General features: G+C 39.4%; 1 long non-coding RNA gene across 1 annotated transcript; it reads right to left on the bottom strand.

Annotated features, from left to right (window-relative positions):
* Window positions 1-21,700: 21,700 nt before the first annotated feature.
* On the bottom strand, window positions 21,701-66,721 carry LOC113629930 (uncharacterized). Its single transcript, XR_003436760.1, has 3 exons — window positions 66,376-66,721; window positions 36,282-36,438; window positions 21,701-21,823 (listed from the first exon to the last, which is right to left on the bottom strand). It is a non-coding gene; the product is annotated as an uncharacterized LOC113629930 (long non-coding RNA).
* Between the last annotated feature and the right edge of the window lie 5,368 nt (window positions 66,722-72,089).

Below are 72,089 nucleotides of genomic sequence, written 5' to 3'. Positions count from 1 at the left end.
CTGCCCTTTGAATTTAATAATTTTGAACTTGGTGATTTCTGGGATTCCTGAGGATGTCCCTTGCTTACTTCTGGTATCCTGGGCTGTGGTTTCCTCTGCTCTTTCTCTGTCTATTCTGATCACATATGTTTTCAGTATTCTAGGAATTCTTCAACATTTTTGACTGACAGATGGTTCCCAGCATTGTTCTGCTTTTATTAAAAAACAAAACAAAACAAAACAAAAACCTTGTACTGTCATTTCAAAGGGATCTTTGGAGGAAAGGGGAAGTAGATGTCTGTGCTCAGTCTGCCATTTATAATTGGAAGGTAAACGTCCACTTTTTTAAACAAGGCTTTTTCTTAAGAAAAAAGTCACACTGACTCTGAGTTGCGTAAGTAAAAGGGCAATATATGAGAGCCTTAAGAATATAAGCCATCTCCTTCTGGGACCTTAATAAACAATTGTACTTAAATTTTAGAAGCACAACTTAGAAGGACATGGAAAGGTTAAAGAGGCCTGAAAGGATGTAATAAAGATAATTCAAGGCTTGGGTAATAGGGTATTAGAGGAGAAGTAAATGGAATTAGGACGACTTATTTTACCCAAATAAAATTTCAGTGTCCTAATATAGCAATGCATAAAGTGCTAATGCACAGCTCAAATTTTCTGTACCTCTACTAAGGCCAAAGTAAGTAGAAACTGACTTTAACAACACAAAAAGAGCTTTAGGTGAAAAATACAAAAAGAGCTTTCTCCATGTAGCAGGAGCAGTGGAAGTCCTAAGGAAGGTACAAGAACCAGTTCTCCAATCCTTAGAAAACATTTGTGAGGTATGGTTCATTTTGCAGATCTGTCTGAAGATAGGAGGCTGCGTTAGACTCTGTCCCTATGGCACCATGGTTGTCTGTGAGACGAAATTGTGGTGAGTCTTTGGCATATGGAAATAGATCATGGGACTGTCGATAAAAGCTGTAAGCAAGCATGTCTTTCATCATCCTTGTGACATGACGTAATTCATGAGAAGCTCGAAATAGTATTGTGTTGTGTTGGAGTATTTTTGCCAACTGTTAAAAAGCTCATATTTAACTTTTCCATTATGAACTTGAGCCTTCTTTGGAAGTTGTCTTTTTCCCATAAAGTCTTCCCAGATAATGTTTTCCCAGCAACATTTGACCGGACAGCCTGATACATACCCTTGCTAGTTATAAACCCAAAGCTGCTTATTGTCCTTTATTTAATTATCTCTAGTGGTACAGTTTTTTTTCCCCTTATTCATTATTTTGATAGACTTGCCAACACAGAAAAGCAGAAGAAAAAAATGGTTTTTAGTAAGGACTATTTACTTTGGCCAGATAAGATTTCAGATTGTCCTAATATAGTAAGGTTTCAAGTGCATGAAGTGCTAATGTGCAGATTAGATTTTCTGTATCTCCACTATGGCCAAAATAAGTAGAAACTGACTTTGCAGGAAAAGAAAAAAAGATGGAGGTAAAAAAATCAAAAAGACTTTCTGAATGTTAGGGTTTTTAACTTTGGCAATGAAATATCCAAGAAAGAGACAGAAACTAGTTCTTCAATTCTTAAAAAAGTTGTGAGGGATGGTCTAGTCATAAAACCTGTCAGTATTTCAATGATAGAGATTGTTTTCAAATTTCTATGTGTTAGGGAGTCCTGGTTCTGTCTTTGTAACCCTGGGAATGTCATGAGGGTCTTGCAAATTAGAAGTAAGTCCCAGAGTTAACTCGCTGATTTAGAGGGGTTCAAAGTTTGCTTGGGAGGTTGCAGATTTGCCTTCTTTGGCTAGGTATAGGAGAGCACTTCAGATTTATCTAAGTGCCCACAACTTGGGTTTATCCAGAGGCATAGAAACCAAAAGGTCACAAGACTTCATTCATTCACTCATTAATTTATTCTCCTATTCAGTTAAGCATTAATCAAATGGATAACACTGAGTTGGAGTTGAGAGCAAAAGAATGCAAGATACAGATATTCACAGTTGTCACAAGGGCACAGTAGTGACACCAAGATACCAGAAGACAAAAAGAACAAAGGTCATTTAATGCCAGGAAAAGACATGAGAGTTTCACTATCTTAAGACAGCCACTGACTGCCAGTGAAACCAGTTGATAAAGTAAGGATCCTTTGGGGTCCTTCAAAAAGCTCTCTTTGCCATTTTCAAGAAGATTTAACCGCTAGCCCCATGCCACTGTTCTGGAGTCTGGCTCTAGGACTGTCAGACCACTAGGTGCAAGTAACTGAGAAGCAATTTAGCACCTTGCCAAACAGGGTCTGCTGTGTGGGTCACCAGTATCAGCCTGCTTTAGGGGCTTGTTGGAAATGCAGAATCTTGGGCCTTTTCCCAAACCTACTGAGTCAGGTAGTTTAACAAGATCCTCAGGAGATTCACTTGCACAAGGCAGTTTGAGAGGCATTGCACCAATACATTTCTAAATACCTACAGGGAAAATGAGTGAACTTAAGATAAATTACCTGGGGTCAGTTCCCTAGCTGACCTCCACTCCCTCCCCAGCAGGACTAGCCTCTCAAGTCTGCTGGATGTTCCTTGTACTTGAGGAGTGTACGATCTTTTTTTTTTCTTTTTTTCTTAAATAGCCCTTTCTTCTCCAGGATGAACTGTTCTCATCCCTTGATCATTCAGAAAATATTCACCAAGTTCCTACTAAGTGTCAGGCCCTGTGATGGGTCCTGGGTGAACAAGAGTGGGCACGAAAAGCACAGTCTTTGCTCTCAGAGATGAGCTTCTATTTTAGTCGCAAAGACAGACATTAAAGAAGTAGATGGCTAGGCAGTGAGATTTAGCAATTACTATAATCTCTATTTTTCAGATGAAGAAACTGAGACTTGGCCTAAGTAAATTGTTCCAGGTCATACATATCTCTGTGGGGTAGATGGACAGATATTTTATTGTACAATCTTGTGAAGGAGAAAAGACCTGCCAAAAATAACCCAGTGACGAGGTTACTGATTAAGAAACAAACATATGATTAAGTGTTAACATGAGAAACATAGAAAATAGCACACTGGAAGTTCAAAGGAAAGTATAAGCTTATAGGTATAAGCTGACACAGGTGAGAAAGTTCTTTCTGAATAATTGGAATCAATTCAGGCTCTAAAGCAGTGGTTCTAACTTGAGCATGCGCCAGAATCATCTGGAGGGATGGTTGATCCCTCCTCTGGAGTTTTTATTCAGTAAATCTAGGGTGGGTCCTGATAATTTGCATTTATGACAAGTTCTTTCTCCCATTTCTACCTGCTGTACTGCTGCTGCCAGTCCCGGGACCATTCTGAGAACCTCTGTTTTAAAGCGGTAGTTTTCAAATAGGGGTAGGGGAAGTTAACATTGTCCCCCAGGGGGACATTTGGCAGTGTCTGCAAACAGTTTTAGTTGTTAAACTGGGTGCTGCCTCTGGTATCCAGTCAGCAGAGGCCAGGGATGTTGCTAAACATCCCGCAATGCAAAGGACTGCCTCCACAACAAAGAATTATCTGGCCCCAAATGTCAGTGGTGCTGAGATTGAGAAATCTTGCTCTACAGCTCACCCCTGGCTGTCCATTAGAAACACCTGGGAAGACTTTAAATACCCTGATGCCCAGGCTGTACCCCAGATCCATGAAATCAAAATCTCTGGGATGGGGACGTAGGTGACAGGATTTTTAAAGCTCTTCGGCTGATGTTAATGTACAGCCAAGGAGGAAGAGAACTCTTCCAAAGGATGGGAAATATGTCAACAGTCGAAAAGTGTGTTGGTTAATATGTTTGCTCCCAGATTTATTTTCCATTTTTCTTTATCTTATGCAGGTTCCCAGGAAGCTGTCCAGGAATGATGTTACCCAGGCCCCCTCGCCCTCTGGCTCCTGGGTGTTCAGCCAACAAGGGGTACCACCTGGACATTGGAGGTGGGAAGAGAGAGCTAGTGGGTTATTTGTTTTCCCCCTTCCCTCCGTGTGTTGTCACAGTTCTGACAGTAGTTCTGTTCTGCTATGGTCTCACTCTTTTGGGGTGGCTGCCTTTCCATGGTGTTAGCTCTCAACCTGGTTCTGGCCACCCCTCATCCTCCCTTGTCGCTTCAGGCCTGGGGTAGCCAAGCTTGCTGACATTGCCAGTTAATGCCGAGGTGCTTCAATATTCATCATCGGTTCCCTCAACTCTGCACACATCTCTGTAGATAATCCCTTCATTAAAAATTCCCTTCAAAATTCCAGGTGACTATGCTGTTTCCTGCCAGACAGGGCCGGCTTCACAAGCATACAGCCCAGGCAGTCACGTCTGACCCCGCGCTCAGGAAGCCCCCATACATGGCTTCATGCACTGCTGCATTCTGTCTTGGAATTCCTAATACTTTTTTTTTTTTTTTTTGGCGGTATGCAGGCCTCTCACTGTTGTGGCCTCTCCCGTTGCGGAGCACAGGCTCCGGACGCGCAGGCTCAGCGGCCATGGCTCACGGGCCCAGCCGCTCCGCGGCAATGTGGGACCTTCCCGGACCGGGGCACGAACCCGTGTCCCTTGCATCGGCAGGCGTACTCTCAACCACTGCGCCACCGGGGAAGCCCCCTAATACTTTTGAAGAAGAGGCTCTGCATTTTCTTTTTTCTACGGGCCTGATGAATTATATATTGATCCTGCTGCCAAGACTCTGGCTGATGTACAGTTATTCTTGAGAGGAAGGAAATGACATGAGCAAGACCTGGAGTTAAAAGGGCACTTGCTGTATTTGGGGAACAATAAGATGTGGCCATTTCCAACTTGGCAGGAAAGGATAATCCGTCATCACATCTAGAGCAGTCTCCTGGTGATCTGGAAAAAGTTGATGGACTGAGTCTACCGCAAGATAGCATCTCCTACTGTAGCGTGTGCCCAGTGGGTCTGAGCTTAGGTTGTGGTGAGACCCGTTTAAGAGTAACTGATCTGATGGTGGACACTTAGGTTGCTTCCATGTCCTGGTTATTGTAAATAGAGCTGCAATGAACATTCTGGTACATGACTCCTTTTGAATTATGGCTTTCTCAGGGTATATGCCCAGTAGTGGGATTGCTGGGTCGTATGGTAGTTCTATTTTTAGTTTTTTAAGGAACCTCCATACTGTTCTCCATAGTGGCTGTATCAATTTACATTCCCACCAACAGTGCAAGAGGGTTCCCTTTTCTCCACACACACCCTCTCCAGCATTTATTGTTTGCAGATTTTCTGATGATGGCCATTCTGACCGGTGTGAGATGTCCATCATCGGCTGAATGGATAAAGAAGATGTGGCACATATATACAATGGAATATTACTCAGCCATAAAAAGAAACGAAATTGAGTTATTTGTGGTGAGGTGGATGGACCTAGAGTCTGTCATACAGAGTGAAGTAAGTCAGAAAGAGAAAAACAAATACCGTATGCTAACACATATATATGGAATCTAAGAAAAAAAAAGGTCATGAAGAACCTAGGCGTAAGACGGGAATAAAGACACAGACCTACTAGAGAATGGACTTGAGGATACAGGGAGGGGGAAGGGTAAGCTGTGACAAAGTGAGAGAGTGGCATGGACATATATACACTACCAAACGTAAGGTAGATAGCTAGTGGGAAGCAGCCGCATAGCACAGGGAGATCAGCTCGGTGCTTTGTGACCACCTAGAGGGGTGGGAGAGGGAGGGTGGGAGGGAGGGAGACGCAAGAGGGAAGAGATATGGGAACATATGTATATGTATAACTGATTCACTTTGTTATAAAGCAGAAACTAACCCACCATTGTAAAGCAATTATACTCCAATAAAGATGTTTTAAAAAAAAAAAAGAGTAACTGATCTTCCACACCCCAGTTCTTGATATGCCTAGAACCTCTTCTCACAGTCACACTCTAGATATGAATGTGTGCACTTTCCAAGAAAAAATATGTCACATGCATTTAGCTCATTTTATTTTCACAATATGCCATTTAGCACAGTAGTTCTGGAGTAACATAAATTTTAACAGACATTTTTAATTGAAATATACATAGAGAAAAGTACTTAAATCATAAAGCTGTGGCTCAATTAATTTTCACAAAGTGAACACATCTGGTTCTCTGATAAAGAAAGAGCATTATCAGCTGTCCTGAAAGCCCCCTGTGTCAATCTCCTCTCCAAAGGTAACAACTGACACTACAGGGAAGGAAGTGTTGCCTACTTTATGGAAAAAGAATCATACAGTATGAGTTACTTTGGGTTTTGCTTCTGTTACTCAATATTGTTATGTTGACTTACATTGTATGCATCAGTGGTTTCTTCATTCTCTTTGCTGCACAGTAATCCACCGTAAAAATATTTCAGTGTATTCACCCATTCTAGTATTTATGGACATTTGGGTTCTCAGGTTTTTTGTATTATGAATAATGTTGCCATGAACGTTCTTGTCATGTCTTTTGGTGCACATGCATGCATTTCTTCGGAGTATGTATTTAGGAGTGTAATTGCTATATTGATATGAGATCTTTCAGCTTTGGTAGACATTGCCAAACAACTTTCCAAAGTGGTTGTATTAGTTTATGTTGCTACCGCCACCAGATGAAACTTCTAGTTGTTTCACATCTTCAGCAAAACTCAATGTCATCTTTTTTCATTTTAATCATTCTGATGGGTTCATAGTGATTTCTCATTGTGACTTTAATCTTATCGTGAATTTGTATTCATTCCCCTGATAACTAATGTGGTCAAGCACCTTTTCATATATTAATTGTCCATTTGAGTATCTTCTTTTGTGCAATGCCTGTTGAAGTTCACACCTATTTTATTAGGTTGATAACTTTTTCCACTTGATTCGTTTTTATATTCTGCATGCAAGTTTTTTGTTGTTTTTATGTATGCAAAAAATATCTTGCCCCCATCTGTGGCCTTTCTCACTCTTTTCATGGTATCTCTTGACAAAAGGAATTCTTAATTTTAGTGTAGTTCAATTTAGGATCTTTTCCTTTATGGTTAGTGCTTTTTTGTGTCCTATTTCAGAAACCTTTGTCCCAAATCCATGAAGATGTCTTCTAGTCTCCTACACTGCCTTCTAGAAGATTTATTGTTTTACCTTTCACATTTAGATGAATAACCAAAACATTTAATTTTGTGAATGGTGAAAGGTCGATGTCTAGGTTTATTTCTTTCCACATGAATAAACAAATGAGCTATGATCTTTTATTTAAAAAACCATCCTTTTCCTATTGTTCTCTAGTGCCACTTTTATAAATCCAGTGTCCAAACATGACTGGTTTTAGTATTATGGTAATTTGGGGCTCATAGATAAGTTGTATAGAATTACTATTAGTTATTTCTTAAATGTTTGGTAGAATTCACTAATATTCTGGACCTGAAGTTTGGAGATACCCCCCGCCCGCCTTTAGGAAGTTTTCTAACTACACTTTTGATTTATTTAATAGATATAGTATTCTTCAGGTATCTCTGTCTTCTTGAGTGACCTCTGATAATTTGTGCCTTTCAGGAATTTGTCTATTTCATGTAATTTGTACTTATTGGCAACTCTTAGTTTTGTTAATCTTTTCTATTGTTTTCCTATTGTCTATTTTATTTATTTGTATTCTAATCTTTATTATTTCCTTCCTTCTACTAAGTTTGGGCTTAGTTCTTCTTTTTCTAGTTCCTTGAGGTGTGATGTTAGGTTGTCTGTTTGAGATCTCTCTTTTTTCTTGAGGCATTCATTTATTGCTAAAAACCTCCCCCCTAGAGGGAAGTTTGTTGCATCCTATAATTTTGGAATGTTGTTTCCATTTTCGTTTGTCTCAAGATATTTTTTAAATTTCCTTTATGATCTCTTCTTTGATCCATTGGTTGTTAAGGAGAGCGTTGTTTAATTTCCATGTTTTTGTGAATTTTCCAGCTTTTCTCTTGTTATAGTTTCTAGTTTCATACCATTGTGGTTGGAAAAAAATACTCAATATAATTTCTATCTTTTGAGTTTGTTGAGACTTGTTTTGTGATCTAACATACAATCTATCTTACAAAATGTTTCATGTGCCCTTGAGAAGAACATGTACTCAGCTGTTGTTGGATGGTCAACAGTGTTGTTCAAATGTGCTACTTCCTTATTGAGTCTCTGTCTGGATGGTCTATCCATTGTTGAGAGTGGAGAATTAAAGTCCTCAATGATTATTATATTGCCATTTATTTCTCCTTTTAGTTCTGTTAGTATTTGCTTTATGTATTTAGGTGCTCCAATGTCAGATGCATAAATGTTTGCAATTGTTGTATCTTCTTAATGAATATAACTCTTTAACATTGTTTAATAACCATCTTTGTCTCTTTGATCATTTTTAACTTAAAGACTATTTTGTCTGATAGAAGTACTATAGTTACCCTGCTCTCTTTTGGCTAATATTTGCTTAAAATAGTTTTTTTCGTCCCTTCGCTCTCAGTCTACATGTGTCCTTAAAGCTAAAGTGAGTCTCTTGTAAGCAGCATAGAGATGGGTTTTGTTTTTTTTCTCCATTCAGCCATTTTATGTCTTTTGATTGGAGAATTTAATCCATTTAATCCAAGTAATTATTAACAAGTAAGGACTTACTATTGCCATTTTATTAATTGTTTTCTGATTGTTTTGTAGACTCTCTGTTTCTTGCTTCCTCTCTTATTCCCTTCCTTTGTGATTTGATGACTTTTTGTGGTGGCATGCTTTGACTCCTTTACTTTTGTGTTTTTTTTTTTTTTTTTTTGCGGTACAGGGGCCTCTCACTGTTGTGGCCTCTCCCGCCGCGGAGCACAGGCTCCGGACGCACAGGGCCAGCGGCCATGGCCCACGGGCCCAGCTGCTCCGCGGCATGCGGGATCCTCCCGGACTGGGGCACGAACCTGCGTCCCCTGCATCGGCAGGCAGACTCCCAACCACTGCGCTACCAGGGAAGCCCTGCTTTTGTGTATTTACTACAGTTATTTCCTTTGTGGTTACAATAAGGTTTACATAAAATATCGTATATTTATAACATCTTATTTTAAGCTGATAACAACTGGTCCCTGGTAACTACTATTCTACTTTCTGTCTCAATAAATTTGACTACTCTGGGTATCTCAAATAAGTGGAATCATATAGTATTTGTCCTTTTGTGTCTGGTTTATCTCACCAGCATGTCTTCAAGGTTTATCCATGTTGTTGCATGTGTCAGAATTTAATTCCTTTTAAAGGCTGAATAATATTCTAGTGCACGTGTATATCGTATTTTGTTTATCCTTTCATCTGTCCATGAAAGACATTTGGGTTGTTTCTACCTTTTAGCTATTGTGAATGATGCTACTACACACATTGGTGTAAAAATATCTGTTCACGTCCCCGCTTTCGATTATTTTGTGTATATACCTAGAAGTGGAATTGCTGGATCATATGGTAATTCTACATTTTTTTCTGAAAAATCAAACATACTATTTTCCACAGAAGATGCACCATTTTACATTCCCACAAGCAATGCACAAAGTTTCCAATTTCTCCACATTCTAGCCAACACTTGTTGGTTTGGGGTTGTTCGTTTGTTTGTTTATTATAATAGCCATCCTAATCGGTGTGAAGTGGTGTCTCACTTTGGTTTTGATTTGCATTTCCCTAATGATTAGTGATGTTGAGCATGTTTTCACATGCTAATTGGTCATTTATATTTCTTCTTTGGAGAAATGTCTATTCAAGTCCTTTGCCTATTTTTGAATTGAGTTGTTTACTTTTTTTGTTGTCGAGAGGAAATTTATTTTTTACAAGATATACAGATGAATATTGACGGGATATAATATTTCCTGATACAATATTGCCCCAAAAGTTTTTGAAATAATTAGCAGTATATATGTATCACAAAGAACTTTTATCTAGAATATATAAAGAACTCCTACGACTCAAAAAGAAGACAAACAGCCCAATTTGAAAAGGGTAACACATTTAAACAGACACTTCACAAAAGAATATATACAAATGGTCTATATGCACATGAAAAGATGCTCAACGTCACTAGTCATCAGGGAAATGCAAATTAAAATCACAAGATACGATTACACACCACTAGAATGGCTAATATTAAAAAATCATAATAATACTAAAAGTTAGTGAGGATGTGAAGCAACTAGAACTCATATACACTTTTAACAGGAGTATAAAATGGTGCAACTAATTTGGAAAAACATTTTGGCAGTTCCTTAAAAAGTAGAACATATATTTATCATACATCCCATCAAATTCACACCTAGGTAGTTACCCAAGAGAAATGAAACATATGTCCCTACACAGATCTGTGCATAAATGTTCATAGCAGCTTTAATCATAATAGCCAAAAGGTAGAAACAACCGAAATGCACATGGACAAATTGTGGTATAGTCATAAAGTGGAACATATTCAGCAGTAAAGGGAGCAAACTACATGTTGCTAATACAGGCAACATGAATGAATCTCAAAAATATGATGCTGTGTGAAAGAAGTCAGACACTGAAGAGTACATATTATATAATTGAATTTATATCAAATTCTAGAACAGGCAAAACTAATCTATTATGGTATAAAGTCAATCTGCGGTTGCCAAGGACCTTTAAGGGAGGGAATGGACTGCAAAGAGAAACAAAGGAAATTTGGGGGGTGATATGAATATTCTACATCTTGACTAGAGATGGTGGTTCCACAGATGTATATATTTGTCAAAACTCATCTAAATGTATATTTAAATTGGTACATTTCATGATACGTAAATGATACCTCAATAAAGTTTTTTACAATGTAATTTCTCTTAGTAACTAAGAAACTCTGACAATAATCTAAGTTTTCAAACCACCATGATATCCTGAGGTCTGACCTAAGTATGACAAATTAACACCTTACAGTGAGGAAGGCGTTTTAGTACCTAGCTTCCTTTATTCATAAACTGAAATAATTTCCCACAATACCATTAGCAAAATAATTACATTTGCTCTTTCTCTTTCAGATTTTCTGAATATGCCACTACATTTCAAACAAAAAGACTGAAGAATAGAATAATATAAATTTTACATGTTTGGGTTACCAGACATCAAAATTTATCTTATAACATTACTTATAATATTCCCTAAGTAAATGGAATAAAGAATTTCAAAATTACTTCCTTTATATTTCAAATATACTCTGTTATGTTGAATGGGCCTTTAAACATAAAACCAAGCATATGGGAAGTTCCAAGGATGTCATTCTGTATCTGCTACTGAGTTGATATACAAAATTGCCTACAACATTTTTCATTTCAAAGCTAATGAAATTGTATACATTCTATTTGCAGTTTTGCATGGGTAAAATATATAAGCCCAGTGAGGACTTCTTTTAATTATAAAGAATTCATGGAAAAATAATTATTAAAAATAACATTCAGTACTATAGAAGAAAAAGGACAACCCAACAATAAAAATGTATTCCTGTTTTCTAAAGATTAGCCTCAAAAGATAAGGAAGATATTGTTACCATCTTATGAAAATAAATCTTATCATTGCCTTGGACATATCCTGAGTAGAATGCTGTATCTGATGGTATCAACTTCTAGGGTCTGAGATTTTAACACCAAGAAAAGGTTCTTGTTTCCTTGTATTTTCATGACAAAATAACATTCTTGCTAAATGGATTAGATTAAAAGAAGGGGGTGGAGAGAAGTAAGGAGAGGGGAGAAAAACCTTACCCAGAATGTCAGGTTTCAGGAGCGTCCAAGTGACCTGAATCTGTACATTTATCTGCCAAGGTGTGACTTCCACAGTGTCTGCAGAGAGCTGTAAAGTAATTACACAAATTGCACTGAGTCATTTTACTGAGATAAATTCAACCCCTAAATCTAAGAAGGACTGCCAATTTGATCAGAAATCTGTGATTTTTAAGATTTTTTTATTTTTCTCTTCTTCAAGTTATACTATGTGATCTGTTGACAAACCAACTCTTCTATCCATCAGGAGGAATGTTATCTCTAAGTCTTTTGAATTATCTAGTTTTGAATTATATATAATCAGGAAACTCTGGGCTTGTCTTCCCTCAAAGCTCTTCCACTGCAATAGCATGATTTACTGGAAAGTTATTTACCATATTCCACATCTTCAAAGACCAGATCCCCTTTATTTCTCTACCACAAAGTGCTCCTTAGAAATTTTCATTACAGCAATATGAATTAATGCCAGTTGTTACCCCAGGAGAGATCAAACTGAAACCTCTACAGAAGTCCAATTAACAGGAATCTCACAGGAAGCAATAGATACTGTGATGTGCTCTTCAGTGACTAATGGACTATGCTCTCTGTTAAAAAAGGGGAAAAAAGGTAGCAAAATTGAGCAAGCCCCCAGGGCATAAAACAAACTGCAAAAATAAATACAAGGAGAGTAAATAACAAACTTTAAAATATATAATCAATAAGGGTAGGTGAATATGGCAGCATTTTGAGATAAAACTGCATTTTCAACTATTTTTAAAATGTTTCCCATTTGGTAGAACCCCAAATGGGCTTTGCCAAGCACTTTTTCTTCTTCATTTTTAAGTACGTATGTATTTCAAGGAAAATTTAATCCATATGTTCCTCTCTCATTTACACAATTTATCAAAATGTTGCTTTGAATGAGCCATTTAATGTCTAAGAAAACTGAAGAACACTGCTTTTTTTCCCCTAACAAGTTTCTAGGGTTTTTTTCTTCCTGAATTAGATATGTGTTTGGGGCTACATAGAAAGCTAATTGAAAAATATTCAATTCTGTTTTAAAATTCAGAATCAAACAAAGTCTGATAAAATTCAAAATAGAAAAGCAACATTCCCCTACAGTACTACATTTTCAAGTTTCTAAAGCCTTTTATTCACATGATTCCTATCAATCAAAGAATGTCAGAATTAAAAGATACCTTAGAAATGTTGTTTTTTCTCTCACTTTAAAAACTAGGAAACTGAGTCCCAGAGAAGTTGAAGAATCTGCCAAAATCACAAAACTAATTAGTGGCAGAGCCAAGACATGTGTCTTCCCATTAGTGACTTCTTTGGTTTTTCTGGTTTTAATTAGGATTTTATTTATAACATATAGAAGTGTCGGCATAATACTAGATTATAAAAAACAGTGAAGTTTATTTCTGCATGAAATGTGCCTGCCTGCTTCCAACAGACCAACCCCTGGGCAACAGTTAGGCGAGGAATCAAAAGTTCAATTGCCAGTATTGCCATAGTAAATTGTATCTATCCTTCACCATCACAAGGGTAAGTGATAGATCTGTTTAAAATAAAGTCCAGGTACACTCTCAACTCTTACCAGTAAGATGCTACAGGAACACAAGCTGATTATGCTTTAACTCATAAGGATATTGCTTTGTCTCCTTATTCTCCTATTCCTTCATCCTCCTCCCCCAAGGGGATCAATCATTCTGGACTACACAGAAATCTGGTGATGGGCATACCATGAAGTCTGGAGGGTCTCAGTGGAGACATCAGTCCATGAGATAGGATTAGGGTACTTTTTTTTTTTTTTTTTACTCATAGAAGTCTCTTTATTGATAGCTCTCTTGGATGTAAACCCACTTCCCATATCATATTACATCCAGGTCAGTTCTACAAGCTTTTTTTTTTTTTTTTAACCCCAGTTTCTTTACACAAGGAAAAAGCACAGATGAATAAAAAACTGCGATCCCCAGGGAAATAAGAGAAGAGAACAGAAGATCATTGGGTCTTCCAGCTGTCATGTCAGGAGGCAGTCATAAGCTACAGATCACCAATCACAATCAAAGAACTTTGTAAGATTCTGTAACCTTGTAACTTACCAGTGTTCATGTTGTGTTACTCTCTGTTTGTTTTGTAGCAGTCATTCCCAGCAAAACTCTATTTGTTTTAATGTGATGAGAGGGGGCATATAATATCTGTGTGTATTTTGGGAGTAACAAAGAAAAACTGGGAGACCTTTTTTTTAAATTAATTTAATTAATTAGGTTTTGGCTGCGTTGGGTCTTTGTTGATGCGCGCGGGCTTTCTCTAGTTGCAGCGAACGGGGACTACTCTTCATTGAGGTGCTCGGGCTTCTCATTGTGGTGGCTTCTCTTGTTGCGGAGCACAGGCTCTAGGTGCACGGGCTTCAGTAGTTGTGGCTCACAGGCTCTAGAGCGTAGGCTCAGTGGTTGTGGCACACGGCCTTAGTTGCTCTGCGGCATGTGGGATCTTCCCAGAACAGGGCTCAAACCCGTGTCCCCTGCATTGGCAGGCGGATTCTTAACCACTGTGCCACCAGGGAAGTCCCTGAGAGACCTTTTATGGAGGGAGAAAGTAAAATCATATAGTACAGAGCAGCTCAACCACTTACTAATTGTTTAACCTTGGGAACATTACTTAACCTCTCTTTTTTTTTTTGCAGTACGCGGGCCTCTCACTGTTGTGGCCTCTCCCGTTGCGGAGCACAGGCTCCGGATGCGCAGGCTCAGCGGCCATGGCTCACGGGCCCAGCCGCTCCGCGGCATGTGGGATCTTCCCGGACCGGGGCACGAACCCGTGTCCCCTGCATCAGCAGGCGGACTCTCAACCACTGCGCCACCAGGGAAGCCCTACGTAACCTCTCTTTGTCTCAGTTTCCTGATCTATAAAATGGAAATAATAACAGGGCCTACTTCATAAGGATTACTGAAATAATACATGTAAAGCACTTAGGACAGTGTCTGCATATAACAAGACCTCAATAAAAATAATTGTGGCTGCACTATCATTTTTTTACACTGAACTAGGAAAACACGCTGAATTCCTAGGACTTGGGACAAACAGAAAAAGAAAACACAGGAAGATTATTTAGGGCTGATAAGGAGCTCGGAGTCTAAGCAATCCAAAAGCTGTTCTAGATGACTGAACGGGGATTCTAAACCCAACTATATACTGAAAATGAAAAACAAGGACTCAACTGGTATCACTATAACAAGAGCTCATATCATTGGTACAGGGGACATTTGAAAGATTGTAACCCTACCTTCTTATATATTGACCTTCCAGCTGTCAAAAACAACAGTGTATTCAAAGGTTGGACAGCCATTGGAACCCAGTGCAAAATATTTACAAGTCTCCCCAGATCTATTGGTTTGAGAAATGGTTACTTTGGCAATGACCTTAGGCAGAATAGCTTTGGGGCTTAATTGAGTTAGATTTCTGAGTTGCTTTTTCTTGGTGAAGTTTTTCTTTTAGATTGAATGTAATTTGATTGGTTATATCAGATGGCAAACAGATTGGAAAGCACACTGGCTTGAGAAGTGGGGTGATGTGATTGCCGTCTTGGTTTTGCCTTAAGTGTCATTCTGAAGATAACATTCTTTTAATAGGGGGTTGTTGTCTAGGTAAAAACGGGGTTGGATTTGGTGATCATAAATGTCCCTACCACTCTAATATTTTGTGAACCCATAGTGGTATAATTATAAAATAGTGAGATTGATTTTCCTGGCCATGATTACCCTATCAACAGAACTGATTTCTATAGCACCTTTCTTTGAAAGTTCTAGGCATTCTATTCAGAACAACTAAGAAAATAGAGAGGAATGTGGTGAATACAATATGCTTTTGAGTCGGATCTGGGTTCAAATTTGGACTCTTTCACTCTATCAGTGGCTCAATATTGAGCAAATTAATTTCTGAGTCTCAGTTATGAAATATGGCTCACATTACCTATTTCATAGGGTTGTCAAAAGATTAAATGAGAAAACATAAGTCATATGACTGCCTCCTAATAGGTGTTCAATAGAAGGGAAATATTATTATAGTAGCAGGAAAGGAAATAATGGATACAAGCATCTGAAAGAAGGTCTTGCAGCTAAGGCAGTGTCAGATGGTGTAATAATGCTCCCCAAACCCAAAAGATTGTTGTCACTTTTTATCATGTGCTACAATATTATCAGTGGAGACTCCAGAGGAAGCAATGTGAGAAGGTTTGTTGAATGAATTAATGAAGTCGTTCCCCTCAGCCAGGATTCTTGGCCTTTGCTGAATACTTTCACAGTTTGTAAGAGAATTATATCACCACTTGCCCATTGAATTCATAGTACCCGACATTTTGGGCCTAACTGACATAAATATATACTATATAGACGAGTAAGTGAAATGTTTCATATTTAAATGATAACAAATATTATTTGATAAAAAATATTATTATTTAAGTTAGCTCCTGATTGATAGGTCTGAAATGGCTAAAAAAAATTAATTTTTCATAAATGGGAGGGGGTACATGAGAATACGACTGAAGAGGCTAATTCTAGGCTATGCAGAACAATAGTGAACAAATGTCCTCTAATCAAAAGGGCTTTAGAGGGCTTCCCTGGTGGTGCAGTGGTTAAGAATCCACCTGGCAATGCAGGGGACACGGGTTCGAGCCCTGGTCCGGGAAGATCCCACATGCTGCGGAGCAACTAAGCCCGTGCCCCACAACTACTGAGCCTGCGCTCTAGAGCCCGTGCGCCACAACAACTGAAGCACTCGCGCCTAGAGCCGGTGCTCGGCAACAAGAGAAGCCACCACCATGAGAAGCCTGCATACCGTAACGAAGAGTAGCCCCCGCTCTCCACAACTAGAGAAAGTCCACGCGCGGCAATGAAGATCCAATGCAGCCAAAAATAAGTAAATTAATTAAAAAAAACACGAAAACTATTTTTTTTAAAAGGGGGGGGCTTTAGAGATGGAACTTCCCCCCTTTGATAGAAGGAAATATTAACGATGCAACCTGGGTAGTATCTTCAGGCTTGGCCAAGGGCTATGGTGAAAGCAAGGATACACTTGGCCTGAAGAAATGGGGTCTGGTTGCTGAGATCTACCTTCAGAGTTAAGAGGCAAGGCAGGACCACTGCAGTCAAACTTTCGGTTGACAAAGTCAGGAACCAAGAGACCAGGGATTACTCTGTCAGCTCTGAGACTTCCCCATGGTTAATACTTTCGTTGCCCTAGTCAGTTTCTCATGATGATTACCAATAAAATCTCTAAAATAATCTTTAAAAATAATGTGCATTCTGGAGTAGTGATGGGAAATCGCTTTGCATTCTGCAGCCAGACTTGAATGTAGGGAAAAAATATCACAAAGGATGGAGGGAAGCAACTGCGGAAGAATACGGGAAGCTGGCTGAGTCCCAGAGGCCTCTGCAAGGAAGAAAGGAGAAGATCTGGGCCAGAGCAGGGATTCTGGGAATCCCAGATACAGTGTAGGATCAAGCAAAGAGACCGCTGTCTCTCAGTTTCGAACAATTCAATTTTTTTGTTTTTTTCCTCCAAGCTTATGATCTACTTCAAAATCTGTACTATAGTAGGTAATAATTATTTCTTATAACTTTTTTACAGTGCTTTCTGAAAGAATTTATTTTCTGGGTTTGGGAAATGCTGAAAAGTCCAGCTCCCTTAGAAATAAATTCAACCTGATTATGTAACCAAACTTCCTGAATGGCCAATATAGAAATTTATCTCCAAGTCAAGAATGAACAGAGCATTGTCTTACCAAATGTCATCATTTCCTGCCTTTGAGAAGGAACTAGAAAGACTTGTGTCGAACCAATTCAGAGTATTTTAGGTAGGTCTTCAGCTGAAACCTGGGAATCAAAGCAGAGAAGAAAAAGTGGTGTGAGGGGGAAGCTAATTTTCAAAGGTCTCCCTGTGCCCCATGGCCACTCCCTTCTCTTCTAGGACCTTTCCGCCTCTCTTCATTTCAGTTTTGAGTTAGGAATACTGGAACTGATCACTTTTCAGCCTCAATAAGTCCTTGCTAATTATTTTAACATTTCAGGTTCAGGAAACCCAAACCCAGTGTTTGTTAAGTGCTCCTTGCCTTGATATGTATGCCCTCTTAGATTTCAAGGGAAGTTGGGTCCATGTGTTTCTGATTCGTTTTTACTTAACTCATCAAGACATTGTTTCATGAAGGCCATTTGATGTCCAAAGATTCTGCTGAACCTTTTGTTCGTTAAACCATAAAGCCAGTGAAGTCATATGTGGCATATGACAAAAGAACAGAATTAGGAGACCCAGGAACTAAAGAGTCTACCTTTGTCCCTGCTGTGGTTTCATACAATGATGAATCGCTTTTCTAGATATCTGTGTAATCTGGGTAGAGATAACAGTGTTTTATGCAACGTTTAGAGAATTTTATAATAAAATAGAATTCTGGAGAGACTTTGTTAAGAGAAAGATATGTTACAAACCAATATCAAAATAGCTCTAGAGTTGAAAGAATAAGGTTTTGCCTGGTTCTGAGGCTGTTATAGTAGTTTTTCTGGCCAAGTACCACAACTCAGAATTAAAATTTCAAATGGTGACTAGACAACACATAATGTTTCCACCGGAAAGCATAACCCTTACATGGATTTATACACTGGGAGAGTACTATATTTCCTACTGGTTTCCTTTTTGAGCTAACAATCACACTCCAAATCTGATTAACAGTTTGCATAAAGATAAGGGGTAGATGTTGTCATGGAGAGAACTTTCTGTTTTTGACCCCAAGGCAGAGATTCTCCTAATATTTTATTTTGGAGCACGGAATACTGAAGTCCAAATTCCTCTAAATGAAGTAGCAACAAATTTAGCAGGTATCAACCATGTAAAACAATTTTTTTTATTTATTAGTTCTAGCTTTCCACTAAGCTCATTATCCTGCAGTCACTTGCTGTTCTCTGGGTTATCACCCTGATAGTTTGTCACACCTCCAGAGGGCATAATAGGATACAAAAATCAGTTCTGCCTGGAGTCAACAGCAGAAATCAAGGGAGTTCTAATCAAAATGACGAGGAAGGTGAGAAAACATGTTCAGGCAAGCTAACAGCATCTGCCTCTCTGGCTTTTTGCATCAGTAAGGCATCTAGAAGAGAAGAGAATGGCCATGGGCTGATGGAGACCTTTGAAAATTAGCTTTTTTACACAAACCATTTGTTTCCCAAGCTCACACACTTTGTATTTATTTATTTATTTACATATTTATTTTCACTTGATCACTTGATCTCCAAGGTATGACCTGGTATCAGGCCAAGGGCCCAGTCAAATATGCATAATCACCACCCAGAACAGACTGAGACACACAGGCAGAGAGTCAGTAGCCATGTAGCCCCTTTTCTCAGCATCCCATGAAGAGGGGTGGTTGGACTGCGTACAGCCAGATACACCATGGATGTGCTGCAGGAGTGAGACCCAGCCCCTTTTCTGTTCTTTTCCTGCGGTTGTCGTGAAAGCAGCTTTGTGATAAAGAGGGGTGGGGCAGGAGGGCAAAACAACCTACATTTTGTTACCAGGCGTTCAGGGGAAGTACATACCAGTCCTGGGTATACCAGCTTCCTGGCACCAATATCCCTTGGAAACTTTATAGCAAGTTGAGACCAGTCACTGACTCTCCTGCTGGGGCGATAGATGGTAACCGATCCCAGCTGACTCCTGCCAGCCAATCTAGAGAGATTCAAAGGACAAGACTTTTGTCTCTCCACAATTGGCAAGTTGTTGAGATCCATTTAGGAAAGTACCTACTACTTGCCCAGGGAGTGTGATAAGGAAATCAGGAAAGACACAGCGTCTGTATTTAATCCACGGCAAAAACAAAAACAAACAAAAAACAAACTTAAGGGCCAGCCTTCTAAGAGTTCACGGCCTAGCGAATGGTGTCTGAAAACAAATAATGACCACACAGTATAGAAAATGATCTTGTAGAGGTATAAGCACCAGTAGCAATGTCACAAATGAGGTAGTGATCAACTCTGGTGGCAGGAGGAAGGGTTCTTGGGAAACTTCCCAGGAATATATGCTCATGAAGGCAGCAGTCTATGGGTACAGGTTGAGGGAAGGGCATTCCAGGCAGAGGGAAACACAAGGTAATTATGCAGGAACCCTAATTATAACCAAGCCAAAGAAAGTTTGAAAGAAATAAATAGACACCCCCTTGCTGCCCCATTTTACGTATTCTGGAAGAGTCAAATCATAAGAAGCTAAAGTCTAACAAGTGTATAGCAGTTTCCCCAAATTCCACAAACAACTAAGCAATGCCAGGTCCATTTCAAAAGTGAAAATTCCGTTAGAACCCTCTGAAGTCAGAAGCTGCCCTTTAGATGTCTGCTGTCCCCATCTCCCAGCTGGTCAATGTCCTTTTCCAGTTGGTCACTGAGTTGGGGCAATATTAGCTAAACTGCCCTGGCTAGTTGGCTTTTCTGTCTCTTTCGGCCAGGAGTTATTTCTGTCCCACAAAGAGTACCCAACAAACCAAGCACCTTACATATATTAAAAGGAATGTAGAACTCACTTCTGGTCAGGCCAAAGAACACAGCTCCTGTAACAAAATTAAAAGCTCTGAAAATAAGAGATTCCTTCTTTTTAAGATTTATTGTATTTGTTTATAATTGTTCCTGCTTCAGAATCTCAGGGGCTTAATACTGGTGGGTCACAGTGTCCTCTCCCAGATCCATACCCTCCAATATTCCAGTTCACAGAAAAGGGGACATACTATCTCCTTTAAAGGCTTACATGGCTTTGCCCTAAAAAATATACATTGTCTGTATCAGGGATGCCAGGGCATGTTAATCACCTGCTAATCGACTTCCATTGTCACTTGGTAGCCCCTTTCCCTCTCTCTCTTTCTCCCCAGGCAGGAAGTGAACAAAGTGACATTCTTGGTAGCTCTGAAGGGCTTCGAGTTCTTTTTTCTTGTCTGCATTGGGTCTTCATTGCTGTGCGTGGGCTTTCTCTAGTTGCGGCGAGCAGGGGCTACTCTTCGTTGCGGTGCGCATGCTTCTCGTGGTGGCTTCTCTTGTTGTGGAGCACGGGCTCTAGGCACACGGGCTTCAGTAGTTGTGGCACACGGGCTTAGTTGCTCCATGGCATGTGGGTACTCCCCGGACCAGGAATCGAACCCATGTCCCCTGCATTGGCAGGCAGATTCTTAATCACTGCACCACCGGGGAAGTCCCAGCTTCAAGTTCTGAACTTCTATATTTGTAACTCTCAAGCTGGCGTGACAGGGCCCTTGCTTTAGCTATTCAGGGATAAATATGAGAAATGGGAATAAAATTTAGAAGCACATAAATTTATTACATGCAAATCTTAGCATGTTTTGAAAAGCATGAGGCACTTAAATGGGTGAATCTGGCTGAGATGATAATTTAGCTAGAGGGTATATTTGTTACCCACTGTGTAGAGCAAATCCCCCCAAAACTTACTGGTGTAAAATAATAATAACCACTTATTATCTTTCGTGCTTCTGTGACTCAGGAATTTGGGAGTGGCTCAGTTGGGCAGCTTTGGGTCTCATAAGGTTACAGGTAAATGGTGTCGGGGACTGGGGTGATTTTGAAGGCTTTTTCATTCATATGCCTGGTACCCCAGCTGGGAAGACTCAAACAGCTGGTGGCTACAGCAAATGGGGCTCCTCCAAGTGGTCTTTCTTCCTGTTCTCTGCATCATGGCAGCTTGAGGGTATCTGGACTTCTAACATGGCTGCTCAGGCCCCCAAAGGCGCATCTTCCAAGATACAGAGTCAGCAGAAACTGTATCATTTCTCCCAGCCTAGCCACAGAAGTATCATAGGATTGCTTCCTCCTCATCCTATTTGGTAGACTAGAGTCATTCATTAATGACTTGGCTGGCCCAAGTTTAAGAAAAAGGCAATTTAGTCTCCACCTTATTTATTTATTTATTTTTTGCGGTACGCAGGCCTCTCACCATTGTGGCCTCTCCTGTTGCGGAGCACGGGCTCCGGACGCGCAGGCTCAGCGGCCATGGCTCACGGGCCCAGCCGCTCCGCGGCATGTGGGATCTTCCCGGACCGGGACACGAAGCTGTGTCCCCTGCCTCGGCAGGCGGACTCTCAACCACTGTGCCACCAGGGAAGCCCAGTCTCCACCTTTTTACTGCAGAAGTGTCCAAGAATTTGCAGATCTGTTTTAAAACAATCACAAAGGAAGTCAGGGAGAGAGGAGTGTCAACTGAAAGTAAAAGATAAATAGCAAGGTATAAAAGCAAATCATCATAATTTCTATGGACGTTTCTTTAAAATTTGTCATGAATCAAATTCAGACCTCTAAAAACTTCTCAATATTATTTTTACCTTTTATCTAGTTTCTAATTTTTTGTTCCACAATTCTGGTTTTCCTTAACGACATCATTTTTCTTTTTAATTTATTTGATCAAATTTTGTTTTGCATCTACTATATGCTAAGCATGTGTTAAACAATACAGAAGGAAATTGATAGAGTCTATGCTTTCAAGGAGTTCACAGTCAAAATTACAAGTCCCTGCGACGACTGCACCATTAGAAGCATAAACAAGGCATAGAGATGAAATAGATATGGGAAAGAAAAATAACTTGATAAAATCATACTATGTATTTTCATTCTACTTCACAGACTTGCAAAATGAGACTTTCAATTGCACCTGTTTTTAATGTGCCATAAGCTATATTGTTAATACTAATTTGGAAAGTCTTCCCTAAAGTAGTTCTTTAGTGTTAAAGTCAGACAAAGATTTCCTGGGGTTAAAACACAAAGACCTAAGCATAGGATCCTCATCTAGGGATAAATTATTGAGATGTCATTTGGTCCACCCCCCATGCATCCAAGTAAATCTCAGCCCAACCCAAATCTATGGCAACCTATCCTACTGTTGTCAAGATAGTGCTAATAGGAAGAGCTCTTACGTTGCATATGGTGAAAGATATTACTACACTGCAGGAGGTCCTGATGCACCACCAGGTATGAAAACTCTAAGAGGAAGCATGTGCAGAAAGAGGAAAGGCAGAGGACAGCGCTTTGGGAAGGCTGCATCCAGAGGCTGGAAGAGGGAAGAAAGTCCCTGAAGAGACAAAGAACTGGTGATGAAAGAGTCACGAAAGTAGAGAGGAAAACAGAATCAGCACAGTACAATGTCCTGACAGCCCCAAAGAGGAGAGTTTTCATATGCAGAGGGGAGACACCCCTATGAATGAACTACAAAGGTCAAAGGGCATGAAGGCTGGGATTGGTGCTGCCCAAGTCACAGGGCAGTACCAGGAGGTCACTGGTGATCTTCACATCCCAGATTCAGTCAAGTGGTGGACAAGCAGCTCACATCGCCCGGATTACCCAGCACACGGTCACTGGCCAAGCGGCCCTGTGGCACTACCGGGATTGCATGCAAATCCTCAGCGCAGTTCAACAACTATGCATTTGAACAGCTACTGTGTCTCTGGCAACTTTAAATGGCTCCACACTCCCCACCAAAGAGATTTAACTCCTTAGCCCAGTATTCATTGCTTCAAATATTATTTAACCTGGTTCATCAACTACTAGGTTCTCATATGCACACTTTGATTATGCTAGAAAAATCTCATGCCTAAATTTTTATTTCTTTCTTGCCACCAGGCAAGAAGTCCAAAGAGGCTAATTCAAAGATTCACTCTTGGTAAGGATGTGTTTTAGGAACAGAGACTGTTTAGATAAAAATTTTATGCAGGATTCAGGAAAAAATCATCTGGTTAAAGAACATCAGATGAGAGGGCGAGGAGCTGATTGCCCAGAAGAGGTCTTAATTGCCTTAAAGTTTATCAGAAAATTGCTTAAGCACTTGTCAGGAATGCTCATTTCTTTCCAGAAGAAAGTTGGTTGCGAACTGTCTCACATACAAAAACCATTTTATTTCAGACCGAGTTTGGGACAATTCCCCCCCCCCCCATCTATTTACCCTTCCTTATGAACATTTCACGCTTTCTCAGCATGTGCCTGTGTGATCACGTCTTGTTGCTTCAGGCCAAGATCAAATGTTCTCTCCTCCTAATAATGTTTTCCTTCCATCCTAAACTCCAGTTCTTTTATTGTACCTCTCTTACATTTTATTGTTGCTTGTATTCATATCTCCTACTTTAACTATAAGAAATTGTATCTTTTCCTCTGCATATAGTCATTAATATTCAATGAAGGTGGAATAATAAGTGTATATAACTAAATTCATAGTGTATGCAATCTTCAATATACTGTACTTCAAGGAAATATTTCACGGTCTCAATTAACTATTGCACTAGATTAGATTCAGCGGTGGATAATTGAAAACCCCAAACAACAGTGCTTTAAACAAGATACAAGTTAATTTCTCCCTCTATAATGGCAATCTGGAGGTCAGCAGTCCAGAGCTGGCATAGTGAGTCCATGATCCTTCTATCTTTTGCTCTATCCTCATCTGTGTGTGGCTTCTTCCTCATGGTTCAAGATGGATGCTTGACTTTAGCCACCACATCCTTATTGCTGCCAGCAGGAAGGGGAGAATGGCATGCCTCTTCTCTGTAAGGACACATCTCAGAAGTTGCACACAAAATTGTCAGAATGGTTAATGCACTGATAAGCCAAAGCACATCTGATTACATCCCATGAGTTATGACTTAGTTACATGTGGCACTGGTAGTAAGGGAAACAGGAACGTACACAATTTAAAAGCCATAGGTTCCACTACTAAGAAAGAAGAAAGAACAAATATTGAGGGAGATCTAGAAGTCTCTCCTTCTATAGCCTATTCTAATGTTTACCAAACCTCACTGGTCCGATTTTAATTTAAGTTATTTTTCCATACTCTAGCATATTTATTTCTCTTGTGTTCTCAGTAAATACTAAGGGACTCCATTTTTTAATAATAATAACCTTAAATTTGCCTTTGATTTATTTTATTTATTTATTTTTTTGGCTGCACCACGTAGTGTGCGTGATCTTAGTTCCCCCACCAGGCATCAAACCCGTGGCCCCTGCAGTGGAAGCACAAAGTCTTAACCACTGGAATGCCAGGGAATTCCTGAGACTCCATTTTTTAATGTAGAAAAATATAAGTTCCAAGCTCTGGGAGAATAGGTATTACATTATATAAATGTGTATTATATGTATGTATGTATATATATACATATAATAAAAAGTTGGGGACCACTTTTATGTAAAACACCATGTTTCCCAACTTTTTTGATCATGCACTGCAATCAAAAAATTTTAGGGACTTCCCTGGTGGTGCAGTGGTTAAGAATCCGCCTGCCAATGCAGCGGACACGGGTTCAAGCCCTGGTCCGGGAAGATCCCACATGCCGTGGAGCAACTAAGCCCGTGAGCCACAACTGCTGAGCCCACATGCCACAACTACTAAAACCCTCGTGCCTAGAGCCCATGCCCTGCAACAAGAGAAGCCACTGCAATGAGAAGCCTGCACACCACAGGAAGAGTAGCCCCTGCTCGCCACAACTAGAGAAAGCCTGTGCAAAGCAACAAAGACCCAACACAGCCAAAAATAAATAAACAAATAAATAAAAATTTAAGAAAAAAATTTTTAACCCCTGTGATATATTTACCTGTACCTATTAATATATTTTTATAAATGTATTACTATATTGTATATATTATAAAAATCCATAAAAATAAAAATTGAAGAGATTAAAACATGAATATAAATTAAAGTTCTAATATTTTCTTCCTTCACTGCAATGGACTTTCTGAGGCAAACACTCATCTAACCGACGTTAAATATCTTAACTTACGCTCTTTAGCTATCACACACATCATCATTTCAATTGAGAATTCAACCAAAACCTAACAGAGAAGGCTAGGACAAAATGCTAACAATATAAGTTGTTATATTGTTATGTCCCACATGGAAAAGAAATAACAATTGTTGAAACTCCCACATTTTGGGTCTGACAAACAAATTAAGCGTCTCGACAAAATGTCTGCATTGAAAAACCCATTCGGGCTTTTTCACAACATAGTTGAATTTGTTAAAGAGTTCAATGTCTTCTTGTTTATAAAGTTTTAATTTTACTACTATTGGGTTACTCAGATGGAATAAACAAGGAACACTGCTGTTCTGCTCGTTGTGGTCATGAATTACAGGGCCCTGGAGAAGCATGGTGAGGTACTTTGGAGTCTTGATTTCAATGCGCTTTGTGTGTACTATGTATGCTCTTATACAGTGTGTATGTAGACCTTAAAGCTTTTCAAATGAAGCTATAGCTGAAGTTGCCGGACCAGTCATGTTGCGTTACCCTAAGGGCAAAACCCAAAATTGACAGCTCTCACTTTGTGCTACAGAACAAAACTGAGCAATCAGGACCTAGCAAACCCCTGCTACAAAGCTACGCACCGATGTCAATTACTGAGCCTAATTATCTTGACAAAGTATACTATTCATTTAAATCTTTCATTTTCTGGAACCATAAAAGCAGTAGGGACTGCAGGAGAAAGTGATCATGCCATCTTGGAATTGCTAATATCTAAGATGTAGATTTTTGATCAGTTAGGCATGTACCCAATGCTTTAGGAATTAAAAAAAGTTTGTAAAGCAGCTTAGACAAAGTTCAAATATGGTTTTATAAAGAGAGACTCAGAAAGAGAACATGGCATAAGAGAGATGGGGGTTCTAAAATGAAATCCTGACCACATTATGATGAATAAATGTGGAGATAAAGACGTCAGTAAGGCTGCCCAGAAACCCTCTGATGAGTTTAGATTTTGAAAGAATACATATATAAATGCAAGGAAGGTCATATAACCAAGGACACAAATTGTGAAATGTATAAGAAAATTGTCAGAATCGTTAATGTGCTGATAAGCCAAAGCTTACAAAAGTGACAAAGGCAATAAAACCTATCATTTCAACTCTGTTCAGATCACAGATGTGAACAAGAAAGTAAAATGTACAATACTGGAAATGACGGTATAATGTTAGTAGATGAGAGAAGTATTTCAATGAAGGAAAATTATCTTCAAAACTTAGGAAGTCCAGCATGGATTAAAAGGGTACACAGATTTCCAAAAAGAATGATCTGCTTAAATGAATCCTACATTCCATCTCCAGAGGACTTGCACCCCAGGATTCTAAGGGAATTGTAGGCATGATTGTGGGGTGACTTGGGGTCATCACTGAATCAAGGAGACCCTGAAGTATGTCAGGAGACTGAAACAACTAAGCCTTTGGGTTTTCAGAAGGTGGACAATATGGGGTTTGGGAGCAGATTCTAGAAACAGTAAATAAGTAGACATACTGTTGTTATCTTGCAAAATTCCAGAAAGGACTATTAAGTGGGTAGTCTGTTGTCCTTACAAAACAAAACGCTGATCTGATCAGTAGGATCTAGTGTTTACTCATAATGAGAATCCACTCCAAGTGGGTTTCATTCTCTTTTTAGTAAGGTAAACAGACAAGCAGGTAATAGGCACATACCATCAACATGGCAGAGAGGAACTCCTATAAGAGGGTCTCTTTAAATACCAACATGAGAAACAATCTTTAAAGGTATGCCACAGTGGACTTTTTTCTATTAAAAAAATTTCTTTTCTAAATATATAAGCAATTTTTTAAAGCATGTGGACACACAGTATATCTTCGACTTCAAGATGCAATTCATTGTGAGATAATGCATCAATTTAAAAACAACTTTGGGGCTCAGAAAGGGATTGTATTAAATGTATAATTCACCCTGATAAGAAGCACTAAAATATGAAAAATGTGCCTTAGAACTGAGGAAATACACACACACACAATTTACAGGATTGAAATCATACATTTTACTTACTTGGCATTTGATTATAATCTTTCACCCCGTGACATGAAAAACTCTACAAACATAGTGAACTGGTCACACATTATAACTTATTTAATTATTTCTCTATTATACTGAAATTTTAAATTATTTTTTAATAAAAAAAGTTTGCACTTTACTGTGAAGAAGTTTATCTGCGTTTTTATTTCCCTAGAGTACATTTCTAAAAGTGGAATTATTGAGTAAAAAGATGTTTTAAAGATTCTTGATACATAGCACTGAAGAAGGCACTCAGAAGGCTTGCACCAATCTGCATTACCACCAGCAGTGGTTTGAGAAAAAGCCCATCTTACCCTCATTCAAGATGATCTTTCCTTTTCAAATTCTTTGTTGATTTGGTAGGCAAAAACAAGCAAGAAAATAAACAAATCTCAAATTTTCTTTTTGTTTGGTTTGAATTTCACTGACTACAGTGACATTAAATGTTCTTCCATATAAATATTACTATTTGTGTTTCTTCGGTGAATTCTGTTCTTGCCTTTTATACATTTTTCTAATGGAAATTTATTATTTTCCTTGACAATTATTATGTGGTCTTTATATGTCAAAGATATAACCATTTTCTGCTCTGTTGTCATGTTTTATGTTTTTTATTAAACTTTTGTGTCATTTTGTTTTAAGTCTACTTATTCTTTTATTCATCTTTTTTTTTAAGTTCTTTTCTTTTTCTAAAGCTTATCCTAAGGAATGTATGCTTTTTCATTGGAACATTTAAAAAATTTACTTCAATTGTTGTATCTGATATTTGACCTTTCCTCTAGTGTTTTGTTTATTCCTTTTGTTTTGGGGTAATGTTTTGCTGTTTATTTTGTGTGTGCCTGGTTTTGCTCTATAATTGGTGTTTTGATTCCTTTTATCTTCCATAGTGATTCAGAACATGGACATCCTATTTTTTTTATTTTACTTGTGGTTGCTGCTAAGTTTTTCAAATCATATGTGAACCTATATTTCACAAAATTTCAAATTCATGAATGAAACAAAACCTTTGATTCTCATTATGTGATATTAGGAATTTGGCATGTTTTTACTCTCCCTAGCCTTTCCCCCATACACTGCTGGCCTTTACTGATAACAATCTTGGATTTATATCTTGAGCATTACTACTAAATTATTAGCATTTCATTTTATAACTTTAAAATAATTTTTAATATTTCCTTTCAAAAGAATTATTTTATTTTTGCATTCAATTTTGTATGAATGTAACAGTAGTTATCTTTATTTAAATATATGTTTATTTGGTTTCATTGCTTTCACTCACCAGCAGTTATTTTATATTAGAACTTTAATATTTCTGGGTACTTGATATTTTATGTGATTCTCAGACAGCTAGATTTTGAAAGGCCAGAACTATAGGTGGGCCAGATGAAAGTTAACAATAAAGATGGAAAAGTAAGGATGGAGAAGTCCTTGTTTGGCAATAATTGTAAAGAAAAAGACCATGAGATTTGAGTTGCTATAATCTCAATATGGGCAAATCATGCAACGTGATGGTTTAAAAAGCTAATGAAAATATGACTGTCAGGCTGATAATGTGAGTCATAGGACAAAACGGGAGTAATTCCACTTTACTAGGTACTAGGCAGACAGTCTGGCAGGAATACTCAGTTCAGTTCTGAGCCATCTGAACACTGAAAATCTAGGAAGTCACCAGAGGGGCAGCTAAGAGAGAGAAGGGTCTGAAAAATCATGTCATGTAAAGATTGGTTGAGGGAACTGGAGCTTTAACCAGGAAAAATGAGGTTTAGGAGCCATGTGGTATTCATGTGCTTCTATGAGGGATAATAAAGACCCAGTGCTCCTGGAGGCAGATGCAGGTGAAGTTTCCAAGGAGAAGATGTTGACCCAATAGGAAGAAAATCCTAAAAGTCAGAGCTGTCCAAAACTGGCATGTGCTGCCTCAGACATGACCGTGCTTCCCATCCCCTCAGAGAGTGGATGACATCTGTTGAAGATGGTACAGGACCTAAATGATATTCGCAAAGAAATGGTTAATTAGAAACGTACTTGGGTTGAATACATTCCCGTGTGATTTCCCAGTTTTCTCCTCCTTGCTACACAACTGCCCCCTTTACTCCCAATACCTCTGCCAAAGAGAACTTTGCTTTCACCTACTCATTCTCTCCCCTCCTTCATCTTTAAGGAGAGTTCTGCTTTTGTGTGGCAAGTCCCTGGGCTTATACAGAGATATGAGGTCTGGAGAAGTGGAAGGAAAGTGAGAAACACTCTTGCTTGCTAGCTCAGTTTCTAGAATCACTTGGTTGATGAGAATACAGGAAAAGTGTGATTAATATTTTTAAAAGGATTGTTTCATACTCTAGAAAATTAGAGACGTGGAATGCTGTGGGAAAAGAGAAAAAAGTCAAGCTTTCTCTCTGAATGTTTGCAGGGTCTGGAGTATGAGAAGCTCTGAATATTTGCATGCTGTGGGGAAGCAGGAGAGAAGAGAAACGGGGATATGAACAAGTTTAGAAGTTGACACAGCTACTGTCCTGAAATAAAGAAGTCTGTTCTCTAGCTTGGACAAGAGTCTCATGGAACAAACAGAAGTTGAAGAGAAGCTAGAAGTTTCTGGATCCCATTTACATGGGAAAAGTCACAAGACTCCTAGTGATGAAGAACCGGAATTTTAAGTCAGATCCCTTTTCCCACTTTAAAAATTATACAAATGTTTATATATACTGGCACTAGATTTACTCATGTGGTAAAATGTGTAGGGTTGTCAGTCCACAGTGTAGATTCACTCATTCTCTAGTAATCTTTCTTTGCGTTAAGTCTAACCATGAACTCCTCGTGTGCGTGTGTGTGTGTGTGTGTGTGTGTGTGTGTGTGTGTGTATTTCTTCCCTATTATAAGCAAAATTTTGTTGCTCAAAGAGGGCAAAAAGGGGAAAGCAACAACCCTCTCAAATGCTGTTGTTGGGCATTGTGATGGTTAATTTTATATGTCAACTTGGCTGGGACATTGTGCCCAGATATATGGTCAAACATTATTCTGAACGTTTCTGTGAGGGCGTTTTTGATGATATTAAAATTTAAATTGGTGGACTCTTGAGTAAAGCAGATTGCCGTCCATAATGTGGGCAGGCTTCTTCCAATCAGTTGAAGGCCTGACTAGAACAATAGACAGCTCTCCCAAGAAAGAGGGAATTCTGTCAGTTGACAGCCTTCAGACTTCCTTGGTCTCCAGCTGGGCCACCCTGCCAATTTTAGATTTGTCAGCCTCCATAATCACATCAGCCAATTTAAAATAAATCTCTTTTCATGTAGATACACATTCTATTGGTTCTGTTTCTCTGGAGAACCTTTACTAGTGCAGGTGCACTACACATTGTGAGTATAAAAAGACACTCTGAATTTGAAAGGAGATCAGAGTACATGAACCTAAGACTCTGGTCCCATTCTAAGACTTTACATGCTTCTACCAGGCTTTAGAGTCCATATAGAAGTATACTGTATTTTCAACATACACAGTGTTCGTATGGACAGGGTCATAACTCACCAAAACTTTCAAAATATTTTAATCAATTTACAAATTTTTCACTTAGACAAAAATATGCACGAAGGGGTTATTCAATTGAGCAATGATAATCAGGACATATATATTATGAGTATTAGCAAAAAATGTGAATAAGTTCTTCAGTGAAAAGAAAAAGCCTGGTGCATATAATAGATTTCTCATAGTTCTGTGCAGAACTTTCACTAAGAGAACACCCACCTAAAATGGATTATTCCTCATGAAATGTTACAGTGAGAATTCTTCTGTAGGAAGCATTTTGTGGATTCTTTCCAGAACATAGAGAAGATAATCTGTCTTCCAGGAATTCATTTTCAAGATGGATTATTCAATGAATGGCATCATTTGGGTACCCCATTCTGCAGTTGTCAGGAGGGGACACAATCTTTCAAAGACTGAAGTCCCTTTCATCTCTCCTCACACTGTACAACTCCACTTAAGTCTGAAGTTTTGCATCCAAAACTAAATGAGCTTTTAAGACTGAGATCTGATTCATCATAATCTTTACCATGAAGAAAGATCTTTCAATTTCCTCCAAGTTAAAACAGCAATAGAGTGCCATTCCATGCAAAGCACAATGACATCATATAGATTAGGAATAATACATTTAAATAGAATTTGTATTTGGATGATATTGCCAAAATAAAGAGCAGAGGAGAACAAATGACTGTGATGAGCCATAATACACCATAAATGGGCTTTGGCTTACTGCTTACACATGAAAGACAGTCTATAAACATTAGAGTCCTTTCTAGCTATTCAAATAGCGAGAAAGTTATTCCAATCCAGTATATCACTCAGAGGTATATTAAAATTTAAATTTCTTACAGCCTTAATAGGCTTGTTTTTTGACACGGCCAGTGATCATCTCAGTTGATGAAGACTTCCATGTAACTGGCAAGTTGGTTAAGTGGCCTGAAAGACCCTAGCCAAATCTAGTCTTGAGCTTTCTTCCAGGAGTCTGTGATTGGCGGGTGGGAGCCTGGGGCAACCCATTCACATTCTTGACAGTATTTCCTTTTGATCCTAAATGTATTTTTGCATTCACAGACACATAGGATAATACCTGGCTGAGGCATTAAGACCTTTAACCCCTGTGGAAATCATAATCCTCCATCTTTTGTCCTAGAGCTCAAATTGTCTACAACAGTTTGCTCAACCAGCAAAGTCATGATGTTTGAAAACCAGGAGGACTGGGAAATGTTCAGTTTGTGCATCTGACGATCTGCTATCTGTTCTCTCGCGTCAGTGCCCAAAGGGCAAGGTCTCTGCCCACTTCAATTGATGGTACAATCCATAATATAGAGTTAGTGGCCTATGGGTGCTTAATAAACCCTATCAGGTAATTAGAGTGATGATGGGTAATTGTCTCTGATGTCGTTACCACTTGCTGAAGAATTAAACTACATTTATACTTTCAGTAATTATCTCCCATGCCAAATTGTTCCCATATGGACCCAAAATTGCAATTTTAGGCTGGATTCACACGATAGCAGTGATTACTTAATTATTCTACTGTGAGCAGGGCCCAGTTCTCAAAAGAAACAACTTTCATAACTCATTAGACAAATCTTCTTTCTGCTGTAGGTATTATTACCCAATGCTTGAGGATGGAGGTGGGAGTGGGATGCAGATATTTTTACTGAAGACAGACAGCAGCGTTATAACTACCCCCACTTTCCGTAGCTATGGCACTTAAAGGTCCACATCCTTTTAATAAAGCAGTTATCGGCTTCCATGGTGGTGCAGTGGTTAAGAATCCGCCTGCCAATGCAGGGGAAACGGGTTCGAACCCTGGTCTGGGAAGATCCCACATGCCGCAGAGCAACTAAGCCCATGCACCACAACGACTGAGCCTGCGCTCTAGAGCCCGCGAGCCACAACTACTGAAGCCCGCGTGCCACAACTACTGAAGCCCACGTGCCTAGAGCCCATGCTCTGCAACAAGAGAAACCACCGCAATGAGAAGCCCGCGCACCGCAACAAAAATTAGCCCCCGCTAGCTGCAACTAGAGAAAGCCCGCACGCAGCGACGAAGACCCAACGCAACCAAATTAAATTAATTAAATAAATAAATTAAAAAAAAATAAAGCAGTTATATCGCTACCTCACCTCAAGTATGTAACCTCAATAAGGGATACACACACCCATGCATTACATCAATAGCAGCTTTGAATGAACTCTGTGCAACTTTTCCCGTTGCGGAGCACAGGCTCTGGACACGCAGGCTCAGCGGCCATGGCTCACGGGCCCAGCCACTCCACGGCATGTGGGATCTTCCCGGACCGGGGCACGAACCCGTGTCCCCTGCATCGGCAGGCGGACTCTCAACCACTGCGCCACCAGGGAAGCCCTGTGCAACTTTAAAGAAAGAATCTGAAGGTATTGATTGGGATAAGGCACATATTGCCACCAACTCAGGCATGCTCAGCAGACCACAGCCCTACTTTCCTCTCTTCAGTTAATACCAGCAATTTCCAAATCCTCTGGATCAACTACTTACAATGTTAAATAGGAACATTTCTATTGAGTTTCAGATTAGATGTCAATTTAGTTGGCAGGGGGAGGGAGGAGTTGCAGGGAGGGCAGTTTTTATACATACTATGGTATAAGTCGCTTAGAATCTTTAAGGAATGTTTCACTTTTAAGCATGAGGATGCATAACAATTTTTTGGTAAAAATTATTAATTCAGTAAAGAACAACTTTTGAGAAAATGTATATACTTTTTGAAAGTGTCAAGAAGACAGGTGGCATACCTAGGAATAGATTTAAGCTGCAAACAACGGCTATACTTAAGCTTCTTTGCGTACAAAGTTTCCTGTGGTTTTCTTTTTTTCCATTGAGTCTGTAATCTTTTATGATGATCATTTTGTTAAAATGTACTGCATGCTGATTTGTATTTCTTCTGTGGAGTTGGTGCTTCCTCCATGCTAATGTTACTTTCCCTTTCTCTAGACTGATCTTGATTTGATTGAAATAATGTGCAGTCAAATGGTAGCCTAAAGATGTAAAACCTTTTCTTCCAGAATATGATGTAATCAGCTTCAGTAAGCTCCAGTGGAAATGCTAACACAAGGAGAAACACCAACCTAGAGGTCTGTAAGCAGAGGAAATATTCACCCAACATTGACCCCCATTTTTGTGTCTTTGGCAAGAATATGACTCGGGTGACAGGAGTTTGGAAATGGAGCCTCAGATGGGGAAAATGCCTTTATCCAGATACTGTACTCCCTCAAGAGCCCTATATGACCCCCCCACACACACACACATGCATGATCTTTTCATCTTTACTTCAGATAAAAGTATTCTATCCATTCTACTCTAGTTCATTTAACTGTACATGTTTTTCTGAGGCAGGAGTCTCCCAGAATTTACAGGTAACTCCATTCTTACTGTGTGGTTGACTGGGGTTAGAGGCTTAGTATAAATACAATGTGCTTATGCATACATACGTAAGGGGGAAAATTAAAGCAGATCTCTAAGTAATCCAGACAGGTTGCAATCAATTCACATGATTCACTTAATAAATGTTTTTAAAATACTATGTTTCTAATCCAATGTTGCAGGAATACAGGACCCAATTTCTGTACCCAAGAGCTTTCAATAAACTGGGTGCAGAATAAAACCACACAAACGCAAACGTGACAACAAAACAACTTATATTAAAATACAGTGTAGAAGAAGTTCAGAGAAAGGAAAGCTAGCACATGAACAGTGAAACCAATCGAAGTAATCACAGGCTCTCTTTGACCTGATGTGTCATGGAAAGCTCTAGGCTCCTATTCTCTTTATATATGAGAGAGATCTGACTGAAGTCTTAGTTTTGGAGCATGAATAGTTATGGAGAATAAATTCCACATTTTACTTAGTGGACCACTGGGAAAATTTCAGTTAATAACTGAAACCTAGTGTGGAGTAGGCCAGAATAGCTGGGGAGGTATCCCAAACTTCCTGCAAACCCAAAGGCAGGCGGTGGGCTATCTCCACTGCTCATCAGGAGTGTGAACAGATATATGATCATGCTGGTAAAAACCAATTGGTTTTCTAAAAGGAAACTCCTGGTAGTCAAATTTATTTTTCTTTGTCATGCGCCATGAATAAAATGATACTCACACCACTGCATAGTTTAAATTATTTCCTGGAGTGCAGTGGGCTTTGGAACTCAGTGATCCCAATTTTAAACTAACTCTTGGGGGGCAAAAGGAGTTGGCACTGCACGGTGAAGTATTTCATCACCTACACTCCCTTACCCCCTGCCCCCCCCCAAATTCTTTATATTTTAGGTACAAAAATTCCATTACTTTAGCTTGAGATCAAGTTTCCTCATGCCATAGGTTCAGTCAACACACTCCAAATGAAAGAATCCAAACAGACACTTGATAAGCTATCTATCATGTATCAAGTTCATGCCAGTTGATTAGAAGAATATATTCTGAAATGATTGACAGTTCTTTGACAATACCAATTTACTACCTGTCAAGCTGCAAGGTATGCTTTTGATATACAGAAGTGAAATAATATGGAAATAAAGCTAACTCTAAGTTAAAACAGGAGTTATGCTACTCCAAATGGATCCCAGATGACTATGAAAAACATATTTGTCTGGATAATAACAATTATATAAGTGATACATGGTTATTACATTGATGACAAACTTCAATGCAGTATACTATGTAAGTGCTCCTACACTATTAAAATAACAATACTGAACCCAATAACTTGAATGGAACCGGAATTTGGAATTATCAATTTAGACAGCAATATATGGCAAAAGTTTGGTCATTAGTATTAAGGACATGACTTATTTCCTATAAGTCAGTGGGCTTACCTCTGGGCTTCAGACTCATACATTAGAGGAAATGTGTTATAATTGGTTCACTTTGGGTTAAATGATTGATATTTTTAACATATGAAACCTGTTATTTTGTAGCTGAAGTTTACCCTGTTTTCCTATAGCTTCACAAACTTTCCATTTTAAATTATAGAACTTCCATGCTAATTATAAACTTTTATCTTTAAAAGTGGTTCTGCCTTTTAATCATTTTCTGTAGTTGAATTTTTTTTTTCTAAAACCTTATAGAAGATGGCACTGTTCTTAATTTTGACCAAGGAAGATTTTACTTATCTAGCAGAAGCTCAAGATTTTATTAGTACTCCAAGAAGTTTTGGTCAAAGGCACAACTTAACGCAAGGCCAAATGTTTAAACAAGAATTTATACTTAAAACATACAAATGTTTATCTACGTTAGCAAAGGAAATAAAAGTTCTTATTTTTTCCTTACCTGTGGAATATATTGAGTGCTATTTCTCCCTTTTCAAAATTAGCCACAGCTAGGTTGGCTCAGGTGGTAAAGCTAGAGTCCGCTCCTGGGCAAGCTGGTTAGCACGATTCTCTTCTCTATCGTCATTGTCTGTGCTGTAACCTTGGAACTCTGTGCCCTGGAGGTGGAAGGTGGAGCGGTAAGTGCAAATGCATCTCAAGAGGTCCCTAAACTGCTAAATATATGTGGCCCAGGGATGGTCATTCAGTAGCCTTAACCTCAAGTGATAAAGAAACCCAGGAATGGGAGGGGCCATGGGAGGTGCCTTAACTCTGGTCATTAAAGTACCAGTAAGTGTAAATAATAATAACAATAAGAACTATGATTTATTTAGTGTTCCTTCAGACCAGGCATGGTGCTATGTACTTCCTTCTCTGCATGATGTAAGTGTTTTCATCTACATTTTACAGAGGCTCAAAGAGTTTATATAACTTACGCAATAATTAGTGATGGAGCCATGATTCGAAACAGGCATAGCTCATCCCAAAGCCCACGCTTATAATCCAGATGTTTTCAAACCTTGATCTCTACAACATGAGAGTCACCTGAGAAGTTTCTTAAGAGCCTATTTCCTGGCTCCAGGAGTCAAAGAATTTGATTCTGTGAACCCGGGGGCAGCCTGAGAATCTGGTGCCTTTTTTTTTTTTTAACAGTTCCCCCAAGTGATGCTGACCCTGACCCAGATTTAGAAACCATCGCTCCAACCAGTGCTTCCTAGTCCTGTTCACATCGAGTTGCATAGATAACGATACTATGTGCATGGTTCACAGGGAAGTAGACAAAGCTGCTCCCGGGCAGAAGTGATGGGTCTGGAGCCTCCAGCCAGCCCTGGTCTTACTCAAGCCTGAGGGGTCAACACCGCAGCATACAGGTAAGCCAGTCCCAGAACATTAGTGGGATTGGTATTGCCTCAGTTAGGACTCCCCGATCTGATATCCTAAGCTGGACTGTGAGAGCCCTACATGCTCAGCGTTTTGATACTGTTACATAGAGAAACACTCGTATGAGACACTGAAAGGACCGAACTTCTGAAATGGCTTCACACAGTTTCTGAATCCCCAGCGGGCTCCTGTACTAAGAGGTATCTTACTCATTGGTCACAATACTGGCCAAGAAGCAAATTACCTTTTGGGCAGAACATAAGGAGCTCAGGCTTAGAAGTGGAAGGTTGGAGAGGAGAAGAAGGGAGAGAACTTTTCTTCCTTTGGTCCATGAAGGTGATTTTTCTAATCTTGATAATAGAATTAGCCCATAAGCTAGCAAATACTCAACAGATGTTTGGGTTTCTTTGTTGTGGGGATGACAGAAAAATCAACTTATAACTATAGTGGGAGGGGCATGCAGCATGGAGCCACTTGAAGGCGGCCCAAAGGGCATCACCTCAGAGGACTGGGGCAGGGGAGGCAGGGAAAGCTCCTCCTCCCAGAAGGTGAACTCTGAAGGGTCAGTTGGAGTTTGCCAGTCACCGAAAGGCAGGGGGGATCCCAGCGAGAGGGCCCAGCATGAGCAAAGACACAATACGGTGTCTGCAAAAGCAGGGACCAGATCTTGGTCTCCCCTGAATCAAGCACTGAAGCAGGAACATTATAGAGAGTCCAAAAATATGTGTCGGAATGAAACAAATGACAGAAATTGAAAAGAGGAATTTCAGCTTCCCATGCATTTTAGGTAGTTATGCTTCAAGCTCTCAGCCTACTTTATCTACTTTACTCTAGGTTCTGAAATCTTGGACCCAATGAAACTTGCATGCCCAAACTGTACAAGCTTAAGCACCTTTCAAAGTAGCTAATTTCTATCAGGTGAACTTCTTAAAACAGTAAAATGATCCACATATACAATGTCAAGAAATAAAGAATAGTTTCATTGCTATGAATAAAATGGTTTTGAGGTTTATATAAAGAAAAAAGTGTGGTATTTGTTATGGTGCATTGGTTTTGGTTAAATGTTTTGGTAAAAAATAAATATGGCCAATTTTATCAACGCTAAATAATTACAGTTGACATAATAGCCACACTTTTTAGGATGATATTTTTCTATGTAAATACTTTCCTCCTAAACTAAAAATTACTTTAGTCATGCCAATATTACAGATGGTAAAGTAAGTCCAAGAATATCGTGAAAGTGTAAATTTGTTTTTAGTTTGATCCCTTTATGAGAATTTCTCAAATTTGGGTTTAAAATATCATTTGCATTTACAAAACTGTTTTATGCTGTTCTTTTGTCACATTATTATAATATAGATGGTTCTGCCTTGAATGCAAATTATATTTAGGGTCACTCGTTATCATTTTAACATATAGCTCTGTGTTTTCAAGTTTCTCTCTCTTTTTATAAAAAAAAATTTATTTATTTATTTTGGCTGTGCCAGCTCTTAGTTGTGGCACACGGGACCTTCGATGCAGCATGAGGGATCTTTTAGTTGCAGCATGCAGGCTTCTTAGTTGTGGCATGCAAACTCCTAGTTGCAGCACACATATGGGATATAGTTCCCAGACCAGAGATCGAACCCGGGCCCCCTACATTGGGAGCGTGGAGTCTTACCCACTGGACAACCAGGGAAGTCCCAAGTCTCTCTTCTTCTATACCGCATGCGTACATAACTTTATGAGATTGGTATTTAATGGATAACTATCTCATAACTTTATAAGAGCAAATTATTAACCAATCAACAGCAGAGCAAGAGACAAAAAATGTTTTTATTAATGACATACTGGGCTGACTCAAAAATTTCTCCAGTCATGCATCTGTATTCTTGAAACAGCTTCTATTAAAATATAACAACACTCAAAAGGTACATTCTACGCTATTGCCTTAAAATTTAGGGCAAGCTAGTGAAGGCAACAGAAGAAAATGTGTGAGACCAAGAATGGCAAAAGATGACATTATCTAGATTTTTTTTGATGTAACAAAAATCAGACTAACTTCATTCTTCTGAGGCCTCAATGATACTCTACCAGGCATTAATTTGAAAGCCTCAAGCCACCTTGAGTCACTCAATAGAAACAAAAATCTAAGCAGGGGGCAGAGAAGACTAGTAATTTTTTAAAAAAGAAATGCAACTGGAGAAAATAAGATGTGTTTTGTTCCACTAGAAATATGACTCTTCACTTTCCCAATCTAACCAGGGCTTGTTCTTATACTATGAATAATATAGCTGTAACTCATCAGAACTGTCTACATTTTAATTTGAAAAATTGTTCCTATGTTAATCTTTAATAGCCTGTCTTCTGGACCAACAGAAAGAGTTACAAAAGAACTCATTTACGGTGGCGTAATTAAGGCCTATGCGAAGCATATTTAGTAATGTGGTGCCGTTCCCCTTTTCATCCAATGGCCTCGCTGGTATATAGATCCACCATTTGATCAGTGTATCTGGCCCCAGGGGCTTCCTGGTCTGCAAGCCACAACCTACTAATAAGCACCCTCCAGCTTGTTTGCTAAACAGATCAGTCCTGGCAGGCACCCAAAAACTCCAGCCCTTGAAACTTGGAGCTCTTTAACTCGCACGGCCTATTGTGTGGCAAGCGAGAGAATAAACTATGTACCTCATAAATGCAGAGCAATTATGGATCAGTTAGTAATACAGCTGGCTCAAAAGATTGCTTACCTAAACCAAATCGAGGCCTCATTTATTTTTGTATTGTCTTTGTGAAAAACCAAACAAACAGCTCTGCAGAACTTGTATACACAGTAAAGAAAATGGCTGTATTTTCACTGTAAGCAAGATGGCAACCATTGGCTAAATGAAATCATCCTCAGTAGCTGAAGGTTTTCCTTTAGAACCAAGCCATGGCTTGTTGTAGATTCCTTACGTTGTTAAAGGAAACATGGTAGGTAGAATGCTTTCACTGATAGAAGTTCAATGTGCTCGGGGTAAAGGGGGTTGCACAGTGCCGTTCCTCGTTGTAGATACCAGATAAGATACCATCAACTTCAAGCATAGAGAAGTAAAAATGAAGTAGCCTTCATTTACAAAGAAATGGTAAAGTAGCATGAGTTCGTGTGCATTAATGAGTCAACAATTATGATGTACGCAGATAAACCTCTTTGGAAAAGCCCTGCTATAATCAAATTAATACTTGCCAACTTATAAATCCATATGATACAAAAAAACAAAACAAACAAACTAAAACACATTAGGTTCGTAGAGCTATTAATATTAAAGTACCTGGAAATGGCTAGTGGAGCATCAGCACAGACTTTTTATTCCATAACTAATGTTTTTCCTACTGTTTGAGCATCTACAGTATGCTAAGTACATCAACTAACAAACCTTAGACCCTTGGGAAGGTGTTGTGAGAAGACAGTGATCTTCATTTTAGGAAATCTATAATTTTTAAAATGTCTACACAGATAATAATAGATAATAAAAACACAGTAAGGCTGGTTTGAAAGAGATAGGATCTAGACTTGGTTTCACTATTTATTAACCATGTGACCTTAAGCAAGCAACATACCTTACTGAACCTCAGTCTTCTCATCTGTAAAATGGGGCATAACCTATTCTGCCTATCTTGGAGGGATGTTGAACAGAAGTAAGTTAATGGAGTGGAAGTACTTAATAATGTGCAGACATCTAAAAATGTAAACTCGTTATTGTTGCTAAATAGAAACAAACTTAGAGAACTATCAGGTACATATTTGTGAACCACTGGACAGATTTCTTTGGGACCAACTTTTAATGACACTAATTACCTTGATTTAGAATATTGGAATATTGGTTTGGGATGTGTAGAGAATGTTATATGATCTCATCTTACCTTTTGATTTGCTATTTTTAAAAAAATTCCTGATTTTTGCTACAAGTGTGGATATTTGAGATAAATTGATGACTAGATGCTCCAGTTATTAGCCCCAACTCTTGGGATACCCAATCTGATATGCATAAGTTGGCATTTAGTGGACATTTTAGGACTTTTCCCTGACAGATGGTCAGTATTTGCTCTCCTGCTTCTATTTTAGGTAATGTATTAGTCAGCTACTGCTTCAATAATGCTATGTAACAAACCACTGCAAAAATCCAATGGCTTGAAACAGCAAGCAGTTATTTCCCACTCACAGATCTGCAGGTTGACTGCAACTTGGCCTGGCTAGGGTGGACTTCAGGCTCTGGGATCTGGTCCTTGGATTCCAGGATCTAGGCTGCAGGCTGGGTGTAGGTCTGTTCCACATGACTTTTATCTTCCTTGGATCAGTGACTACCCAGGAAATGTTCTTTTCATATCAAGGGAAGAGGCTTAAAGTATATTTCATTTCAGTGGGATGAACTTCAAAATTACAGGGCAAGGGACTTCCCTGGTGGTGCAGTGGTTAAGAATCCACCTGCCAATGCAGGGGACACCAGTTTGAGCCCTGGTCTGGGAAGATCCCACATGCCATGGAGCAACTAAGCCCGTGCACCACAACTACTGAGCCCACGAGCCACAACTACTGAGCCCTTGTGCCACAGCTACTGAAGCCCTTGGGCCTAGAGTTCATGCTCCAAAACAAGAGAAGCGACCACAATGAGAAGCCCGTGCACTGCAACAAAGAGCAGCCACCACTCGCCACAACTAGAGAAAGCCTGCGCACAGCAACGAAGACCCAATGCAGCCAAAAATAAATTTATTTAGAAAAAAAATGACAGGGCAAGAGCCCTTGGTGAGTAGTTCTAATACAAGGGAAGCATGACAAATTGGAACAGTCCAATCTACTACACGTGTTTCTATAAGTGAGCTTATATTTTAGTTTTATATATTTTAAACATTACTAACTTTTGATTACACTCTTAAATCACCCATAACTTAACCCATGCGGCTATTAAGCACTTGGAATATGCCTATAGCCCAAACTAAGAGGTGCTAAAATTGTAAAATACACATCAGATGTTGATGACTTTGCAAAAAAAAGTGTAAAATATCTCATAATAATCTTTGTACACAAAGGTATTTCCAGTGAACTCTTAAACCAGAATCAGAGCCATGACACGGCAACATGAATAAGCAAGAGGAAACACTGGCAAACCCTCTCCTCCCTGAAGAGCTCTTGCTGCCTTTATTGGGACATGGGAATTCTATTCTAAACCAGCCCCCCAAAATAAAAAATATCAGAATGGAAATCCTCAACATACTCAATAGATACTTTCCCAAATGTTTATCTCAATTTTTGGTAAATGGATATTAGCAGATCACCAATAGTATGGATTCTGAAATGATCCTAAATCAGTCCTGATTTCATAGGACTCTTTTTCTCGTGGCCCCTCAGAGGTCAATTGAATCCTACCTCTAGCAGAATACAATTCTTCCTGGAAAGAACTTTTTATTCACAGTGTTGCCCAAATTTTGAAAGGTGAGGAACTAAGAAATTCTATAACCGAGGTAATTGTTGCTATGTCAGTTCATATCTCCCAACACATGCCTCCAAAAAAAAATAGTAATAACAGAGAAAACTACATAAAAGCATGCCCTTGGCATGAATAAAAGACAGTGTCTAAACTTCAAATTATCGGAGGTAAAAAGGTAAACCCACATCCCAGCAAGCTACCCTCACGCTCCTGCTGCCCAAGTCTCCATGGGGAGAAGGGCAGTCTGGGGAAGACTGCAGGGAAGAGAGAAGCAGGAAAAGGCCATAGACTGATCTAAAATCACAGGAAGGGAAAGTCCACCCTACATGGAAAATGCCAGGAAAGAGTCTTTGTGGATCAGAGCAAGATGATGGAAGAGACTTAAAGTGTGTACAGGGGCTTCCCTGGTGGCGCAGTGGTTGAGAGTCCGCCTGCCGATGCAGGGGACACAGGTTCGTGCCCCGGTCCGGGAAGATCCTACATGCCGCGGAGCGGCTGGGCCCGTGAGCCATGGCCGCTGAGCCTGCGCGTCCAGAGCCTGTGCTGCGCAACGGGAGGGGCCACAACAGTGAGAGGCCCGCGAACCCAAAGGAAAAAAAAAAAAAAAGTGTGTACAGGACTCTTGGTGGTGTCTTGAGAAGACAACTTTCCAGGCAAAGGAGAGGTGGCTTTAATGAGAATGGAGAAGTGCCTTTAGAAAACTGCACAGTGAGACTATGGATAAACACCCAGGCTGCTGGCTAAGGGCATCCTCCTCTCTGCTTGGGATCTCAGCATCTCTCCCAACTCCAGGACATTGCTCCAGCACCTCTCCTCTCTCCTTCCTTTAGCATCAACTTCTTGGTCTCCCAGATCTTTCCTGCCTGCATGCAGACATACAGGTGATTCTCCCATGTAAAAACAACTTACTCCCTCATACCCATTAGAATGTCAAATATAGAAAGAAAGAAAGAAAGAGAGAGGGAAGGAGGGAGGGAGGGAAGAAAGGAAGGAGGGAGGGAAAGAAAGAAAGGAAGGAAGGAAGGAAGAAACAAAGAAAGAAAGAAAGAAAGGAAGGAAAAGAGAAAAACAGGAAAAAGAAAGAGAAAGAAAGAAAAAAAAGGAAGGAAGGAAGCGTTGGTGAAGACATAGAGAAACTGGAACCCTTTTGCATTGCTAGTGGGAAAGTAAAATGGTACAGATGCTATGGAATACAGTATGGTGGTTTCTCAGAGAAATTAAATATGGAATTGCCATACTAAAAAAAAAGAAAACTGCACAGTGAAACGTAAAGAATGGACTTGAGGACATGGGGAGGGGGAAGGGTAGGCTGGGACAAAGTGAGAGTGGCATGGACTTATATGTACTATAAAATGTAAAATAGATAGCTAGTGGGAAGCAGCCACATAGCACAGGGAGATCAGCTCGGTGCTTTGTGTCCACCTAGCGGGGTGGGATAGGGAGGGTTGGAGAGAGATGCAAGATGGAGGGGCTATGGGAATATATGTACACGTATGGCTGATTCACTTTGTTATACAGCAGAAACTAACACACCATTGTAAAGCAATTATACTCCAATAAAGATGTTAAGAAAAAAACAAGAAAGAAAACTGCACAGTGAAGGGGGAAAAAGCAAGAGAGGAAAGTTAGGATTCTTTAACATAATATTAAAAAAAAAATTAAAGAACAACTTCCTCCCCTCAATGCCCTGAACACACACGCAGACACACACACAAATACACACAGTTAAAAAAAAAAAAAATCCACACTATGCTACACTGACAAGAGAGGGAGCTCTTGAACCGGGAATCTTGTAAACCACCCCAATCACCCCCTATCCACAGAAATGCAGAGACGCAGCAATCTTTATTTAAGCAAAAAATACCAAGACAAAGATTAAAACAATTCTGCTGATGAAAATTACTACCTCCTCTCCCACTATTCCCTACCATGTCCTGGCAAGTCAGAGAACTGAGGTTCCATGGAGGCCTTTACTCAGGAGTCAGGACTGTCCTGCTAGGGCACCCTGCTCAGATAAATGTTTGCCTGTGAGGTCATAGCCACAGAAACAACAACAAATGCACAGAGGCCAATTAGAAGATCATGAAAGGGAGATAGTGATGGATTGCTCTAAGAAAGGTGGTTAAAGTAATAGGATTCTAGATATATTTTAAGAGTATACCAGAATTGTTGATGGACTGAATATGTGGTGAGGAGGAGAAAAGTAAAGAATAGATCCTAGAGGGCTTCCCTGATGGTGCAGTGGTTGAAAGTCTGCCTGCCGATGCAGGGGACACGGGTTCGTGCCCCGGTCCGGGAAGATCCCACATGCCACGGAGCGGCTGGGCCCATGAGCCATGGCCGCTGAGCCTGCGTGTCCGGAGCTTGTGCTCCGCAACGGGAGAGGCCACAGCAGTGGGAGGGCCACGTACCACAACAACAACAAAAAAAAAAGAATAGGTCCTAGGACTTTGGTCTAGACAGCTAACAGAATGTAGGTACTATGGACTGAGATAGTACTGGGGGAAGTGAGTGAGAATTAAGAATTTGGTCATGTTAAGTTTCAAGTGACTTCTAAATATACATTTTTGAATTTCATGGGTTTTGATGCTATTATAAATTATACTGTTTTTTAATTTCAATTTCCCATTGTTTAGTTCTATAATTTAGAATTCTACGTTAGCTTCATACATTGGCCTTGTATCCTACTATCTTGCTAAACTCACTAAATAGTTCTAGTAAGTTTTTTATAGATCCCTTAGGATTTTCTACATAGATAATCATGTATCTGTGAGTAAAAGCAGTTTTATTTTGTTCAGTCTAATAGGTATGCTTTCTATTTCTTTTTTCTTGCCTTATTGCTCTGCCTAGGACCTCCAAAATTATGTTGAATTGGAGTACTATGGGTGTACTTGCCTTGTTCCCTACCTTAAAGGGAGAGCATGCAGTGTAATATTGTAGCTACTGTGTAGATGCCCTCTGTCAGGTTTATCAAGTTCCCTTCTGTGTCAGTTTGGCTCCTCAAAGAAGTAGATGCCAAAGTGGGATTAGATGTGCAAGGGATTTACTGGAGGAAATTCCTGCAAAGGATAAAGGGGGAGGAAGTGAAGTATTCAGGAGAGACTTCATATCTGCTGCAGATCTGACACCTGTGAAAGGACAGCAGAAAGTCTTGGTGGATAACCAGGTGGTATAAGCCAAACCTTTATACTTGAGGGGTCTGAGCTCATGGTAGTAAAACTCTCTTCAGGCTGGGATTGCTGCACATGTGCATTCACAGTTACAGCAGGGCAAATGAGTACTGGGGGATGGGGGTGCCCAAATGGATCACCTGGGTTCCACATGTTTTCTACCTGTCCCCATTGTATAACAGCTGCCCTAACTCCTCCTGTTGATTAGAGTCAATAGTCCCTGCTGAGAGAGTGATTCCTCTTCTTGTTTGTCATTCCCTGGACACAAAAGTGCCCTGAGGGTAACTGTAAGTCATAGTTCAATGTAATTTTGCTGTGTTCCCTGGTAAGAGTGCACCCTGTTTGAGTATCAGAACACTGCAGAACAAAGAGATGCAGGAATGGGAAACACAAAGTCCCAGTGGGTAAGTGAGGTTGGATGTTCAGAGGTGGGGGTAATTAGATTTGCCTTGGAAGTAGAAGTTCATGCTGGTGAGGTCATGGATAGCCTTCATCTCTGCCACTCTGGTACCCTGTTAATATTCCAAGCATGCCAGTTCAGTGGACACCAATATTGAAAACTGTTAATGTCAACTGGCCAACCCATTTTATCTGCTGATTGAGACTTTTTGTTAATGTATGATATAAAAATCTTCATACTTACTGTCAACTCTCATATGTTCCTTCAGATGCCTTCATCCTAGATCTCTTATTTTCCAATTTTTCCCTTCCAGGTCCCTGACAAGATGGCAAGGCCATTGACTACTGTCCTAGGATATTGATATATTCTCACCTTGGGCCATGTCTCTTTCCACAAAATGGATGACCAGGGGCACCACTCACAGATCTGTCCATTGAGAAGGTTTTGTCTTTTTATCGACCTTCAAGGCGACCCCTGAATGTGCCTAATGCAGTTTCTATCCATTTTTAACTTGTTCCCACATACTAAGCTGATCCATCTGAAAACCAAACTCAGGCTTTTCCCTCCTTCTTCACTTGATGTTATGGGACACCTCCATATGGCTACCGTTGCAAGCTTAAGGAAGGAGAGCTCTGAGCTAGGTGACATGGGGGTCTGGGCTACCTGCTCATGCCCAGCTTATTCATGCCCTCTGGTAATATTTGGGCTTTATCCTACATGAAACATTTCCATCTTAGTACAGGCTACCACTTCAAATAGTCAGAATTGATCACTTGGCATGTTCAATAAAACCCAGATGATAATGAACACATGGTCATCTGATGCCATGATCAAGTGTTTCTAGCACGTTACTAGATCCTAGTAGAGACAAAACACTCGACCATGGAGCAACAGGTTGGAATGTCCTCCGGCCTCTGCAATCTTCTGAAAGAATATTTATGGTACTGGCAATTCCTTTTGAATGTTTGATAAAATTCGACAGTGAAGCCAACTGGGCCTGGCAATTTCATTCTTGCAAAGTTTTAAATTGTGAATTCAATTTCTTTCATAGAAATAGGACTATTTATATTTTCTACTTTTTCTTAAGTTTTTATAAATTTGTGTCTTTCAAAAAATTTGTCCATTGCATCTAAGTCATTGGACTTATTTGCACAAAGTTGGGCTTAATAGTCCCTTATCATTTTCCTGATGTTTGTCAGGTCTTTAGTGATGCTCCTTCTTTCATTCCCAACATCAATAATTTGACTTTTTTATTTATGTTTTTTGCTCACTTTGTAAAGTTTTCCTCCCATTTTAAAATATCTTGTAGAGCAGTTCTTCTGGCAACAAATCATCTCAGCTTTTGTTTGACTGAAAGTTTTTATTTCTCCTTCATTTAAAAAAAATTTCCTAATTAAGGATAGAATTAGGTTGACAGTTTCTTTCAACACTTTACCGATACCCTCCCATTGTCTTTTGGCTTAGAGAGCATAAGAAAATAAGTCTTAATATAGTAATTTTGATCTTTGTTTCTCTATATACGATGCATCTTTTTCCTCAATGCTTTAAAACTTTTATTTTTAGTTTTTAGAATTTTTGTTATGATGTATCTTGATGTGTTTTTCATTGTGTTTGTCCTGCTTGGGGTTTGTTGAATATCTTGGATCTGTGGATTTATAGTTTTTGTCAAATTTTGACAATGTTTGGACATTATTTCTTCAAATATTTTTTCTGTTTCTCTAGCTTCATGTATATTAGACTGTTTAATATTGTCCATAAATCACAGAGATTCTGGGGGATTTTTCAGTCTTTTTTTTCTCTGTTTCATTTTGGATAAGTCTATTGTTTTATCTTCAGGTTCACTACTCTTTTCTTTTCCAATGTCTAATCTGATGTTAATTGCATCCAGAGTATTTTTCATTTTGGATATTGTGATTTTCAACACCAGAAGTTCCACATGGTTCTTTTTCAGATCAATTGATTTCTTTCCTCACTATGTGCATTTTTCGATTAGTCATTTTAATATGCACATCTGCTAATACCATCACTGCTATCATTTCTGGGCCTATTTCTATTGACAGCTATTTATCCTAGAATGGGTCACATTTTCCTGCTTCTTGGAATGTGTAATAATCTTTTACTGGGTGCTGGACATTGTGGATTTTATAATGTTGAGTGTCTGGATTTTATTGTCTTTAAAGAAAAACTAGGTTTTGTTTTAGTAGGCAGTTATGTTACTTATGGGTGAGGTCAATCCTTTCAAGGCTGGTTTTCAGTCTTTGTTGGGTGGGTCTATGTAGCCTTTATTCTAGGACAAAGTTAGCCTCACTATGAAGGCATAATTTTCTGCTGTCTTAATTTCTGACTTCTTGATGTATTCAACCAGGGTTCTCCACTCTGGCTGGCAAAAGCTTCAACAGTTCTCAGAAGACTTCTGTGAGTTTGGAAACCATTCAGTTGCCTGGTTTCCTCTTTGCTCAACCTCATGAAGTTTACTATTATGCAGGAGTGCCTTAGTATTTAGTAAGAACTCAATGGGATCCCTAAGTATATTTCTGGAGCTCTATTTTTGTGTGTGTAGTCCCTCCTCTCTGGAGCTCTGCTTTATGACTTCTAGGTGCCTCCATACCGTGAGCAGTAATCTGTCTCCAAGACTCAGAGAAACCAAAGCTGCCACCCTCTCCTTGGGATCTCCTCCTTGTTCCTCCCACTGAAAGGTGTGGTAATTGTAGTTTGGTTTTTTTTCAAACACAGAGACTTTTATTTATTTATTTTTTATACAGCAGGTTCTTATTAGTTGCCTATTTTATACATATTAGTGTATACATGTCAATCCCAATCTTCCAATTCATCCCACCACCACCACCACCTCCGCCACTTTCCCCCCTTGGTGTCCACATGTTTGTTCTCTACATCTGTATCTCTATTTCTGCCCTGCAAACCGGTTCATCTGTACGTAATTGTAGTTTTGACTGCAATGGTTTCCCTTCTCTTGAGGATCACAGAATTGTACTTCCTATTGTTCCAAGTCTTAAAACATCTGCATCAAATCTTTTCTCCAGTATTCGTGTTGTTTAAAGTGGAAGGTAAATTCATGTTGCTCCATTATGACTGGATACAGCATTTCCTAGGCAGTTGAACATCTGAATCTGACTCTGACACTCACAGAAGTCTAGTCTGAAGCTATAAATCTGGGAGTCATGTAGTACAAGTGTTTCTCCAGACTTGATTATGCTGTGTGGAGATAGTGCTCCTTTCAGCCCCTAAGGCAGCTGGGTGGTAATTGCAGGCTGGGCTCAGCCCCTGGCTGCCACCCCAGTATGAAAAAAAATTTAAATATATGTTATTTCTACTTGGTCTACTTGAAATTAATATGGAGAATAGAGCAAAGGGTTAAGCTCTGGGCATTCTGAAACTTAGAGATGGGGGTAGGGGTTGGGAGAGGAATATCCATCAAGGAGATTGAGAAGTAGTGCTCATGGAGTAGGAGAAAACCACGAGAACATGCTGCATTGGAAGCGAAGTGAGAAGACCTTTCAAGAGGGCTGGAGTGATCAGATGGTGTTAGAGGTTAAGTAAGATGAAGAATGAGATTTGAACACTGGATTAGGCAAGATTATGAGTGTTGGTAATCTAGCAGGAGCATTTTCAGTGCAATGGGGAGGGAAGCAGACAGCTGTCATGACAAGGAGCAGAGAAGGTACCTTGAGCAAAATAAGGAAAGTAGGACGGAACTTTTTTTTAAAGACAAGTATCCTTTACAGAGAAATTCTATTTATTTCTATAATAAAATGTTCCAGTGTTGTCACAATATCTCTTTTGTATTCTAATTTGTCCCATTCATAGATTTGTTGGGGGTTGTTTTCTTTTTCTTCTTTTTTTTTTTTTTCCGACTGTGCCACGTGGCTTGCGGGATCTACAAGAGACCCCGGGCCCCCTGCAGTGGCAGCGCAGAGTCCTAAGCACTGGGCAGCCAGGGAACTCCCCCATCCATAGATTTGTTAATCACCTTTTCCATATACATTTGATCCTCATTATTGTGGATTTCATATTTTCAAATTCATCTAATCACTAAAATTTATTTGAAACCCCCAAATCAGTACTCGTGACCCTTTCGAGATCATTTGCAGACATCTGCGGGGTGATTTGACTTTGATTTGCTCCACATGCACATTCCTAGCTGAGGTGAAAATGGCAGCACTCTGCCTCTGGTTTCAGCTCCGAAATTGTAAACAAGTGTCTTTTTGTCATGGTCTATGTAGTGCCAATTTTTTCACATTTTTGTGCTTTTCTTTGGTGATTTCACTGTTTAAGATGTCCCTCAAGTGTAGTGCTGAAGTGCTGTCTAGTGTTCCCAAGAGAAAGAAGGTTGTGATGTACCTTATGGAGAAAGTATGTGTGGTAGATAAGCTTCATTCAGGCATGAGTTATAGTGCTGTTGGCCATGAGTTCAATGTTAATGAACCAACAATGTATATCACATAAAACTTCTTTAAACAGGAATACACATACAACAAGGTTGTGCATTGACCAGTGACAAAAATGTTGTGACCAGAGGCTCACAGGACCCTAACCCTGTTTCACCCTAGGAGCAGTGGTTCAGTAGCTGCTATTCAGTCTTTGCAGTGACTTGATGGAACATAACTGTTGCAAATGAATGAGAATTGACTGTATAATGTTTTTCTTTAAAAAAAAAACAAAAACGTAAGGCGTGGTACAAAAAGCACTAGACCAAGAATTCTGGGAACTTGTTTCTAGTTCTCATTCTTCCAATAACCGGTTGTGCATCCTTCAGTGAGCACTCCGGCCTCATTTGGTTTCTTCATCTATAAATGGAGCTGTTTCAATTAGATTATTGCTAAGGCCCCCAGAGCTCTAGCATTCTCTGACCTTGTATCATCACTAAGGGAAATTCCCAGCGATAGTCTCTTCCCAAGAAAGTCTCTTCTGCTTTATTTCACACCACCTCATTTCATAAGGGGGGTGAGGGAGGAAGGGATGATCTTACAATAAGACAAATAAGCACCATGTTCTAGAGAGTGCCATAGAGATGAAACAAAATACACTGATTTTTTTAAATCTGGGAAGTTTTCCCAGGAAAAGAGTTGCTTATGACTTTGGAAGTCATATCAAAATAACCCCCACATGTTAACAGTACATGTCACATTAAGAAATAGATATTAATGAGGGATTGTAAAAGAAAACAGCTACAGTAGGTTTAAATAGGGTACAGCCTTCTGATGACAACTTTGAATATAGAGTGCTAAAATGCAGGCATACTGAGTAAGGTGTGGGCACGTTATCAAAAATACAAGCATTACAGAGAGTACGGTCAGGTGGCAACCTGAATTCACATTCAGGGTTTTTAATATCAGAAGGAAGAAAGCCATTTGCAACTCTTTGCTAAAGGATGAAGCTCTGCCGAGTGTTAAGAATACAGGCCCACATGGTAATGACAGAAGGTGAATATCTTATTGGGGGTGTAAGGGGGCAAGGAGGGGATTGAAAAATGAAATAAATTCTCTGTGTAATTTGGCTTTTTTTCCTTATTAGAAAAATATTAATAGTAACTTAAAAATGAGTCGAATTTTTTTTAATCCTTTTAATGTGTTGTTGGATTCTGTCTGCTAGTATTTTGTTGAGGATTTTTGCATCTATATTCAACAGTGATATTGGTCTGTAATTTTCTTTTTTTGTAGTATCTTTGTCTGGTTTTGGTATTAGGGTGATGGTGGCCACATAGAATGAGTTTGGGAGTGTTCCTTCCTCTGCAGTTTTTTGGAAGAGTTTGAGAAGGGTGGATGTTAGCTCTTCTCTAAATGTTTGATAGAATTCACCTGTGAAGCCATCTGGTCCTGGACTTTTGTTTGCTGGAAGATTTTTAATCACAGTTTCAATTTCATTACTTGTGATTGGTCTGTTCACATTTTCTATTTCTTCCTGGTTCAGTCATGGAAGGTTATACCTTTCTAAGAATTTGTCCATTTCTTCCAGGTTGTCCACTTTATTGGCATAGAGTTGCTTGTAGTAGCCTCTTAGGATGCTTTGTATTTCTGCAGTGTCTGTTTTAACTTCTCCTTTTTCATTTCTAATTTTATTGATTTGAGTCCTCTCCCTCTTTTTTCTTGATGAGTCTGGCTAATGGTTTATCAATTTTGTTTATCTTCTCAAAGAACCAGCCATTAGTTTCATTCATCTTTGCTATTGTTTTCTTTGTTTCTATTTCATTTATTTCTGCTCTGATCTTTATGATTTCTTTCCTTCTACTAACTTGGGTTTTGTTTGTTCTTCTTTCTCTAGTTCCCTTAGGTGTAAGGTTAGATTGTTTACTTGAGATTTTTCTTGTTTCTTGAGGTAGGCTTGTATTGCTATAAACTTCCCTCTTAGAACTGCTTTTGCTGCATCTCATAGGTTTTGGATTGTTGTGTTTTCATTTACATTTGTCTCTAGGTATTTTTTGATTTCTTCAGGGATCTCTTGGTTATTTAGTAACGTATGGTTTAGCCTCCATGTGTTTGTGTTTTTTATGTTTTTTTCCCTGTAATTGTTTCTAATCTCAAAGCATTGTGGTCAGAAAAGATGCTTGATATGATTTCAATTTTCTTAAATTTACTGAGGCTTGATTTGTGACCCAAGATGTGATCTATCCTGGAGAATGTTGCATGTGCGCTTGAGAAGAAAGTGTAATCTGCTGGTTTTGGATGGAATGTCCTATAAATATCAATTAAATCTATCTGGTCTATTGTGTCATTTAAAGCTTGTGTTTCCTTATTAATTTTCTGTTTGGATGATCTGTCCCTTGGTGAAAGTGGGGTGTTAAAGTCCCCCACTATTATTGTGTTACTGTTGATTTCCTCTTTTATAGCTGTTAGCAGTTGCCTTATGTATTGAGGAGCTCTTATGTTGGGTGCACATATATTTATAATTGTTATATCTTCTTCTTGGATTGATCCCTTGATCATTATGTAGTGTCCTTCCTTGTCTCTTGTAACATTCTTTATTTTAAAGTCTATTTTATCTGATATGAGTATTGTTACTCCAGCTTTCTTTTGATTTCCATTTGCATGGAATATCTTTTTCCATCCCCTCACTTTCAGTCTGTATGTGTCCTTAGGTCTGAAGTGGGTCTCTTGTAGACAGTATATATATGGGTCTTGTTTTTGTATCCATTCAGCGAGCCTGTGTCTTTTGGTTAGAGCATTTAATTCATTCACATTTAAGGTAATTATCGATATGTATGTTCCTACTAAAATTTTCTTTTCTTTTTTTTTTTTTTTTTTTTGCGGAATGCACAGACTCAGCAGCCATGGCTCACGGGCCCAGCCACTCTGCAGCACGTGGGATCTTCCTGGACCGGGGCACGAACCCGTGTCCCCTGCATCAGCAGGTGGACTCAACCACTATGCCACCAGGGAAGCCCTACTATTTTCTTAATTGTTGTGGGTTTGTTTTTGTAGGACCTTTTCTTCTCCTGTGTTTCCCACTTAGAGAAGTTCCATTAGCGTTTGTTGTAGAGCTGGCTTGGTGGTGCTGAATTCTCTTAGCTTTTGCTTGTCTGTAAAACTTTTGATTTCTCCATTGAATCTGAATGAGATCCTTGCCGGGTAGAGTAATCTTGGTCATAGGTTCTTCCCTTTCATCACTTTAAATATATCATGTCACTCCCTTCTGCCTTGTAGAGTTTCTGCTGAGAAATCAGCTGTTAACCTTATGGGAGTTCCCTTGTATGTTATTTGTCGTTTTTCCCTTGTTGCTTTCAATAATTTTTCTTCGTCTTTAATTTTTGCCAATTTGATTACTATGTGTCTCAGTGTGTTTCTCCTTGGGTTTATCCTGCCTGGGACTCTCTGTGCTTCCTGGACCTGGGTGGCTATTTCCGTTCCTATGTTAGGGAAGTTTTCGACTATAATCTCTTCAAATCTTTTCTCAGTTCCTTTCTCGCTCTCTTCTCCTTCTGGGACCACTATAATGCGAACGTTGTTGTGTTTAATGTTGTCCCAGAGGTCTCTTAGGCTGTCTTCATTTCTTTTCATTCTTTTTTCTTTATTCTGTTCTGTGGCAGTGAATTCCACCATTCTGTCTTCCAGGTTACTTAACCGTTCTTCTGCCTCAGTTATTCTGCTATTGATTCCTTCTAGTGTATTTTTCATTTCAGTTATTGTTCATCTCTGTTTGTTTGTTCTTTAATTCTTCTAGGTGTTTGTTCTTTAATTCTTCTAGATCTTTGTTAAACATTTCTTGCATCTTCTTGATCTTTGCCTCCATTCTTTTTCCGAGGTCCTGGATCATCTTCACTATCATTCTGAATTCTTTTTCTGGAAGGTTTCCTATCTGCACTTCATTTATTATTTTTTTCTGGGGTTTTATCTTGTTCCTTCATCTGGTACATAGCCCTCTGCCTTTTCATCTTGTCTATCTTTCTGTGAATGTTGTTTTTGCTCCATAGGCTGCAGGATTGTAGTTCTTCTTGCTTCTGCTGTCTGCCCTCTGGTCAGAAGCTGAATTTTTAAAATAGTTTTTCCCTGAGTAGTCTTTGGTGCTTCACGTGGACTTTGATGCTGGGTGGTTGGAGAGCTACATCCCATCACGGGTCTTTGGTTGTACAGGATTATGTCATTTTGCAGCACTGGAAGGGAGGTTTACCAACTGGTCTGTGTCAATCAGAATCCTAGCAGGAAATCGGTGGCAAAAATCAAATTGGGACAATCCCAGGAGGGTTTTTAAAGGAACCTTTTAAACAATGGCATAGGGAAACCAAAAGGAACAGGGCAGTCCCCTAGGACTAGTAACGGTGGAGCTGTTACCATCCCTGTCTGGAAGGGATGAGAGAAGGGATAGGTTTCCAGATCCTAGGTTTCCAACCTTGGAATTAGAGAGTCGTGATGAGGAGTTCACCTGGAGAGGAGCGGTGACATTTTCAATCATCAGTCAGCCCAAGTCTACAGGAAGGGAACTAAACAAATAACGACCTCAGTCTTACCCACCTCCCATCTCCTGATGGCTTGTCTCTGTTCCTCACTGCACAACCAGAAGCCAATGAGTAAGAGGCCCTGATGGTGTTGCCCAGACAGGAGGATCCAAAAAGATTCCAAACAGAATTAGTAGATTACTTTCAAGGTAGAAGTACTCTGCATACACAATTGGTCCAAAATTTTTTAAATGACCAAGAATGAAAATCTGTATCCAACCAAAGCTAAAAATCATCACCATCGAGTGAAACTTAGGGATGCAAAAATAAAACTGAAATTTTATTCAAAATTACTTAATGTTCAAATTTTGTATTGGTCAAATTTTAATAGGACAAGATAAACAATTTTTCAGAACTCTTAGCTACTAACTTGCTCCTGCTGTCACCACACCATTTGGGGTATTAAATCAATTCACTTCAACTGGCACTTTTACTAATATCACTAATCTTTTATATGCAAAAAAGATATAGTTTGGAAGAATATTTTGAGAAGCACGTTTTCTAGAAGAAACTTATGCCTAGAATGTACTGTTATCCTTCATCTTCAAAAACTTAACAAATGGTTAGCAAACTATAGCAATTATTTCAATAACTTTAAAAAAAATTCATAGTTCCTATATTAGATTTCCAGGGTTGCCATAGCAAAGTACCACAGACTAGGTGGCTTAAAACAGCACAAATTTATTCAAGACACTGAATACCAGGCAACAAAGAACAATGACCATTAAGAGATGGAAAACAAAACGGGTGAGCCCTACAATTTATCCAGCTTAGAGCCTAGAGAGAGTTTCCAAGACCTCACATTTCCTAGATCTAAATATACATGTTACCATGTAGATTGTGGAAAAGATTTTAAAAGCCCCCTGGATCTCATTTTCAGTGTCCCTTATTTTAACCTCAAAATTTCCAAATATTTGCTAAATCTCTAAAACAGATCATTTGTAAAAATGCACAAGTAAACATTACTAAGCAGTTTGACCATCATTGTAAGCAACCTTTATGTCAGGAAGATCATCTCTTTGCCAAACACACTCACTATCAATTCCCAAATCTCACTTTTAAAGCAACATTCTTGTGAACTGAGCAGTAAAAATACAAATCCAATAAGCCTATCAACCTTCCCTATCTAAGGGTAAATTGAATTCTCCTTCTTTCCAAATGGACAATTCAAAGTTGATAATGGGAAGAAAGTCCCCAGGTGAAAGAAAGTTTGTCTGAGGAGCACTGGGCCACCCAAGTGGCACAGAAATGCTGGAGGGCCAAGGAGGATGTGACCATCAGAGGACAGGAAGGGCCACAGATACAGAAAGAGCCAGGCTCTGCTTGTACAGGGACAGTAGAACAGAAACACAGATGCCATCGAAGCTATCGTGCCTGCCCTGGGTACCTTCCTTCAACATTTTTTTTTTTTTTTACCTAAATGAGAAATATATTTTACCTTGTTTGAGTCACCATCATTTTGCGTTGTATCACATGGGAAGCCAAACCTGATCCTATATTATACATGAAAAATTATCTCATTTAATCATCCCAGCAACCCTTCGAGGTGTGTCGTATCATTACCTTTACTTTATAGAGGAGCAAACGGAGACACAAAGAGGTTAAGTTACTTGCCCAGGGTAACATAATTGGTAAGAGGGTTTGCCAACAGGGCAAGGATAAAGGAAAAGAGTAGAAGAGGGCTGGCAACATGGCAATCAGAGTAAGGTCACAGTAAAGGGTCCTTAAACCAGTGGATTAATCCTTGCCCAAAAAGTGTTGTCTCTATATTTCATCCATGGGAATATTAGTCTTTAGAATTACCTGAAGTCTTTAGAAACTTATACCACACATAAAATGGGATTTTTAACTGTAGAGACTCTACTAAAAAAAAAAAAAAGTAAGAAACACACATAAGAGAATTTAGAGCAGAGATGTAGCAGCCTTGAGACGTTCTGGATAATTGACAGCTCTCTTTTGATTCAAGATTGAGCAGAAAATGCTCTGTTTTCATTCTCCTTTCAAAAATTGATCAATTAATTCTTCTTCTTTACTAAATGTAATGAAGATAGTGGAACTTTCATTTGACAAGTGATGATCTAGAAACTGCTGTAAGCCGTTGCACCAAATCAAACAACCATTTTGGGTATTGAGGCTTGCGTTCTAGTCCATCTCGGCCCCTGATGAGCTCCTGGTTTGAGACATTGCGACTGACATCCTGGCTCCCCGTTTCCTCATTTATTCAAAAAAGATGGCCTTAGAAGAAGATCACATTTTCTAAGGCCTTTTCTAGTCATAATTCTCAATGATTCTGAATATGACTATATCACATACAAATGAAGAAAATACAGAAGGTGTGTTCTATATTTATTTCTATAAAATATAGAAAGTATAGAAGGTGTGTCCTAGAAGGTTTTTTTCTCTTTGTAACTCCCTGTGATGAAGTTATTTAATTGACTCTGTTACCCGACCCCAGCTCCTCCAAAACAACAGAGTGCAGTAAGAACACTTCAGATTGACAGAGGCCCCTGATTATCTAGGAGCTGCTTTAGTAGGACTTGACTGTAATACTATTTACCATGAGGCCTGAGAAAATTGGTGGGATTCGAGTTACAGCCCTAATAATTTGCCTTTATAGATTTAACCTGAAATAACAGGCTGAAGGGACAAATAAAATTAGCAGTTTCCTAGATAATTCCTGGATAAATGTAAGTATAAAATCCTGTTTGAAGGAAAGCAACAAGTAGGTAGCTATGGTTCAAAAGAGGCAGAAAAGAGAAATGGCTAAGGTCACTCTGACCCTAATTAAGGGCTCTGCAAAGTTCTGGCTCCTGTAGTTTGCTGTGCCTTGGAACAGCTCTGCTTTTTCTCTGGCGTGAGGTGTCAGAGGGACGAGTGTCTTTCCTTGTGCAATCTTCCTCGTGTGGAAACTTGCCAGGAATCCAGAAATAAGCGAAAAGGAAAGGAAGGAAGGAAGGAAGGGAGGGAGGGAAGGAAGGAAGGAAGGAAGGAAGGATGGAAGGGAGGGAGGAAGGAAGGGAGGGAGGGAGGGAGGAAAGGAAGGGAGGGAGGGAAGGAAGGAAGGGAGGGAGGAAGGGAGGGAAAGAAGGGAGGGAGGGAAAGAAAGAAGGGAGGGAGGGAGGGAGGGAAAGAAGGAAGGAAGAACAAACCTCTTAGCGCAAAGAGCAACAGAGAATATAAATTTAGTTTGTGTCCTTAATATCAATACATTCTCATTCATTCATTCATCCACTCATTCGTTCAAGTGCCTCATTAGTCTAGGGGCTGTGGAACACAAAATGATTTAGAAGCTATAGAAGAAACTATCTCAGTTATCAAAGAAATGACAATCTGTATCACAAATATTTCAACTTCCCATTGACAGGAAGGTGTTTTTATAAAGTTGTTTTTGTATATCCTGTACCTTTGCTTCCCAAACTTCTATCCTTATGGGTTTGGTTTTTTTTCTCATCTTTATCCAATATTTCTTTAGAATTGTTCAAAAGCCATAGACTCTCCGAAGAGCAAATGGTCACATTACAAGGAGAGATGTTTTTGCTTCCTTGGACATGCCAAAGCCTTTGCTGTTTTCATCGAAAAATATTACAACCAACAAAGACTACTTCCAAGTCTTCATAAAAGCACATTTCTACTAAGAGAAAATTTAAATTTCAGGGGGAATGCAGGCACAACTGATTAGCAGAGCTCCTTCCTATGAGATAATGAGGGCAAGGAGGACAAGACTTGATTTAGAGCTATTCAAAGAGGAACCTGTACTTCCACGGCCTGACGAATTACACCCTCTTTATTCATTCCAGCACTTGTCATCATCAGCGCATAAATACCTCTGTCCAATCATTTTCAAAGAACAAGATCCCAGTTACAAATGCAGCCCAGAAGATCCACGACTTGCTTCTCCTATGTTCCTCTGCCAACTCTGCCATGGGAAATAGGCGGGCGACAAAGGCTGCGGCAACACCATCATCCCTGCATTCATTGCTCAAAACATTCTCTTAGGGGCTTCCCTGGCTTTAGTGGTTAAGAATTTGCCTACCAATGCAGGGGACATGGGTTTGAGCCCTGATCCGGGAAGATCCCACATGCCGCAGAGCAACTAAGCCCGTGAGCCACAACTACTGAGCCTGCGCTCTAGAGCCCGCGAGCCACAACTACGGGGCCCGCATGCCACAACTACTGAAGCCCACGCGCCTAGAGCCCATGCTCGCAACAAGAGAAGCCACCGCAATGAGAAGCCCGCGCACCGCAACAAAGAGTAGCCCCCGCTCGCCGCAACTAGAGAAAGCCTGCGTGCAGCAACGAAGACCCAATGCAGTCAAAAATAAATTAATTAATTAAAAAAAATTTCTCTTAATTCTCCTGCAAAAATGGCCTAACGTTTCCAAGGAATTGTTGAGTTATGTGATGCCAGTGAAGCTGTCCTTGAGTACTTGATTCCTTTGCAGGAAAAATTAGGCAAGATTGATGAGGAGGAGAACTTTATAGGACAATACAAAATTGAATCTAGTTGGTGACTTACTATGGGTATTAGTTTCCTAGGGCTGCCATAACAAATTACCACAAACTGTGTGGCTTAATACAGCAGAAATTTATTCTCTTATTATCCTGGAGGGGAGCAATCCAAAAGAAAGGTGTTGGCAGAGCTGCAATCCCTCCAAAGACTCTAGGGGAGAATCCTCCTTTGCCTCTTCTACTTCTGGTGGCTCCAGGTGCTTCACAGCTTGTGGTGGCATCCCTCCAATCTCTGCTTCTGTCTTCACATGGCTTCTCCTCTGTATCTTTCCCCATCTCTCCTCATATGTCATTGGATTTAGGATCCAATGTAATTTAGGTTGATCTCATCTTGAGATTGCTAACTTAGTTACATCTGCAAAGACCCTTTTTCTAAACAAGGTTATATTTATGGCTTCAGGTAGATATATCTTTTGGGGGGTGGTGGTCACGACTCAACGGCATACACTATGTTATTCCTTTAATTGGATCTTATCTATTTCAGAAAGCTTTGTACTACATAGTATAAACAATTGTAACCTGGATTGAAGTCTTCCTGTTCTTTAAGATAAAGATATAATTTGCTAAAATCCCAATTCCATGTCCTGGGGAATCCAATCCCTCCCCAGGGCTTCTGCAAATTCTTAGAATGGGGTGAGAGAGCTGGGTAAGCTGCACTGAATTAATTCAGTTCATGAATTCTCACTGCTTGTTCTTTCCCTTATACCTTGTGGATCCAGAAACAAAATTTGGCCTAGTTCTTCAATCAAAAACAACCACTCTCACAAAGTTCTAACATAAGTAAGAGATTTTATTGGATTATCAATAATGGTGGGGGTGGCTTTGAACATAGGAGGGAAATTCCTTTAAATTGAATATGAGAAATTCTTTTTCTCTCTTTTTTTTTTTTAAATTGGGATATAGCTGTTTTTCAGTGTTGTGTTAGTTTCTACTGCACAGCGAAGTGGAGTTCCCTGTGCTATACAGCAGGTTCTTATTAGTTATCTATTTTGTACATATTGGTGTATATATGTCAATCCCAATCTCCCAATTCATCCCACCAGCCCCCTTTTCCCCCCTTGGTGTCCATATGTTTGTTCTCTACATCTGTGTCTCCAGAGAAATTCCTTTTCTTAAGTTCTTCAGCCACATTCTCATGTGGCTTGGCCATCATATCTCTCTTTTCCCTTTAATACCTTCTCATTCCTATTTTTTCTTAGTAGGACAGTTTCATTATCTACTTTCCTCCTTCAGCAAGCCCTGCCCTTAGGGGCTTACCTTTTACCCTGGAATCTTATTTAAACTAGTTTCCTTTTGGGGATAGTCTCAACCTGAGAAGAATTCTCACTTCAACTATCAAGATTCTAATCCCCTCTTCCCTGCTTACTATAAACCATTTACAATCTATTAGAAAAGATCTTTAAGATAATTTTTTTTTAAGTTGCATAACAACCAAGAATCAAAACCTTTGTGGTAACATTGCTTCTAAGGGAAAAGTCATAAAGAACTTTACTACTTTTATCTATAAAATGTGTTCCAGGCTGCTATTTAAACAATAAAAACGGGAGAGGGAAAGCACAAAAGAAGAGTAGGTATTAGAGACACGAGGAATTACTGCCATGATCATGATTGAATCTGATCTATAATTTGATCACGTTGAAGGTGTACTGAACCCCTCATTTAATAATATGGAACCACAAGTCGCTTTCTACCTCAAAAGAAAATTTAAGCCTCAATCATAACTTATCAGTTTTAATACTCAGGGTGACAATAAATGAACAGCAGGACATGATTGATTAATGTGTTCTGATTTCCCAGTTTCTAACAGCCCTACACTAACAATTGCTAAAAGTACAAACCCTAGCATTCAGTTTGTCTCTTCAGATGATCAGGGAAGGACTAAAAAGAGAAAGGCGTTAAGAAGCAGCTATTGTTAAAAAGGAGGGTAGATTTTACAACATTGAGGGCTAAGGAGACCAGTCAAGGCCACTGAGGAAACAAGCTTCACTTCTGCCTAGTCAACTACTCTGGGATGAAATGATGCAATACGTGGTGTTTGGAAAATGAAAATTTGAATATACAGGGAATAACTTAAATGATCCTATTAAAGGACACAGGTCTGACACATGAATATATATTTCCAGAATTAGGTCTACATTCAAAGTCCATCCATGACTCAGTTCATGATCTACTGACGCTGATGGAATTGTAGCCTAAATGAAGATGAAAGACTTAAAAGGCAAACTTCAACCACCAACCTACCTGAAAGAATTTATTTCCAGAGAAAGACAATTAAAAGGTGAAGGAAAAAACGTTAGGAACAATGCAATTAAATAGATGACTTGGACCCTCACATTTTTCCCAGTCATTAACCCAAAAATAGTGCCCCCTAGGAATTTTAAATTTGCTAAACCAATTATAATAGCATAAGCTAAGGGCTTAAAGATAATTATTAACTTAGTTCTCCATCAGGAAATATCCTGACAAGTCATCTATTCCAGCCCCTTGCTATTAGACAAGACCACTGCCATACTCTTCCTAGAGAGGAGAAACAGATTGCTCTCACAAGTCTCCAGGAGGGGGAATCTAGTTATCCTGATCTAAGAATTCTCATGCTAAATCAGCTTAACGTGTTCACAGTCCTCTCCTGCTTCTGTCTTTGTAGCGAGAGAACAATGATCTTCACATAGGAAGACTATTCTCAAGTTCACTGTCAGCCTCATTTTAGCCTTTCTTCCTCGCCCTTATTTTCTACTTCTCTAATCTTCATTAGCTTTATTGAAACCCTCCTTTATGTTTTTCACATTTCACCCTAATTGTGAAGTCCAAATCTGAGTTGTCCTCAAGGAAATTCCTTTAGCCTGCCTCAAGTGGTTATTATTCCTAATCTCTTAAATGAAATGTTAACAGGTCAAAGGAATTTAGGAACTCCTCGGTTTGGTCAATTCCACAAATATTTATCAAGTACTCACATGTGCAAGGCACTGTGCTAGGTTCTAGAAAAGAGAGACACAGGTATTTGTAATAACAGAAAAGTAAACATCCATTCCTATTATGCTGTGGGGCAGTTACCAAGTGAGATAGAGCTCTGGGTACTGACATGACCGGGCCTCCAAGACAGATTACTGAATGAAAAGGACAAACCACAGAGCAAAAGTAATAACAGCTAACACTTAACATAGGTCTTGGCATGTACACAAAAAATAAAGCTACTGCAACTGTCATATAATATCTAAATACATAAAAAATTGAAAGGTCTTAAAAAATGCACTCCAAATGAGCAAACACATGATCATGGTTACCCAAGAAACTGAGTAGGTATTAAGGGAAAATTAACCGTCTTCATGATGGTTGACCTTTTATTTTTGTGGCAAAGGGAATTTATGTGTTACTCAGTAATTGATAACTTTTTAATTTAGAAGATTAAGAAGGCCTGGCCCTCACTTCAAATTGTCCATAATTGTGTTAGGGTTGGGGAGAGCAGAGGGAAGTTGTTCAGTCTAATCCACAAAACTGTGCTGGGCAAAACAGTATCTGTGTCAGGTGAGGGGTATAGGCTGTCCACAGGGAAGGACAGAGCACACCCACCAGCAATGGCATCTCGGGGAAGATGGTGTTTGGTGTAAGCTTGGAAAGATGGGCAGGATGCAAGTGTCAGGATTTTGGAGCTGGGGGATATTTTAAGCTAAGAGGGCAGCTTGAGAAGAGGCTAAAAGGCGGGAAAGAGTAAGACAGGCAGTGTTTAATTTGACAAACAACAGGGAGCCTTAGAAGGTTTGTGAGCATGGGATTGATCTTATTAAGGATGTAGCTGAGGAATGAGTGTGAAGAGGACCTTAGACTGGACAGAGGCTGGTAATGGTCTGAGAAGGAGACCTGCCCAGGAGGGTAGCCATAGGAAGAGAGAAGAGAAAAGAGATGTCTCAGAAGTAAAAGTCATGGGAACTAGATAAGGGAAATGGCAGAATCAAAGAGGTTGCCAAAGCATGAAGCCAAAAGATCATCACTGAAAATTTTAATGTGAAATACTGCTCAGAAATATGTCTGGTAAATGGAGCAACTTTACCTAGGAAAGCAGGAAGAGAGGTTGTAATTCAAAACCACAACATGACATGAAGTTAGGAACCATCATTGTCGGGTGCTGAAAGAAGCACGCCCCTAGAACAATAATGACAGGCAGATTCTCCCTGCTCTGTTTGCCAAAGCACAGATACTCTAAGTGTGGTCCATGGACCAATGCTAGGCTATGAGCTGTTTGTTACCCCATGTGATGAGATAGGAATTGAAATCAAGAGAAAGAATTTAGAAAGTTTTATACCAATTTAACAAGAGTAATTTTCTGTTTATGGGGCAAATATTTCTTACGATTGTGCTTATATTTTTCTATGTCTTTTTTATTTCATTTACTTTTATACCAGTTTAATAGAGTAATTCTATGTTTATTGGATCTAGTAGTTCTTACAATTGCACTTATATTTTTGCATGGTTTTTTTTTTTTTTTTTTTTTTGCGGTACGCGGGCCTCTTACTGTTGTGGCCTCTCCCGTTGCGGAGCACAGGCTCCAAAAGTGCAGGCTCAGCGGCCATGGCTCACGGGCCCAGCTGCTCTGCGGCATGTGGGATCTTCCCGGACCGGGGCACGAACCCATGTCCCCTGCCTCAGCAGGCGGACTCTCAACCACTGCGCCACCAGGGAAGCCCTTGAATGGTTTTTATTTCACTTTTCTAGCAATTCATTTTTATTGTATTTTATAAAAGTTTCAACCCACAATGGACTGAAGGAAAAAAAACTGTCTTTCACCAAGAATAGTTTAAGTACCATTGTAGAGTATGCTTCATATTTAAAGATTTTAAAATACTTCTTATTTATTATTTCATTTTATCCTGAAAAATACCTTCAAATAAGTAGTGCAAGCCTGGTTCCCAGGCTTGTGTAAATGTGCAATTTTACACAGGGAAACCCAATTCTAGAGGAGTTTTATATATTTAAAAAAAACTTTATGGAGGCATGTTTGACATATAACATTATATTGGTTTCAGGAGTACAAAGTAATGATTCAATATTTGTATATATTGTGAAATGATCAGCACAATAAGTCTAGGTAACATCCATCACCCTACACCGTTTCCCTTCTAGAGGGGTTTTACAAATTATCCCCAAATCACACAAAGATGTTGGGGGTCGGGGGTGGAGAAGCATGTGTGGAAAGCCAGGTTTCTTATTCAAAGCCAAAGAGTCTCCAGTAGCTCTTACTGGTGCATGCTGAAATTGCTTTTTAGGACTCAGATTAGCAATTTTGCTTCCTTAAAACATGCAACATTTACTGCAGAGGTTCTCAGAAGCAAATTTAAGGTACCCTTAGATAGAGGCAAAAAGCTTCCAAATTTTTAATTCCTTTAACTCTAGGATTCAAATGAATCACAAATGATTCCAGCTAGACTGGCATCAACCAATATTTTTAATCAATTACTAATGATTATATATTAAGTGGGATATTGGAGAGTATCACACTTCCCCAAATATCCCTTTTCAGAAAATCTCCTTTTAGAGTTGATACTTATCTTAAAAGTTACCTTATCCTAAAATCAAATTATTTTTCTTATTTTTACTCTGAGCCCAACAAAGTTGGATGACACACCATCATCAAAGGCTGTGAACACATTGGTATTTCAAACAGCACCCATAATGATTGGTTCCTGAGAATACGGAATTGTAAAGTTCAAATTTTGCTTATTCTCAGAAATTGTGACAGAAAAAGAGATAGAGTTTGCTGGAGGATTCACCAACCTCCTAGATAATGAAAGATCTCCAGTAAAATAACATTCTGATGACCTAAGTGTAAATGAACCAGAGATATGTAGATTAAATTTCTTTTGAAATATACATGGTTTTTAAAAATTATGGGGAAAGTACTTGGCAAAATATACTAAAAGAATTTGCCAAACCCCAAATGTTTGATAGACAGCGGGAGAAATGAGGCCAATACAAAATCTCTGCCTGGTCATTCATCCTCTCCAGGTACTAAGTACAAAGGTGTCTTAGACTTCCATCAAGGCTAACAAGCAACTGGAACGTTCTTAAACTTAGTTAAATAGTCAATTACACAAAACCACTAACTTTTGAAAAACTGATTACTTCTCAGGGAAATCAGTCCTACATATGAGATTATCCTAGTGGTTAGCAACACAGAAACTCTAAGAAAAGCTTGACTTTTCAAGGACAATTGGCTCAAGGGATGAAAAACATAATCCCAACTTTGACCTGTCAATCCATCGAACGTTGGGAAAGGTGTGGAGGAAACCCACGTGCCGCATCAATTACGCTGTGCTTTGGTGCAAGCCCGCCAACATTCACGAAATAGACTAAGTGTTCAGCTTTATGAGATCCTTCGTACACAAAAGTATTTTACAGAGTAAACGGTTGGTTTGACTTATCCAACAGTGAATGTGACTCTGCTTTTTTTTTTAAACGTGTGTACAACAAATTAATGTTTACAGCTTAATTATAGGAGTCTATTCCATGCTTCCTTGGTTTTTCCCTAAAAAACACATCTTCCCTAAAAGACACATCTTTAGTGATGCACAGGAAGCATTTGCATCTGCCCCTCAGGTAAAAGCTTCTTTCATAGAAATGGGCTAAGAACATTGAACATTTACAAGTGAAAGGGTTCTTGTTTGTTAGTGAAAATGTATGTATCCAGATACCATATTTGTGTGTTCTTCTCTTACCAAAATTGAAGCTTTGTGTAGGCACCATTCTTGTCTGCCACATTCACAGCTTCATTGTGGTTCCTAGCATAGCTCTAGACAGAAAGAAGGCACTCAATAATTATCTGTTTCATATTTATGAATGAATAAAGCAACCTCGGAATAACTGGCATCTATTTTTCTCTCAAACAGAGACTCACCTGTGACAGTGGACACATCTATTATTTGACTATGCACACTACCTTCTAACAGCCTTTCCTTTCACAGCTTTGAATTCATTCAGAATGAATCGTCTAAGATTTCCTGCCCAGCAAAGTCATTGGAATAGCCAGCGCCAACCCGGAAGAGCTTTGAGACTATTGGGAAGCAAATGGGACAGATGGCATTTTCATCCTTCCACCAGCTCCAGTGTTAACTGCCTTTTAAAAAGTGATTTTTGATAAGTAAAGCTCCCCAAGCCCGCAGGCACTCAAACATTGATCTGTAAATATTTAACAGTGATAAAGAGATACATGCATGTAAGTGAAATCATCCTGCAGATCTTTACAGAGCAAGGAGACTATCCACCCGACACTTAAAAACATTCCTCAGGTTTTCAGTGTTCTGCCATGCTTCCATGAGCCTCCTTGGGTCATTTACCTGCCTTAGTCAACCTTAAACAAATACCAGCTTGCCCTCTGGCCTCCAACTTGTTCTTCCAGAACCGTGCGGGATACCTGATTTGCTCACTGGCTTTAGAATTTACAAATGTGGATACTAAGCTTGACTTTCTAAATAGAAGAAAATCTTTCCAGTATTATCAGCAGCATTCTTCCATAAAGGTATAAACAGCAGTATGCCTTTTGTTCTTTATTTTGTCTTTACCTCTGTTTTACTAATTCAGTCCATTATTTAATCCATCTAGCTGCCTTCACAGAGGAATAACAACATTTTTACTTGCTTAGATTTGATTAGGAAAGAAGCAAATGCCCCTTCCACAGAGTCAAGCCCGGTAATGTTGATTTTTACAGGAAGAACTTGACTAGTGTCACTCAGCATCACAGCAGTGGCATCACTTCAATCAAAGGCTGTGTCTACACTGCCCCAAAAGACTCAGCTGCCCATTCACTCAATTCAGACAACCAATCAACCAAGTCAAATAAACAGTCAGCGAAATTGGTTATTTGACTAAGTTGAATCATTGTTTGATTAAATGGATTATTTCAGTTCAGTCGTCCTAGGGGCCCTGTGTTGTCTGCCTGTACAGCCCTACAGTGGAACGAATGCTCACCACCGTAGACACAGAGAAATAGGACTGTCTGGCAGAAGGTAATTGGCTGCAGGATTGCGGAAGCACAGTGCCTGAATTGTCATGGAACAAACTTCCAAAACAGTAACTTCACTCTCCATGTCCTCCACCCACTCCAAGAGCTGTGATATAGTGGTTAAGGGTACGGACTTTGGAAACAAGACTACCTGGGATGAAATCGCAGCTCTGTCACTTACCATCTTTGTGACCTAGAGTGAGCTACTTAACTGCTCTCTGTCACCAGTCCAAAATTTGGACATAATACTACCCATCTTAAGGGGTGGCTTGTTTGGTGGAGTAATGGATGAATACATGTAAAGCACCTAGTAATCACTCAAAGAATATTTGCCATCATTATTTTGTTACTACGACTTAACAGAAAGACACTTCAGATAGGAGCCTTCATGGTACGACCAGAAGTTCCCAGTGCCCCAGATGCTTTTAAATTTGAAATAATATATATCCCAGCAAAGACATTTTCATTTGTCAACATATATTTTATTTTTCCAGAGCTCTCCAAATAGTCACAATTTATACTAGATATAACATCAAAAGGAAGGTTATCTGGAATTATCCTATCGAAAATTCCATATTGGCTCTAAAATGACCAGACTTCTTGTACTGATTAAAACATGTTACCTCCTAGGGAGATGGACAATGTAAGAGAAATAAATTCTGTGTGGAGGACAAGGGACTGTGGTCTGCCCGGTGCAGAGGCAGCTTCATGAAGGTCAACCTGGGCAGTTTCACGGGCCTCACACTTACATGGTTTTATGCTCTGTTGTCGTCTTCTTGAAATTCTTAATAACTTTTGAACAAAGGGCCCCGAGTTTTCATTTTTCCATGGGCCCTGTAAAGCAAAGCCTGGGTGTGACCTATTACCAGTAGCTAAGATCCTAGGGTAAGGCACGTTCCACAGACTGGAGCCTTTCTGTTAGAAGATTTTAATAAAATGTTGATTAGCTCAGCTGGCATGATACTTGTAACTGAAACAGAAGTTTTCCTGTGCTTATGGTCCATGAAGGAGTTGCCTCAGAAGGCAGCAGCTGCCTCAGAATACAGACTCACAGGACGGGCCACAGGCCGGTTCCACTTAGCACCTCCCTCGATCTCATAGGTCAGGGGGATATGATGAGCAAGGGAGATTCGGAGCTGTTTCCCTCATCCGTGATTCCACTGATGTCGGCTCATTAGTCAAAAACATATTTTGAATAATCTTAAGAGCCTAAAAGTATCTTGATTCCAAACACTGAAATAAGGATTTGGAGTCTTCTGTTCTCCGTCCCAGCCTTCTTTAGTTCACGTTTCATTCTTAAGCCCTTGACATGGTCTCTATTGTTTTTCTACAGCAGGAGATAAAAACCACTATTTTACTTGTTTGATTTTTACTGTGTGATTAGTCTAGGCATGATGGAGAGAAAAGCACGTGAAGCATTATTTTATTTGAAAGCCAGAAGCACATAATGTTTATTAATAAAGAGCCTGGTTTACATAGATTTTATTATTATTGAGCGTAAAATGGTTTATATTATAGGCAAGGGTGAAATTACTAACTAATTAGCCTGTGAAGATCGTGTTTAATGGAATATATAAATCTAGGGTGTTGCTTTTTTTGTAAACCTTAAGGGTCTTATTCATTAAACATGTACATATGCAGCCTTTATGCTGAAACAGGGGATTGTCATTATAATTCAAGGTCAAATGATTCAATCTGTGTTTCTCAAAGTCCAAAAATCTCAGAGCTTTAAATTCCTTAACTCTTATGGAAATTGGTTTCAACACACAGCTGCCTTAGTGTACACATTGAGTTCAACTATAAATGATGGCAACTGAGAAAAGCAAAAGTGAAGAATTGAAGGGCTAAATTCTCTGTCTGTCTGTCTGTCTGTCTCTCTCTCTCTGGATACTGTAGCTTAAAACCCACTTAACTCTTCCAAAGGAACTTTGTTTCTATTAATTTAGAGGATTGCACAGTCTTTGTAAACACACCCTTCTCAACGGGTTTGCATGGCAGAAATAGAGACACAGATGTAGAGAACAAATGTATGGACACCAAGCGGGGAAAGCCGTGGGGGCGTGGTGGTGGTGGGATGAATTGGGAGACAGGGATTGACATGTATACACTGATGTGTATAGAATGGATAACTAATATAAAAAAATAAAATTCAAAATTTTATAAAAAATTTTGCTGTATAAAAAATAAAATTCAAGCAACAACAACAAAAACACACCATTCTCATATATCTCAGTTAACTTTTGTAATAGCACCATAAAATGTGTCAGGCATTGCAATAAACTATCAGTCACAGGAAGCACAAATTGTATGAGAAAATTACTAGAAGCCATGTCTTAGAAGGTAGAAAAAAGCAAAATTCTTCAAGACCTTGGAAAAATAATCCTTAACGTTTCCTTAAAATGTGTGTTTCTTCTTTAAATAAAAATAGAGACTATGTGTTTTAAGTAAGGTATCGGGATTTGAAGCAGTGTGGCTACTTTAACCCTTTGACTTCACCCACCTTCTTCAACGCTAGTTCCTCAAGGCCACTAGAGAGCAGATGAGCTTCCCTCTTTACCTACCCCCTACCACTTCGGAGTCGCAGAGTTATCAGGGGCTAAAGCAGGGAGAGGCAGACATATGCATGCTGCCAGTTTTTACTTTCAGAAGAGGTTTTATGGGCAAGACTTTTATTGGGTTTGTCATATATTATATAATTTGTTGAAAGTTGACTTGCAACTATCCTGATTCTAGTCCTTTCGTTCAAAATCCAAGTTACCGCAGGTGATCGATTCACTTCTGCTCTGAGAAACTAGTATATGCTTCTTTGCAAGAATAAAGAGGCCTCAGCTGAGGGCTTGGACTGGCTGAACGGTAGCAAGTTGTTTCGTTTGTCTCTTGCTTATTTGAACAGCCTCGGGGTGACTACAATAAACAAAATCAAGCCCAAACAGAAAACCCAGTTTAGCTACCACGGTAATACTAGAATGATTTTCAGTTACTCTGGGACCATCTCAACAACTCCAAATGATGAAAATATTATTCACAATGGATAAGGCTGCATGTTGTCATAAAGGCTTTGACGTTCCGTTTTATGGAAGTGCTTTTGTTTTAATCTCAGAACTCAGAATGAATCTAGACCTACCAAACCATAAGATTTGTATTTAGGAAATTTGTGTTTAGGAAGAACCTCGAATGTTTGCTCTGGAGGGCGTGGAATTCTTGGACACGAGGGTTTGAGGGCTCTGAGGGCTGGGCTGGCCATGAACACATCATTTAAAGATGAACACTGCCCCCTGCTGGGGAGAGACCACATTACCTCCCGAAGGTACGTCTGAGGGTGGAAAAACCACTGCTATATAAGAGGGAAATGCATTTTGATTCTTTCACTTTTTTTTTTCACTTCTTAGCTTGACAGCTAAGTTCAGAAATATTATAACTGCCAAGCATCACTATTGCATTTCAAGACAACTTGGTTTATTTTATTATTCTCAGCCCATTATTATGACCTACCGCCCCTGGCAGAAATCCATCTAAATGAAAAGATAAGAGAAACAAAGGCAGCCACTGTGGTGACTGGGGGGCTTTTGAGATGGAACAGGGCATGGAAAAGAGAAAACTCTGTAAAAGGTTTTGATAGTTTATAATTCGACCATAGCCAGTCACAACATCAAACGTTAGAGAGAGAACTCGAGCTTACAGTGCTCGGGGAGCTTGTAAAAGCATCTGAATCATCTGATTTTCTGTCCATACCTTTTCCCCCTAAACTGATCACCACGACAGAGCTGCCCAGAGAAGGTCATGGAGACCAGGGCTGGGGACCCAGACCCCTTCTTCTAGCCTCAAGAAGGGGTTAGAGCACTACAAAGACACTCCAAGGTGTGCCCTCACCCCAACTTCCTTCCTGCCTCCTAGGGTGAACTGCAGTTAAGGTGAACTCCAAGAGCAAGGGCTCTTTTCATGAGGAGAATTTGTGGGCAGGTTGCTGAGGGAACCCCTGGAAGCACAGGTCAGATTCAGTTACTGGTGCCCACTGTGCACCATCTTCCTACAGTGTTTACTAATTATTCACATAGATTGTCCTTTTAACACTGTCCTATCAACACAACAACTTCCTGAGGAAGGAATTACCCCAGTCCTCTACAAGTTAGGAAATTTGGAATTAAAAAAGATAAAATAGCTCGTTCATGGCCATGCAGTTAGTAGGTGGAACAGACCCTGTGCTCATCCTGCTTTATACATCTTTAGAGTTGACATGCAGCTCTGCTTTCCAAAGTTGCTCTATCAACCTGTATAAATATGTATAGCAATGGGCTGCATGGGGTAATCCAAGAATTCTATTAAATATTCATCCACTTCATTGATGAATTTCCTACAGGAAGTAATTCTGGCCTCCAAAGCACCACCATGCTTTGTAAATAAGAATTAATTCAGTATTAAGTGACATATTTT

The sequence above is a fragment of the Aethalodelphis obliquidens genome, unplaced genomic scaffold (assembly GCF_003676395.1).
Source record: "Aethalodelphis obliquidens isolate GAN/ISIS:26980383/991018 unplaced genomic scaffold, ASM367639v1 scaffold2, whole genome shotgun sequence".
NCBI lineage: Eukaryota > Metazoa > Chordata > Mammalia > Artiodactyla > Delphinidae > Aethalodelphis > Aethalodelphis obliquidens.
Note: the sequence above shows the minus strand (reverse complement) of the source record. Positions and strands in the feature narration are given on the sequence as shown.